The sequence below is a fragment of the Papaver somniferum genome, chromosome 1 (assembly GCF_003573695.1).
Source record: "Papaver somniferum cultivar HN1 chromosome 1, ASM357369v1, whole genome shotgun sequence".
Taxonomy (NCBI): Eukaryota; Viridiplantae; Streptophyta; class Magnoliopsida; order Ranunculales; family Papaveraceae; genus Papaver; species Papaver somniferum.
The window spans coordinates 217,490,848-217,562,936 of NC_039358.1; the positions used below are offsets into that span (position 1 = coordinate 217,490,848).

Consider the following 72,089-nt stretch of genomic DNA (forward strand, 5'->3'; position numbering starts at 1 on the left):
TCTGCAAAAAGGATTAATCAAATAAGATAATACAATAGGATGAATGAATGAAAGGAAAGGAGAAAAATTGCATACCATAGAGCTGATCATTAGCTTTTTGAAGAGTATAAATTTTATTCCTTTGCGAAGAAGTATCGGTTTCCAGTTGTTTGTTCTTCTCGCGAAGACCCTTAACTTCAATTTCCAGTTCTTCATTCTTCGTACGAAATTGAAGATTCTTCTTTTCAAGAATTTCGCGTCTCCTCTCCAAATCTGAGGTAACAGCGAAAGAAGCTTTTCCAGCCTGCGAGAAAATGTAAAAAGTATTAAAATAGAAAGAGATTTTGAATTACAATAATGAAGAAGTAAAAAGACGAAAGCATACCAGACTATTAAGAGAATGCAGGAAGTTGGGAGTCACCGATCTAGAAACTCCGCGAAGAGAACTATCACCATCCAATAAAGGAACTTCGCAAATCGTGGCGAGAGCTTTTTAGGTATTAGCGAGTTGAATATCTCCCATTCCTTTCCAAGAATCAGAAAAGATGCCAGAGAGCTTAGCCAAAGAAGATTCAGATGGAAAATCTTCATTTGCAGCAGGGTCATCATTATCCTCATCATCCTCATCACTCTCGGAGTTTTCATGAGAAGGAGTATTTAAAGGAGAGGAAGAGCGGATTTTTTTATTCTTTGAAGGAGGAGCAGTTGGTTTTTCCCTGCGAAGAGCACATTTGCCTTTATCACCAGTCTTTGCAACATTGGCAGGCTCTTGTATTTCAGCGATAACCTTCACACACAGATAGAAATAAGAAATAGAGGAAACAATATATTTTTTAAAATCATAAGAGAATATTTCTTACCTCATCTGCGTATGAGCGAAGAGCTAACAAGGTATTAGCCTTCCCAGTCCTGCGGTAGCTATCTTTCAGTTTCTGGATTTGTAGAATGTCGCAAGAATCAGCAAACAAAAGAACAAAAATAAATAAAGAAATGTAAAGTGGGTGAAACTGGAAGAAACATACCTCTTTCTTCTTCTCGGGCCAAGAGAATACCCAAGGTTGATAAGTAGCGATATTCTCAGGAAGAACATTTGACCCAGCAATGTAAGGTCCTCTCAGCATTAAGGGAAAAACGCACCATTTATCATCTTTGGATTGGAGAGGGGTTGCGTCCTTACCATAGTGCCAATCAATGTCTTGCATGAGTATTTTATCTTCATCAATAATATCTTTCCTTTTCAGGCGAATACCCCAGCGAGTATTTTGTTTCTTCATGGAGATCAATTCATAATTCTCAAAGAAACTCGCTACTGTGTATTTTTCAGCTATTATCTCCAAATCTGCGAATTTAGGATCCCTAAGTTCTTTAGAGTAAAGAGATCTTTTACCAGCACCACGGTTAGCGAACTCCAGCATCAGACGGATGTAATCCCCACTCAATTGGAAGATAGCTCGCGAAAATCCTGAGTGAGCGAGAATTTCATAGAACAGAGGAATATCTGGATCATAAAGAGGAATGCGGAGACCTGCGAGAATTTGACCCAACGAAACTATGATTGATTGATCATCACAATGTTGATCAGAGAAAAGTTTGATAGAAAGAATTGAGTTGGCACTTTCACCAGGAATGGTAGAAAGTGTGAAACCTTTCTCGGAAAGACCTTTTTGAATGTCCTTTAAGGTTTTCTCATGTTTTTGACCACTTGGAGGCATATCTAAATATAGGGTATGGGAATGGACGAAAAGTAAGAAGATTGAAGAGGGAAGAATTACAGTAGCAGAACTTACGGAAGAATAATAGATTTGCAGAGATGAGAGAGTAAAAAGAGAAGATAAAGTAAAATGAAAATGGAAAGAAGAGTACGAAGAATGTATAAAGAAGATTTTTTTTTTTACTCGAAAAAATAAACACCATTAACGCGAAAAGACGTGAGCGGTTGAAAAGCAGCGGTTACAGAAGACGTGTCAAGAAATAGATGGAAGAAAGGATATGTTTGATAAATGCAGAATATGAAGAGATGGACAGCTGCGGCATTTCTCACATCGTTCTCTACTTCGCAGAGAAGATATGAGAAGAGGCAAGATGTAGGATCAGAATCTCGCAGCAATAATGTCTCAGCAAAATTATTAACAACACAACACGACAGTGTCGCAAAACAACTTCAGAAACGACATAATAAACGGCATCATCCAAATCATGAGAAAAGTGTGACGGTCCTACGAAAATAAGGAAGTTTGCGAGATTGATATTTATAAGGTTGCGATAATGTCACAAGCCATTTCCGAAAATAAAGGATGGATTAGTTGTCATCCACTATGAAAAACTCTATATAAAGAGCCGATCAGCTGTGAGGAAGGGAGAGATCCTTTTGGAGAGTGGTAGCTAACAAACAGGAGAGAAAAATCAAGTGTGGTTACTGTTCTTATTCCATTTCTCTTTTCTTGTAAGATTGTTCAAAAGATTAATTAATAAAATTAAGATTGTTAATCTAAAATGAGTTGAATATTAATGAAATCTTGTGAAGGGTGTAGTGTAGAATTTTCTGCAACTACATTTGAATAAATTGAACTAGTTATGGTATAGAAGAACAAGGTTAATATGAAATGCTCATATGGTTAACCTTTTTGGGTTACTATGTTGAACCAACATACACGTACACGTTTGGGCATGGTTTTCACAAACCCAGTAAACGTCTACCCAAGTGTGTGTGACAAGCTAAGTTTTCGATCTAACGGTTGAGACATATTAGCTTGAATCTAAATCAGGTTTTCATCTAACGGTGAATAGGGATTGCTTTGTACCTAAGGCAAAACCCTGATTTGAAGGCTATATAAAGGAGACATCTAGCATTGTGCAAAACTAATCCCCACACGTCTGTGTGATACTGGTGCGCTCACTAGAGTCGATTCTCCTTTAACCTTTGGTTTTCTTTTCTAAAACCAGGTTAACGACTTAAAGTCTTTATTGGGATTGTGAAGCCAGAACGATACTACTTTTATCGTAGTTGTGTGATCTGATCTTGCATCTTCTATCGTACGAGTACAATCGATTGATTGTCTTGAGATCGTGAGAGTTCTCCGATAGGCAAGATAAAGTAGTCACAAACATCTTCGTCTCACTGTTTGTGATTCCTCGACAAACCGCCTGTGTAGTCAGGAAGGATTGTAGATAGGTGATTGATTAATGTAGGATGTTCATCGGGAATATAAGACCGGATTATCAATTGGTTCCTGTTCACCTTGATTTTATATCTTAAGACGGAACAAAACCTAGAGTTTATCTGTGGGAGACAGATTTATCCTTTGATAGACTTTTCTGTGTGAGACAGATCTGTTTATTATCAAGTCTGTGATTTTGGGTTGCAGCAACTCTTGGTTGTGGGTGAGATCATCTAAGGGAATCAAGTGCGTAGTATCCTGCTGGGATCAGAGGCGTAGGAGTACAACTGTACCTTGGATCGGTGGGAGACTGATTGGGGTTCAACTATAGTCCAGTCCGTAGTTAGCTTGGAGTAGGCTAGTGTCTGTAGCGACTTAAAGTGTGCATTCAATTTGGACTAGGTCCCGGGGTTTTTCTGCATTTGCGGTTTCCTCATTAACAAAATTTCTGGTGTCTGTGTTATTTCTTTTCCGTATTATATTTTTATATAATTGAAACAATACAGGTTGTGCGTTCGTGATCATCAATTGGAAATCCAACCTTTGGTTGTTGATTGATATTGATTGATCCTTGGACATTGGTCTTTTGTACCGTCCAAGTTATTCCTTGTATTTGATAAAGACTCGCTATTGTTTTTAGCTTGAGTAAAAATCAAATCAAGAGAGAGATATTAACTCCTTGAGATACTTTTATCTAGATTGAGTCTGACTGTCTAGTTGATTCTCTAGCAAAGTATTTCGGAGTTAGTCCATAAAGATTGCTAATCGAAATATTGGGTGGTGTTGTTGGACCCCCGCTTTTTCAATTGGTATCACAACAGGCAAACACGGTAAACCTAATAAGTTTGTGTTTTTCCGTTCCATATAAATTTCCTTATGGGAAATTTCTTTGGAAAACTTGCTCCTGGCATCTGTAACGTAGCCGGAATTCCTTAAAGATTGTTCAACGATTGTTATGGTTAAATCCTCTGGGTTCTCATGATAATCTTACTTCATCAAAAAGGGGAGATTTAGATGTTAAGAAGCAATCTGAAGGAAAAAATAAAAGGAAAGAAAAATTGGGAAAACGTTCAATACGCTCAAGGATATGGAACCTCACTAGATTAACTCTTGATCTCTATGAGGAATACTATCGTGATGGATCAATTGATAAAGATCTGTTTAAAGCGTTCGAAGGCGTTTTTAAATTCTTAGAAAAACTTAATTATGTTAAGTCTAAGAATATTTTCGGAAAGGGTATTGGTCGTGTTAAAACTGTTAATACTGAACAACCCAGATATCGGAAATATTTTTCTTCTAGCCCGAACCAACGAAGGGTAGAAAGCTCCAACTGCCCTGACTATCATCATTATTTTGATTATATTACAGGGACTGTTCACACCTATCAACCAGATGCGTCGCATGAGAATTCCTCTGCGCATTATGCCTCTTGGTAACAAGACTGGATTTTCCCCATTTGTACATATCTTATGTGGGGCAAGAAATGGCTTGAGTTGTGTACAGTTGTGCTGTTGTTTGGTTAACTTTCTATTATCTATGTTTTCTTCCACTTTTTTGTTGGTTGTTTACCACTTATGTGGAAAGAGCTAAGATTTTTCCTTAAGTCTTGTGGATCACGGTTCGTGTACAGCCCAATCCCATGAATGAGGGATATATATATATGTTGGTGGTCCGCGAACCTTCTCCTTTCTCATCTTCCGTCCGCGTACGTAAATTAGGGTTTGTGCTACTCCACCATTAAATCTTCTTTGAAGAAATCAAAAGGAAGGGTGTTTGAGGTTCTCTTCAAGTAATTAATCTCCTCTTGTGTATCTCTTTATGATTATTTCTAGAAGCATGAAAAGGAGTTCTAAAAGCTCAATCCTCTAGCTTGAATCCTCCTTGTGATCAAAATTCTCTTAGAATTAGGTTTGTGAATGATTCTTGTGCTAGAAGTTTTGATAGGATTGCTTCCAAAGGTTTTATTATAGAAAAGAAATTGGAAACCTTTAGTGGATATGAATAGGATTTAGCTTGCTTCAAAAAGTTCAATCTTGGGAATATCTTTAATGGCCTATGTGAAGGTTTTGATTCTCTAACAAGGATTTTCTATGCCAACATTCATGATGTTGATTTTAAGAAGATGAAATTCAAATCCATGATAAATATAGAAAGTTTTCTTGTTAATAGAGAGTTAATTTCAAGGGTCACCAAAATACCATTGGGAAACGTACGGTTACCTGGACCAAGTGATGAACGTCCTTCATATGATGATATCTCTATTGGACTTTGTGGAAAGAAGGTTGTTTGGAGTCAAGGAAAGTTTCCTACTAATGATCTTAGTATTGCTTTAATGGAGTTTGGAAAACTCGGTGTCTCTAACCTTTGTCCCTCCACAATTGAGAATTCTTGGTGGAGTTATGAGTTTGTGGAATTGGTCTTCTTCCTTGCATCCGGCAATACAAATATTGATATTTGTGGCTTTATCATCTTTCAAATGATGACGATGACTTCTCACATCAAGATGTTAGTCTATCCTTGTTTGATTAGCCAAATTTGCCGTGATCGTGGACTTGATTTTATTGGAAATTCTCTTGGGGTTCCCAAACTTGTTCTTCCATGTACTTTTCGGCGTATAAGGGAAAACGTTCGCAAGCGACAAAGAGGTACTCCTCTTGATGTTGAAGACCCTACCACCTTGAGGCTTATTCAAAAAGTTTACAAGGGTGTATAAAAGGTAAATGCAAGAGTGAAGTGCTTAAAAGATCAAGTGTCGTTAATTGGAACCAAGTGTCCCGAGCTCAAGGAAGAGTTGGATTCAATCAAGCTACTTGGAAATTGTCTGATGATGAAGGTGATAAGTAATGCATCTTCTTATTTGCCTAGGATGTCTTCTTTTTGGATTAGTTTGAAGAATAACTAGTGCTTTGAATAGCGATGATTGTGACAACACATAGCTATTTTTGTTTTCATCTTCTTGTGTTATTTTTTAGATTTATTGTTTTTAAATTCTAAAAATATTTGGAGGATGATATTATTGCAATATTGATCTTTATGATTTTGTGATATTGCAATTTGTTTAAGGGATATGTATTGTTTACGTCCGTGAACTTGAAGGTCCCATATTGCGGTCAAAAGTCAAGTCGTTCATGAATTAGTATTCGTATTCATGAAAGGACGAATGGACTTTTGACAATTACAAATGTTATGCCTATGCAATCATGTATTTGATGGAAAATAGGATAAAATCTTTTGTTTGACAAGGATAAAGTCTATTATACCGTTATGATGGAAAATAGAATAGATCCTTGTATGTTATCCACGGTATTGATCTTCATTGATCCATCTTGCTATGTTTCACCGTGAAGGATGCATTGAATGTCTTATGTTGAGCACGATACAACTAAGTCAATTATTCTTATTAGCTTGTTAGTTGTTCCATAAGATGTTATATGTCGAGCATTAGGAACTAAATTAATCAACCAGTTTGGATATTTAGTTTGTACTCCATAATTCTTCTTTCTTATGTCGAGTACATGTACGGTTAAGGTTGTCATATTCTATGATGAACTTAGTCGGGGTTCCATAAGTTTTCTTATGTTGAGCCCAAAATAATTAAATTGATTACTTCGGTGATTAGTTTGGTTGTTTGTATTCCAATTAGATTAATTATAGGTTCTCTTGTAATAATCTAGTTGAGTTTTCATATATTCCACAAATTCTTGTGTTGAGTATATGAACGGCTATACTAATCATGTTTTATTGGTTAATGTAGTCGTACATTCCGTAAGGTTTTCCTTATGTTGAGTATGTGAACGATTAAGTTAGTCATCTCCGTATGATTACCTTAGTCGTAGATCCGTAAGTTTACTTATGTTGAGCACTTTCAATTAAATTGATCATTTTTATAGTTTGATTTAGTTGCGTTTTCAATTGAATTAATATGGTTTTACTTGTGATTAATTTGGTTGAGCTTTGGATATAGAAAATCATTCCTATGGTTTTTGGTGTCCAATTAAATAATCATTCTTTTCCTTCGAAATAAGGTCGATCTTGTTGTTCTCTCAGGAATGACATCAAGTGGGGGAGAGTTCTTTTGAACTTGTGCTTAATGGTAATATCTTGCGGGGTGTGCGGCTGTGGAATCTTGTAGGGGTTATCTTGTATCTTAAAACTCCTTGATGAATCCATTTAGCTTCGCTTTATGATTGCATCTAAATTAAGTTGGTATGTAGTTTTCTTTTAGTCTATGAAATGTCTCTTGCGGAAATTTCATTATGATCCCGTTCTTGTACCTCTGTCAATTTTATTGACAAAAAGGGGGAGAAATAATGTAGTTCACACTATGAATACATATGGTTTTCGGATCATTGTGTAAGGGGGAGTGGTTTCCATGATCGAGATGGAGTATTGACTAAGGGGGAGTGATACATATCACCGCAGTATTATTGTTAAAGTCGTGATACAATTGGACTTTGATATTACACAATAATACTATGACACTGTATAATATTGAGAATATCGATTTCTCTCATTGTTATAGCTACGGATCTTCAACAACGGTGATGCTAAACTTACAACCTTTGGGATCATTGGAGTATTTGGAAGGACGAAGATTTCAGGGAACGTTGAAGATTAGACTATGGAATAGGAGCCACTAAAGTTTATCTTTTTTGTATTCCATATGTATTAATAGTTTTGTCACTAAAATTGACAAAGGGGAAATTGTTAGAGCATAGCTCGGTCGGCATCGCATGCGTTCCTATCTCAAACATGTTTGTCAATGTTAGTGGTCAAAACTATGAGTCTTGATTTCTAGCCTACATAGCTAAGTCTCAGACTAGGATAGAAAAGTGTAGTTGAGCTCAAGGACTTCATGGCGATTCATCATACAACTACGAAGATTTATACAAGGAACCGTTGAACTTCATCAACAAAAAGGTATGTGGAGACTTGAACTTATCTATCACTCAAAAGTATATTTATTGTATCTCCTACTTCTTATGAGACAAAAGTCGTATGCTATATAGACTAGATCATACACATTTGACATTTCGAGCTGAGCATTCATTGCTTATCTTTTATCTCGAAATCGTGTGTTGGTAAAGCGTTTCGCTTTGATCAAGTTTATCTTCACCTAGTGACGAAAGTCATGAAAAGTTTCAATCATTTTGAGAATTGCTCTGACGTGAATCGGTCTGTGAATAACGGCTACATAGCATCCTCTGAGAATGTCTCAATAATTGAAATGAGAGTTTAGATTACATAACCATGTATTCCTTGAACCGAAGTTTTCGAACTTTGTTGATCAAGAGAAATCGGGAGGATTGTGGAATTGGCTTGCAAAGTCCGCGAACCCAGTCCGCAGACTCAGACCGCGAACTGTCGGAAGTTCTCGACCGAGAATTTCTGATGGATTTTCCAAAACTCGTTTATGTGCTAAGTCCGCGAACTCAGTCCGCGAACTGGCGGAAATTATCTTTCCGAGAATTTCTGTTGAGTTTGGAAAACTCAACTGATTAACTTAAGTCCGCGAATTTGTTTGTGAACTTAAGAGGTTATGATCTAAAGATGTGCTCTGAACATGAAACATTAAATTACTAAGGAATGCTTTATGCAAACCGTGGCTATAATGTTCATGAGACGATTCAATCGAATCGAATCATCTTTGTTTCAATTGTGTCTTGTGTAGTTACATAAGATCTCATAGCAATTGAACAACTCTTTAACTAGTTCATTTGAGTCAATTGAACTAGTTGCGGTGAAGAAGAACAAGGTTAATACGAAATGCTCATATGGTTAATCTATTTGGGTTACTATGTTTAACCAACATACACGTACACGTTTGGCATGGTTTTCACAAACCCAGTAAATGTCTACCCAAGTGTGTGTGACAAGCTAAGTTTTCGATCTAACGGTTGAGACATATTAGCTTGAATCTAAATCAGGTTTTCATCTAACGGTGAATAAGGATTGCTTTGTACCTAAGGCAAAACCCTGATTTGAAGGATATATAAAGGAGACATCTAGCATTGTGCAAAACTAATCCCCACACGTCTGTGTGATACTAGTGCGCTCACTAGAGTCGATTCTTCTCTAAAACCAGGTTAACGACTTAAAGACTTCATTGGGATTGTGAAGCCAGACCGATACTACTTTTATCGTAGTTGTATGATATGATCTTGCATCTTCTATCGTACGATTACAATCGATTGATTGGCTTGAGATCGTGAGAGTTCTCCGATAGGCAAGATAAAGAAGTCACAAACATCTTCGTCTCACTGTTTGTAATTCCTCGACAAACCGCCTGTGTAGTCAGGAAGGATTGTATATAGGTGATTGATTAATCTAGGTTGTTCTTCGGGAATATAAGACCGAATTATCAATTAGTTCCTGTTCACCTTGATTTTATATCTTAAGACGGAACAAAACGTAGGGTTTATCTGTGGGAGACAGATTTATCCTTTGATAGACTTTTCTGTGTGAGACAGATCTGTTTATTATCAAGTCTGTGATTTTGGGTTGCAACAACTCTTGGTTGTGGGTGAGATCAGCTAAGGGAATCAAGTGCGTAGTATCCTGCTGGGATCAGAGGCGTAGGAGTACGAATGTACCTTGGATCGGTGGGAGACTGATTAAGGTTCAACTATAATCAAGTCCGAAGTTATCTTGGAGTAGGCTAGTGTCTATAGCGGCTTAATACAGTGTGTATTCAATCTGTACTAGGTCCCGGGGTTTTCTGCATTTGCGGTTTCCTCGTTATCAAAATTTCTGGTGTCTGTGTTATTTCTTTTCCACATTATATTTTATATAATTGAAATAATACAGTTGCGCGTTCGTGATCATCAATTGGAAATCCAACCTTTGGTTGTTGATTGATATCGGTTGATCCTTGGACATTGGTATTTGGTACCGTCCAAGTTATTCCTTGTATTTGATAAAGACTTGCTATTGTTTTTATCTTGAGTAAAAATCAAATCAAGAGAGAGATATTAACTCCTTGAAATACTTTTATCTAGATTGAGTCTGACTGTCTAGTTGATTCTCTAGCAAAGTATTTCAGAGTTAGTCCATACAGATTGCTAATCGAAATATTGGGTGGTGTTGTTAGACCCCCGCTTTTTCAAAATTCCGTGAGCCTGATTGATATGAGAAATAACTTGGACGGTACCAAAGACCAATGCCCAACTGTCAATCAAGTTATATCCAACAATCAAGGTCGGATTATCAACTGATTGAACAAGACACAACCTGTGATATTTCAATTATATAAACAAATATATTGCGGAAAAGAAATAACACAGACACCATAAATTTTGTTAAAGAGGAAAACGTAAATGCAGAAAAACCCCAGGACCAAGTCCATATTTGAACACCACACTGTATTAAGCCGCTACAGCTCTAGCCTACTACAAGTTAGCTTCTGTTGGAAACTAAATATTAAGTCAAAAGATGATCATGTGAAAATTACCTTGAATATCTTATATGATTTCTGTGGGACAATTATTTGATGTTAGCTTGGGAAGTTTCATATTGATCATTCGATCACTTGAGAATTACTTGAAGCTAATGGTATGTGTGATATTACCATTGTCGTCTTCTAAGGATGTTTCAATCATTGAAACGAGAGATTAGAACAATTACCCATGTCTGGATACAACATGGTGTGCATACCTAGTATGCGAACTGTATTTTGATGATTCAGGTCCGAAATTTTTGTTTGCATACCTAGTGCGCGAACGGGTTTACATGAGTTGTGTCCGGAACGGTTATTCGGAATCGGGTTTACGAACGGCTTGACTAGGTCAAGGTTCGTAGCTGCTGTTCGCGTACCCAGTTTGCGAACACATTGACTAAGTTATAAAATCGGTAATGTATGATTCTCATACTCATGAACTAAAACATTTATGATTTAAGTAATGCAAACTTTGTAAACGTTGGCTTAATGTTCATGAGTTGATTCTTGTATAAATACTTTGTACGATTACGAATCAAAGCGATTTCGTTTCAATTTGTTCATGAATATTTCTATGAGATTGTGAACAATTGAAAAACTCTATTTGAAGCACAATTTTATTCATTTGATTATCTATCAAGATTGATTGATCATCATATTTTATCTAAAAGTGTTAGATTAATATGGCTAAGACAAAAGTGTTCATATGGCTAACTTCGATTAACTGTTATTGAGCCAACCCAATATATATACACATTTAGGTACGGTTACCCATATCTAAATATAAGTATATTTCATTTGTGTGTAAAAAGCCAAGACCATCTAACCGTGGAGATTAATTGCTTAAATTCTAAGCATACTTAGCTTGAATCTTAAATAATGAGTTCATCTAAAGGTGAATATTGAATGCTCTGTTATTATGGTATCTTAGCTTTGAATGAAAGCAACCCTCATTTGAAAGACTATATAAGGTAGAAATCTAGCAACTGGAAAACCTAATCCCGACACTTTCATGTGTCCTAGTTGCAAACTAGAGTCGATTCTCCTTTAACCTAGGTTTTACAAAACCATTATTAGGTTAACGACTTGAAGACTTCATTTGGGATTCGTGAAGCCAGATTCAACTATTTTATCTGTGGTTGCGTATTCTGATCTTACTTTTTCTATCGTATTGAGTTTCATATTCTCTAAGATTTACTCGAGATTTATCTCCGATAGGTTATTAAAAGTAATCATAACAGTTCTTCGTCACAGACTCTTGTGATTCCACAATAACTTCTTCTGTTAATCAGTTAGGTTATTGTAAGGTGACTAATAAATTTTTTCCAACTAAACTCGTCAAGAACATGATGAACAAAGCTAAAGCAAAAAGCTCCCTACACGTATTTCTAGAAATATATAAGCGAGATAAGATCGGCTCGAAATATCAAATGCGTATGATGTAAAAGTCTATATAGATAAACCACTTAGTCTCATTAGAAGATAAAATAGAATAGACTTCTGAGTGATAGATAAGTTTTAGTCTCCACATACATTTTATTTATGAAGTTCCTCCAAGCTCCTCAGTAGATCTTCTTCTTCAATTGGTGAACGTCGTGAAGTCTAAAGTTCAACTACACATTATATCCTAATCCGAGACATAGCTATAAGTAGATTAGAAATCACGTATATAGTTTTGATCAACTAAACTTGACAAACAAGCTTGAGATAGCAACGCTTGTGAGTTCGACCGAGATGTGCTCTAATACAATCCACTCAGTCGCTAAGTATCAATATATAGGCGAGATGGTGTTTGGAGGCCCATCGGGTACAAACCCGTGTAAGAGAGCTCCACTCAGGCCTTCTCATGGTCCGAAGAAAACTGGTACGTTGGATAGTTCCTCGGGATTTACAAAATCAATGGATAAGAAGATGGAGACTAATTCGGGTTTGGATTTTGACCTGAATATCCATAATCCACTATTTTATGAAACGACGGATGCATCCTCGAGTTCTAAAACACATAATGGATTTTCTTCATCAAATCTGTTGGATTTAACTACTAATCTATCAGTCTCTGCTCCTACAACGCAAGCAGGTCATAAACAAAAGCTCAGAGTTTAGAGTTTGTAGTATCAGCTGAAAGTCTCAATGTAAATTAAAGGTGTATTATCGCATGAAATTTAACGCCAAGTTGGGTATTGATTAATTGCGACACACCTTTTACAAAAGACCTCTGCAGAGATATGCTAATCAATTTGCGTAACTCAGAGCTGGTAAATCAAGTGGATAATGATCAATTTGATGGATTACAAACTTATGTTGAAGATTCTGGTGATGATAATTGGTGTGAAAAAGAATCTAGAGGTACTACCAGTTACACTAATGAAGGTAACTCTATTATGGTTCATAGTCCATAGTCAATATCAGTTTCACCAGTTTCTAGGGTTCCAATAGCAGTTAACGGATCATAAAATTTTATCATGGAATATTTGGGGTTCAAGAAATGATCTTAATATAACTGCAATCCGTAATAAAATTAGAAGAAATGAAAATGGAGTTGATTTAGTGAGGAAATTATGGGGCAACAATGAGGGTGACTATATTTTTCTACCTTCTGAAGGTCGGTCAGGAGGGATTTTGGTTATATGGAATAGAGAGCTGCATTGGATATGAAAGAAAACCTTTTGGGTGCTTTTTCTATATATATATTTATTAAATTCAGAAACATATCAGATAGTTTCATATGGAACTTCACATTAATCTATGAGACAACTGATTCAAATGATTATGAACAATTTTGGCAGGAAATTGGAGATATTAAATTGCTAATGACTGAAGCTTGGTTAATTGGTGGAGACTGGAATGTTGTCTTATACAATTCAGAAAAAATGATAATGGTGGTTATGAGAGGAATAATTTTTTTTTAGGAAATTTATCAATAAGTAGAATTTGATTGACATTCATATGTTTGGTGGTTGTTTTACCTGGACCAACTCACAAAATCCACTTATTCTTGTGAGATTGGATAGGTTCTTATTTGAAGCTGAATGGGAGGAAAAATGTATCTCTATTTTGCAGTATAGATTGAGAAGACCCATCGTCGACCATACGCCGATCTTGTTGGACTATAATGCAGGTAATAGTTCCAAACCACCTTTCAAGTTTGAGAATTAATATTTATAACATCCTGATTTCTTAACCAATATGAGGCTATGGTGGAGCAGTCTTACTTTTTTTGGCAGTCCAAGTTATATTATGGCGAAGAAACTTCGGGCACTCAAATTCCTAATTAAGAAGTGGGGAAGAGAGAATTTTGGATCTTTACATACTGAGATGGAAAAACTGGAGAAACTTACTGACATCTATGACATTTAGAGGAGATCGAGTTTTTTAATGCTGAGGATTTTGCTAATAGAGAAACTACTAAACTAAAGCATAAAAAGGCATCGTGAACTTAGCCTGAAAGTGGTTGCTAGATCAAAAGGGCAGTGGTTAGAAGATGGTGAGTCATGATAAATTCTATTGAAGAAGCTCTAGATTTTTCTATAAGCATGCTTTATACAACCACAAGGTAAATTTAAGCGATTCTCTGTTGGTTGATGGTGTTTTAAGTCCTGATAAGAATATCATTAATGAAGAAGCAAAAAAAAAAATTTTGTGAGGATTTATTCACCGAGAATGTTCCGATGAGACCATCTTTTAATAACATTGAACTACTTAAATAAGTGTTAGTGACAGCATCATGCTTGAAAACCCTATTGAAGAAGAGAAGTGAAACAAGTGATATGGGGTTCTGGAACTAACAAGCCACTGGGATAGGATGGATACATCATGGAATTTTTCAAGGCGGTATGGAAAATTATCAAATGTTATTTAATGGTTTTGATCAAAGAGTTCGAGACAACCGGTAGGCTTGACTGGAGGCTCAACTGCACAAACATTATATTTATTCCCAAATGTGATGATGCAAACAATATGCATAACTTTATACCAATTAGCCTCATTGGAGGCATAAACAAGATTGTGTCTAAGTTGCTGGCAGATAGAATGAAGAGAGTCCTTCCATCTATAATATAATAATTCCAAGGTGCCTTCAAAGACAGCAGAAAAATTGGGGATAGTATACTCATCGCTTCAGAACTGATTGACTTAAGAGATAGAGACAACAATCCTGGTTTGGTTATGAAAGTTGATTTGGAGAAGGCTTTCGAAAAAAATCAGTTGGGGATATCTCGATTAAACTCTCGGTAGGTTTGAGTGTTTTTTTTTGGTGAAATAAAATGGTGCCTTTCTACAAGGTTTGTGATGACTATCAATGGTACTGCATCGACATTATTCCGTAGTAGCAAGGGTATCAATTAGGGAGATCCGATGTCTCCTTTTATTTTTATTATAATGATTGAAGTGCTCCCTGTGATGATAAAGAAAGTTGTTAGTATGCAATCGATTGCAGGGTTCAAGCCAGCTACTAATGCTCCTGTTATAAATCACCTTTAATTCCCGGATGATTTGATAGTTTTTTTAGATGATGAAATGGTGCAACTTCAAAATTTAAAAACATGTTCTTATGTTTTGAGCTAATTTAGGGTTTTAAAAGTAAATTTCAAGAAGAGTGCTTTAGCTGTGATAGACGCATTTATGTATCTAATTTGTCCTCAATGTTTCGTATTGTTAGTACTTGTTTTCATCCTTATTATGGTGTTTTGTGTGTTTGTAGGTATTTTTTGGAAATAAATATAGATGGAAAATTCGGCTCAAAAAGTTGTCAAAGGCACCCCGGAGGACATATATTATTCGGACTCCAGCAACGGATAAGGGGCGACCATTGGGTAAGGGGTGACCTTCTTTAACAAATTCAAAATTTTGTTTTGGCGGGAAAATGGTGAAGAGAACTGGCAGATTTTCAATCGGATTTTGGTGATGTTTTAGAGAGATTCAATAGCTGAAACTCTTTGGGATGACGTGATTGGGCTTATCAGGCTTGGTAAAGGCCTTTGGTTCGATCCAAATTGGCTGGATATTCCGCGAGAAGCAAAACAGGTAGCACGTCATTGAATGAAGATATTCACGGGATTTGCATGACTTGGAATGAGTTTGCGTATGCTAGGATGACTCTAACAACCATCTTGAGTGTGAAGGAGATAAATATAGTAATGGGCAGCTTCAGAACTCGTGGAAAAATCAAATATCTAAATTATTTCCTAAACAGACAGTGAAGAATAATGCCGAGTTATGGAAGATTATATGAAGTTATGGCGAGATATTTTGGTCCTGTTGAGTATATATAGGGTGTTGGGAACTCAGAGAGGGATTACAGAGAGTTTGAGAAAGGAATAGAGCACCACAGAGTCGAAAAATCAAGCTGCAGAAACTCCAATTCTGCTACTGCAAAGCTGAAGAACACGAAGAACAGACTTACCAGGACAGTCGTTTTCCAACAGTGACAGCGACACAAGGACGACAGACTTATTTGCTACAACGTTTGCGACACAGAGTCGTGGGTCTTAGAGCAACCGTAACAGTGACACATCCTCTGTATCGTTTTTTGGTTTGTAATAAATATAATTGTTACAAACCCGGTTTTGAATTATTTCTCCATTTTCATCATTTGTAAACACCCTTTGAGCAATAATAATGATTTTTGAGTGTGTTTCCAACAACATGATGAGAGGCTAAATTATCGCGTAACCAAGGCAATGGATGAAGCTATTCACACATGAATAATGGGTAACTATTTCATTTTCTCTAATATTTAATTACAATCCACTCAATCACTGCTTTTGCAGAGTTCTTAAAAGTTTACATAATTTTCTTCATTAGTTGTGATTCAATTAGATAGGTTATGCTTTGTTTAGATAATCTATGCTTAGGGGATACAATTAATATTTGAGAATATGTTTGATTATTTTTGAATTAAGAAATAAAGGATTAAAAGGCTAATTAGAGTTATGAAATATTTGACATCATTCATTCATGTGTAATAGTGGATTCTAGTGTCTTGGTTATTCCCAATATCTTGATATCACTTTATTTGAGTTTGCTATATTTTTAGTTTAAAAATTAAATCTAGAATCTTTTGCTTTCACAAGTCTTACGAACCTTTTTACTATAACATTATTGAGTCACATCAATTTTTGGCGTCGCCGACACGGACTTGTCTTTAGGCTAGAGTTTTTAGACTTTTTTTTGTTTTTTAGGTTTTTTTTTGTTTTTTTTTTGTTCTTCTTTACGTTTTTGGGTTTTTGTCTTTTCCTTACAGAATTTGGAATTTGGAGCGAAAGAAAATTTTTCCAAGCTTTTGGTGAATTCTTAAAGACTTGGAGTAAAAGGTAAAGCGAAAGGAGCGAAAGAAGAAGAATTTGTTTTATTTTATAAAAAAAAAAAAAAAAGAGAGACATTTTTAATTGTTTTATTTATTGTTTGACTTTCCTTTTCCTTGTACTTTATTTTTGGACATTGGACTGTAAACTTTGGACATTATTTTTAGACCTACGGAAGGGTAGTTGAATATAAACTGTTTGCAGAGAAGGACGGTGATTACGATATCGCCTCGGCCCCTCGGGTTCACATGACATAGGAGTCGTGGCCCGAGTCGACTCAACGGTTCATCCCCCGTCTGGAACGGGAGGTAAGCTTGTCGAAACACTCGCGAATCCCCTGCTAGTGAGTTACTGTATTCCTTAATTTGCATATATGTCGAGGAACTGAATACGGCTGCTTTAATTTCCTAGTAAAGGGCAAGGACTGGCCATACAAGATAAGGGTTCGGATTTCATCACCGTTCTCTTCTTGCCTGCCTCAGGAAAACGATACTTATCGCGAACCTAAGCTTTAAAATTTGGAATAGAACGAGACATATAGGGTAACGACCTTAGTAGGAAAGTCGTTCGAAAAATATTGGTTACCCTTTTAAGCATACTTCGAAGTTCATGATGGTTTCTGAGAATTGAATGCGTGACTGCGCCGCCTTGTAATACCGGTGAGGCCTTGGGTATCAAAGCTCCATTGAGCTTCCCTCGCCTCTATTCAACTTACTTTGACTCAGATTGATTCCAGAGGGGTTTGCTTAAATTGTAACGAATTCCCTTTCGAAGGATTAGAAGCTGGTCTAGAAACAATATAAGTGGAGCCATCATGCTTTTTGTTTGCTAGAAATCAATAGGTTTGCTGTGGTGGAGTCAGCCTTGTTTGTGTTTGCTTAGATATTCCCTTCCTTTTAGGACTTTTTTTTTCTAGTGTTTGCCCGAGGTCATTAGAGAGCGGGCATGGAAAAGAAACACTCTTGGTCGTTTGATTAGTGACAAACCTAGTCGTTCTTCTTGTGAAGGCGGGGAGCTCGAAGACTCTTCTTTTGAGAGCCCTGTCTTTGGAAATTTCATCTTTGAAAACTTGACAATTAGTGAAGAAAGTACTCATAGTCCTTTGGTAGTGCCATAAATGGCAACTTTGAAAGCTTTGTTAAACCCAACTAGGACCTCTCATCCGTCTTGTATCAAGTTAGCTGAAATCGAGGAAAATTATGAACTGAAACCTGGGACTTTACAGATGCTCCCAATTTTTTTAGGAAAAGAGAATGAGAACCAATATTTTCATGTTAGGGAATTTGAGGAAGTTTGTAGCACTCTGAAAATTAAAAACCTAAGTGATGATGCGTTGGAACTTAGGTTATTCCACTTTTCCTTAAAAGATAAAGCCAAATCTTGGCTGTATAGTTTGGCCTCTGAGTCAATTGAAACCTATGACCAACTTACTTCTGCCTTTATACATAAGTTTTTCCCAAGGCATAAAACATCGTCTATTAGGACACAAATCTGTACTTTTGCCCAACAAGAGGGAGAATCTTTATATAGGTACTTAGAAAGGTTCAATGACTTGATATCTCAATGTCCTCATCATGGTTTGGAGAAGGTTAGGTTAGTTCAGATCCTCTACGAGGGTTTAGATTATTCAACAACAATCATGGTTGAGTCCTTATGCACAGGTGGGTTTGAGAATAAAACTGTTGATGAAGCGATGACATTTTTGAATGAAATCGCCGATAAGACCCAACAATGGGAAAATAGTAGGGAACCCCAAAAACAATTCTTCTAAGTAGAGGAAATGTTAATAGGGTAGAAGGAACTTATGAGTCAGATGCCAAAATAGCAGCTATAGCCAAAAGGTTAGAAGCCTTAGAATTAGGTCATTCTAGTGGTAGTAGTGGAAGAAATGAGCCTTTTTGGGAAGGCCTTGTTGAAGAGCAAGCCAATGCTCTTTATAACAACACTAGGTTTGATAACCGACAGAAGTTTGACCCATATTCAGAAACCTATAACCCTGGCTGGAGAAACCATCCAAACCTTTCTTGGTCCAAGGGCCAGAATCAAGGTCAGTCTAGTAATGCTCAGGTTCCCCCAGGTTTTGGCTATACTAAGAATCCTTCAGCTCCGGCACAGTTTCAGAACCCTTCGGATAAGAAGATTATGAGTTTAGAAGAGTCTCTTGCTTTGTTAACTCGTAATACTGTGCAGTTTCAGCAATCTGTTGCTCAAGGTTTAGAAGAAAATAAGAGAATAGGTCAGGCTAACTCTCAGGCTATTTCCGAGTTGAAAAACCAGGTTAGTCAGATAAATGAGTCTTTAAGAGAAAGAGGTAAGTTTCCTAGTCAGACTCAACCCAACCCTAGAGGAATTAATGAAATAGGTGAAAGACCATCTGATCATGTGAATTTTGTTACAACCCTTAGGAGTGGGAAGAAAGTTGGCAATAAGGTCACCATGCCTGAAAGTGAACATGTTGTAGTTCACCCTTCTGAGCCAGAAAATGAGGAGACTGATAGAGTCTCTAAAGAGACCAATGAGGGTCTTGTTGAGCCCGGCTTTGTTCCCAGAGCCCCGTTCCCCCAGCTGCTAGTTCCAACTAAGAGGGAGTCCAACTTTAATGATATATTGGAGGTTTTTAAGGAGGTAACTATCAACCTACCATTGTTGGATGCGATTAAGCAGATTCCCGCTTATGCCAAGTTTCTTAAGGACTTGTGTACACGAAAGCGTAAGCTTAGTGTCCAAAAGAAAGCCTTCCTAGCTAGTCACGTGAGTTCCATTATTCAGAATACCACTACTCCTAAGTATAAAGACCCAGGGTCCCCTACCATTTCTTGCACAATAGGTAAATACCGTGTTGAGAAAGCTTTGCTTGACTTAGGAGCCAGTGTGAATTTACTTCCATACCATGTGTACCTCAAGCTAGGACTTGGTGATATGAAACCTACCCAGATGACACTTCAGTTAGCTGATAGGTCCGTTAAAATTCCTCGTGGTGTGATCGAGGATGTTCTTGAGGTCGACAAGTTTATTTATCCAGTGGATTTTGTTATCCTAGATACCCAACCTGTCCCTGACCCAGAGAACCAGATACCAGTGATTTTAGGTCGCCCATTTTTAGCAACATCCAATGCGATCATTAATTGTCGAACTGGCATTATGAATTTGTCTTTTGGTAATATGACTATTGAGCTGAACGTCTTTCATATTAGTAAGCTACCCTCTGAACTAGATGACTCGAGCATAGAAGAGGTAAACATGATAGGAACATTAGTCGAGGAGTCATTACCAAACACTTTGTTAGAAGATCCGTTAGAGAAATGCCTAGCTCACTTTGGGATTGATTTCGATGATGATAATGTGATTAATGAGGTGAATGCTTTGTTAGATTCAACCCCTTTGTTAGACACTAGTAACGGATGGAAACCTAAGTTCGAACCACTACCAGTTTCTAAGTCTACCCTAGTTCCTTCGTTAGAAGAGCCTCCTAAGTTGGACCTAAAACCATTGCCAGATACCCTGAAGTATGTGTTTTTAGGCCCGTCTGAGACTTTACCTGTGATTGTTGCTTCCGACTTGGATAGTGATCAGGAAAGTAGGCTAGTGACCGTCCTTCAAAACAACAAGGAAGCTTTAGGGTGGACCATAGCAGACATTAAGGGTATAAGTCCTACTGTTTGTATGCATCAGATCTATTTAGAGGAAGATACCAAACCTTCTAGGGAGATGCAACGAAGACTAAACCCTAATATGAAAGAAGTAGTTCGAACCGAGGTTCTTAAGCTGTTAGATGCAGGCATTATCTACCCCATTTCAGACAGTAAGTGGGTCAGCCCCGTTCAGGTTGTTCCCAAGAAATCCGGTATTACTGTAGTCCAGAATGATAACAATGAGTTAATCCCGACCCGAGTGACCACGGGTTGGCGTGTTTGTATTGACTATAGGAAATTGAACAAGGTCACTCGGAAGGACCACTTTCCCCTTCCCTTTATCGACCAAATGCTAGAGAGATTAGCTGGACATAGTCATTACTGTTTTCTAGATGGCTACTCAGGCTACAATCAGATCGTTTCCCCAGAAGACCAAGAAAAAAACTACTTTTACCTGTCCCTTTGGTACCTTTGCGTATAGACGCATGCCTTTCGGGCTATGTAACGCCCCTGCGACTTTTCAGCGTTGCATGATGAGCATATTTTCCGATATGGTAGAAAAGTTTTTAGAGGTCTTTATGGATGATTTTTCAGTGTTTGGTTCGTCTTTCGATGAGTGCTTGCATCATTTGTCATTAGTGTTGACTAGGTGTAAGGAAAAGAATCTAGTGCTTAATTGGGAGAAATGTCATTTCATGGTTCGATCAGGAATTGTTTTAGGGCATATCGTATCTTCTAAGGGTATAGAGGTAGATAAAGCCAAAGTTGACCTTATCAAGACTTTACAGGTCCCAAAAACCGTAAGAGATATTAGGTCATTCTTAGGGCATGCAGGTTTTTATCGTCGATTCATTAAGGATTTTAGCTTGATTTCTAGACCTCTTTGCAATTTGCTTGCAAAAGATGTTAAGTTTGTCTTTGATGATGCTTGTTTAGAGGCTTTTGAGAAGCTCAAGACTTTACTCACTACCCCCCATAGTCCAGGCACCCAACTGGAACTTACCCTTTGAGATCATGTGTGATGCTTCAGATTATGCTATTGGTTTGTGCTAGGTCAGGAGAAAACAAATTACTTCATGTGATTTACTATGCTAGCAAAACTCTGAATGATGCCCAGTTGAACTATACCACTACCGAGAAGGAACTGTTAGCCATTGTGTTTGCCTTAGACAAGTTTAGACCCTATCTCTTAGGTTCTAAGATCGTCATATATACTGATCATGCTTTGAAATATCTTTTGTCTAAGAAGGATACGAAACCTAGATTGATTAGGTGGATCCTTTTGTTGCAAGAGTTTCTCCGGACATTAGAGACAAAAAGGGTGCGAAAATGTAGTAGCAGACCACTTGTCTAGACTAGTTGTTGATTCCCCTGATGATTCCCTTCCTATAAGGGATAGTTTTCCTGATGAACAACTTTTCTTTGTTACCCAAGCACCTTGGTATACGAATATAGTGAATTATCTTGTTACTGGTCGAATGCCCCAACATTGGGGTAAAAAATATCGTTCTAGGTTTTTAGCCGAGGTTAAGCACTTCTTTTGGGATGATCCTTATTTGTTTAAGTATTGTCCATACCAGATTATTAGGAGATGTATACCTGAGAGTGACCAGTCCAGTATTATTTCCTTTTGTCATGATCATGCTTGTGGGGGCCACTTTAGCGCTAAGAAAACTGCTGCTAAGATATTGCAGTGTGTATTCCATTGGACTTCGTTGTTTAAAGACTCCAACAGTTACTGTGTGACTTGTGAATGTTGCCAGAAATTAGAAACCATATCCCGTAGGAACATGATGCCCTTGAACCCTATTTTAGTTGTTGAGGTCTTTGATGTGTGGGGTATTGACTTTATGGGTCCGTTTCCTAATTCTTTTGGTAACTTATACATCCTTGTCGCTGTAGACTATGTCTCTAAGTGGATTGAGGCGGTTGCATGTAAAACCAATGACCATAGGGTTGTGATTGAGTTCTTGAAAAATAATATACTTACACGTTTTGGTACACCGCGAGCTATAATTAGTGATGGAGGGTCGCACTTTTGTGATGGGCCTTTTAGGATTCTGATGAAGAAATATGGTATTACACATAAGGTAGCTACCCCGTATCATCCTCAGACTAGTGGTAAGGTTGAGGTTTCCAATAGGGAGATAAAACGTATATTAGAGAAAACAGTTAATCCTAATCGGAAAGACTGATCGTCTAGGCTTAATGATGCCTTATGGGCTTACCGTACTGCGTTTAGACCCTCATTGGAATGTCGCCTTATCGGCTTGTGTATGGCAATGCATGTCATTTACCTATTGAGTTAGAACATAGATCTTATTGGGATGTTAAGCAGCTAAATTTTTCACTTGACAAGGAAGGAGCCCATAGGAAACTCCAGCTCAATGAGTTGGACGAGATTCGTATAGATGCTTACGATAGTGCGAAGGAGTATAAGAACAAAATGAAACTTGTGCATGATAGAAATATTTTACGGAAGTCATTTTCTCCAGGTCAAAAAGTTCTTCTGTATGATACCCGCTTGCATCTTTTCCCTGGGAAGTTACGTTCTCGGTGGACGGGTTCTTTTATTGTTCGCACTGTCTTTCCTCATGGAGCTGTTGAAATTGATACACCGGATAGTAGTAGTTATTTGAAGGTTAACAGTCAGAGATTGAAACCCTTTTTAGAGCCCTTTCCTACAGGTGATGGTGAGGAGGTCCCTCTGGAGGACCCTGTTTACCCTTGATTGACCATCGAGGCGATTGTATGTTGTATATTAGATTTTGATTTCTCTCTTCACCCAGGTACTATCTTTCCTACTTCTCTCTTTACTGATTCCTCGTGTTACTTTACTTTTTGGTATTGCTCTTTCATTAGAAACATTTAGGACAATGTTAGATTTAAGTTTGGGGGTGGGGAAGAAACTTTTTAGCTTTTAGTTGCAATAAATAAACTCCAGAGCCTAGAAATTTATGCTTATTAAGGTTGGAACTAACGAATCTAAGTGGATGGGAACATCTTGGTTGTAGGAGTTGAGGAACCAATCTGATTAGATGGAAACATCTAAAGAGTCTATTCATAAAAGCACAGAGCTCAGGTGTTAGAATTAAAAAAAAACACACGGTAGTTTCGCCATATCTCGTTGAATCCTAATCCTTCTGTTTTATTTTTTAAGTGATTTGGTGGGGCGCACGATTCAAGTTGTTACCTTTGCTAGGGTGAAATAGGGTGATTGAGATACCAATAAAATAAAATAATAATTAAGACCAGACCATCGGACCAATCGGAATAAATTCAATAAAGTCGATCACTGGTGCCCTTGTATATGCCAGTTGTGTTGACCTAGAGTTAGGCTTATCGACCACTGGTCCCCTTGTATATGCCAGTTGTGTTGATATTAATCAGACCGGTATCTCAGTCCATTAGGATAGGTTCATCTTGGCAGAGGCCTTCAGACAGATATGGGAAACACCATTCACTTTAAACCATCCATTATTTCTCTTTATCCATCTTCTTAATCTTTCCATGTGATTGGTTGACTCCGGTTTATGATGTCTAGAAACTATCTGAGTAGAGCTCTGTCACTTTATATGAATTTTAGTATGCTTGAGTGCAAACTCGTGTACAACAATTGGAATTTCGCATCAGGGTACTTCCTCCTGTAGTCAGTGATTGTATGCCAACCAAGGAGATTCTTTAGTGCCTTCCAAGGTTCTGCGTAGATAGCTAGGGTCTGGAGTAATGGTTTTGTGGGTACACCTCTGGTAAACCCTCCCGAGATTAACTCGGTTTTATTTATTTTTATTTTTATTTAGTTTTGCTCGAGGACTAGCAAATAATAAGTTTGGGGGCATTTGATAGACGCATTTATATGTCTAATTTGTCCTCAATGTTTCATATTGTTAGTACTTGTTTTCGTCCTTATTATGGTGTTTTGTGTGTTTGTAGGTATTTTTTGGAAATAAATATTGATCGAAAATTTGGCTCAAAAAGTTGTTAAAGGCACCCCATAGGACATATGTTATTCGGACTCCAGCAACGGATAAGGGGAGACCATTGGATAAGGGGTGACCTTCTTTAACAAATTCAAAATTTTGTTTGGGCGGGAAAATGGTGAAGAGAACTGGCAGATTTTCAATCGGATTTTGGTGATGTTTTAGAGAGATTCAATGGCTGAAACTCTTTGGGATTACGTGATTGGGCTTCTCAGGCTTGGTAAAGGCCTTTGGTTCGATCCAAATTGGCTGGATATTCCGCGAGAAGCAAAACAGGGAGCACGTCATTGAATGGAGATATTCACGGGATTTTCATGACTTGGAATGAGTTTGTCTATGCTAGGATGACTCTAACAACCATCTTGAGTGTGAAGGAGATAAATATGGTAATGTGGCAGCTTCAGAACTCGTAGGGATATCAAATATCTAAATTATTTCCTAAACAGACAGTGAAGAATAATGCCGAGTAATGGAAGATTATATGAAGTTATGGCGAGATATTTTGGTCATGTTGAGTATATATAGGGTGTTGGGAACTCAGAGAGGGATTACAGAGAGTTTGGGAGAGGAATAGAGCACCACAGAGTCGAAAAATCAAGTTGCAGAAACTCAATTTCTGCTGCTGCAAAGCTGAAGAACTCGAAGAACAGACTTACCAGGAGAGTCGTTTTCCAATAGTGACAACGACAAAGGACGACAGACTTATTTGCTACAGCGTTTGCGACACAGGGTCGTGGTTCTTAGAGCAACAGTAACAGTGACACATCCTCTGTATCGTTTTTTTTGTTTGTAACAAATATAATTGTTACAAACCCGGTTTTAAATTATTTCTCCATTTTCATCATTTGTAAACACCCTTTGAGCAATAATAATGATTTTTGAGCGTGTTTCCAACAACATGATGAGAGGCTAAATTCTCGTGTAACCAAGGCAATGGATGAAACTATTCACACATGAATAATGGGTAACTATTTCATTTTCTCTAATATTTGATTATAATTCACTCAATCACTGCTTTTGCAGAGTTCTTAAAAGTTTACATAATTTTCTTCATTAGTTGTGATTCAATTAGATAGGTTATGCTTTGTTTAGATAATCTATGCTTAGGGAATACAATTAATATTTGAGAATATGTTTGATTATTTGTGAATTAAGAAATAAAGGATTAAAAAGCTAATTAGAGTTATGAAATATTTGACATCATTCATTCATGTGTAATAATGGATTCTAGTGTCTTGGTTATTTCCAATATCTTGATATCACTTTATTTGAGTTTGCTATATTTTTAGTTTAAAAATTAAATCTAGAATCTTTTGCTTTCACAAGTCTTACGAACCTTTTTACTACAACATTATTGAGTCACATAAAGCTGCAATTGGTAATGCTGCCAATGTCACTGAATGTGCACTCATATTTGGTTGTTCTCTTACCACTTTTCCTATGAAGTATCTAGAAATTATTTTGGCTAGTAAATCGAAGGCTATTGGAGTTTAGGATACTATTTTACAGAATTTTCAGAAAAAGTTGTGTGTTTTGCAGATGAGATATCTTTCAAAAGGGAGTAGGTTGATGTTAATTAAGCATGTACTTTCAAGTCTGCCGGTATATTACTCGTCTTTGTTTCGGGTTCCAACTTCTATGTAGAAGCAAATTGATAAAATTATACGATATTTTCTTTGGGGATCGTCTGCCAAGAAAGTGGAGAAAAGTTGGGTATGATGGAATTGAGGGAGTTCACCTAAAGAAAGAGGCTATGAGGAGTTGAAATCAGAAAATTGAGGCTGATGAACAAAGCTTTACATGCAAATTGGATTTGGCGTTATGGAGAGGAAGAAAAGGCGTTATTGAGGAAAATAATAAACCACAAATTTGGTGGTAACTCGAGAGTATTTTATCTAAATTCTAACACTAAACCAGTTAGCACTACAAGAAACTTAATATATTGCAGCACCCAATGGTTATGGCATAAGCCCCTACTAGTGTCGCGATAACCTATGTAGCAAGAAGTCTATTGCTGCGCGCACCCAATCTTTATTGCAGCAGCAAGAGATTATACTTTTTTGCCACACTCTTTTCATATTGTTTCTACAGTTGTGTGGCAAAAGTTTCATTTTGCAGCAGTAAATTATAGCTTTTAACTGCAGCTAAAAAGTACTGTGGCTAGAAATTTTCTTTTGCAACACCTATATTGAAGGTGCGGCAATATATGGTGCAGCAATAGCTAGATTTTCTTGTAGTGTGGCAAGATCTTGTGGGATAGTATATTGAAGAGCGTCTCATGTGTGGAACAAAATTCGGTAATGTAGGGGAATGGCGGAGATAAGTGTCTATTCTGGAAAGATTTTTAGCGGAATGGACAAGCTTCAAGATCGTTGTTTCCTGCGCTTTTCAAATTCAATCGGTAAAAAGACGATACCATCCAAGAAATTTTAAATGTAAGCGGTCAAAATAATTGGGATTTCGTTTTTTGTAGGTTTCAAAAAGAAAAAGAAATGGAGGAGGGTGCTCATCTTCGAAATATATTTCCAGTTATCAACGCCAACATGGGAATGATCAAAGAATTTGGCAAACGGGAAGTAAAGGTTTCTACGTGGCAGAATGTTACAAGTAATTAGAAGAAGATGGGCTTATTATGTTTCCGTACAAATGCATATGGAACCCAAGAATCCCAAAAGATTTTTTCAGGGATACTATAATGATAAACGGGTGCCTTCTTTGTTAAAAAAAACGGTTGAATCAAATCATCACATGTTTCTTGATTGTGAAACCACAAGGTCACTATAGCATCACTTTTTGAGCTATTATAATCCTCAGTGGCATGAGTTGGTCAAAAACACTATATAGGAATGAAATAAGAAGAAAGGTAATGTTATCTCGGTTAGCAAGAGAATTTGGGATATACATCCATTTGTTATCTGGTGGGCGTTATGGATTGTAAGAAATGCAAGGCACTTCAATGGGAAGTATATGACTTGCGATAAAATTATAGACAATGTGAAGATTTTGATTTCAATTGGTATGTAGGGATTGACATTTTTAATGGATTTTCATTAGATATTGTCCTTCATAAATTAGATGCAGTCATGAGATAGAGATGTTTTTCTTTCTTTCCTGATTGGATTTGTGTCAGTAAGCTCTGTTATAATCGAGCTTGTTTTGAATTTTCCAGCCCAGTTCAGGGGTTCTAGTTATGCCCGTAGCATCAAACGAGTCATGCACAACCGAGCCAAACTAATTTCTTGGATATGTCGGGAGTAAAAACTTTGGATATGTCGGGAGTAAAAACTTGGATTTCATGATAATTATGAGATTTCATGATAATTGTGATCCGCCTAAGGAAAATGTAAATTCTAACAATCAAACAGAGTAATTATGATCCACTACAAGATTAAGCAATCACTAGAGATCGAAGGGAGTAGAAATTACCAATTTCAGGGAAGAAGAAGATCAAAATTCCTACTGAAGAAAGATCGACAACATCCACAAAACCTAGTCGAAAATTTTATCTCCAACACAAACTATTTATTTTCTGACCGTGTCGGTCAATCTTTTACTTAATGCCGCTCAAACGCATGTATTACACGTTAATTTAGCAAGATATATCATAGGGCTTTTTTTTGTTTGTTTGTGCCCCAGGATATAACCAAATTCTGCTCAGCTCCCAAACATATAAATAAACTAATACCTTAGGCATGCCATTTTCTAAATTTCCTAAAGATTTTATGGTGTTCGAAAAAAAATTTAACTATAAAAAAGTCAGAAATTAGTTTGCCGATACAATTTCAGAACGATATCTACAAGCAAAAAAGAGCAAAATCTTTTGCTTTCGGAGGAGGATAAAATTCCATAAATTGAAATTGTGCACACGGAAATCTCTTATGTTGACGATGAGTTACTAAGAAGCTATTAGAAATGATTTTGGGAAGATCTTCTTTTGTTTTTTTTGTTTTAGGAGGGTTGAACAATTCGGGTTGGATCGGTGTATATACCAGTTGTACGCGGATTTTCTGGTGTATACTGTGACTCGGAATCATGTTGGAACTTTACGTAGAAATCACTCTCTTTTTGAAGTCAATTTAAAGTTTTCCACAGCTAAACACGACTAATTGTTACTCATTTTTCAAGAATATTTGATCATCGTACGCCTACTATTAATATAGGTTAATAAGTTAGTTCTCGATCAAATATCATTTAAGAAACCATTTTTGGGAGAGTTTTATGTCCCAACAATATGATCCATATATTCCTACTAATGTAGTAGGGGATTTTAAATTGCATTCTTTTTGCCCAAGACAAGTGGGGGAAGATACCAGTTTCTGAACAAGATACAAAAAATTTGGAAAATCTTATAAAAGGGTGGGATTTGAGAGATCTACCCTTTTCTGGTCCATACTTTACATGGACTAATAAACAAGTAGGAGAAAATTTAGTTATGGAACGTATTAATAGAGCCTTAGTGAATGAGGTTTGAGAAGATGATTTCCCACATACTCACACACAGCACTTCCCTAGGATTAGCTCAGTTCATGCTCCTATTTTAGTCTCCTTAAGCCCTGAGGCTGAAAGGCTGCAAAAACCATATCATTTTATGCCAATGTGGACTAAGGATAGTTCATGTAAAACAGTTATAAAAAAAGCTTGGTCATTGCATGTAACAGGTTCAAAAGCTTATCAACTCAAACAAAAACTGAATCATGCAAAAATCAAATTGAGATTATGGAACAAAGTTTCTTTTGTCAATTTAAATGCATCTATGCAGGATACTAATGCCGAAATACATATGGTCCAAACAAACAATCCAGGGGATACAAGGAAAATTGCAAATCTAACTGATAAGCTGACATACTTGTATTCTTTGGAAGAAATCTTATGGAAAGATAAGTCTAGGGAGTTATGGTTAAATGAAGGTGATAAGAATATGCCTTAATTCCACAAATGCGCTTTATTTCGAAGAAAAAGAAATAATATTTCCTGGTTAAAGTCTAGAAATGGTAACTGGCTCACTACAAGAGAAGTCATCGGAGACGAGTTAATCTCATACTTCAACCAATTATATAGCACTTCGAATCCTGATGATCAGGATGTGGTGTTAGATACTATTAATCCAAAATTATCTAGAATAGACAATGATATCCTGGAAACCTCTTTAACTGATGAGGAAATAAGAGTGGCAGCCTTCCAAACAGGGAAAAAAAGCACCAGGGCCAGATGACTTCACTGGTCTTTTCTTCCAATCTTACTGGGATATTGTGGGGGTCAGTGTCACTCAAATGGTTAAACAATTTTTTGAGACTGAACACCTTCTGACTCAGTTCAACCACACTAATTTAGCTTTAATACCAAAGAATCCTGTGGATGATAAAGCTGATCAATTTAGACCAATTGGTCTATGCAGTTTTGTCTACAAAGTGATATCTAAGACTCTGGAAAATAGAATGAAACCTTTAATGGATAAGGTTATTTCACCTAACCAAAGTGCCTTCATTCCCAAGAGGCAAATATCTGATAATGTTATTCTAGCTCATGAGCTCATAGATTCTAATAAAAAGAATAAAAGAAAAATAGGAAGTGTTGCTATTAAGCTGGATATGTCCAAGGCTTATGATAGATTGGAATGGTCTTTTTTAGCTAAAACTATGGCGAAATTGGGGTTCAACCCAAAATGGATTAGACTAATTATGAATTGTATAAGTACCGTTTCTTACTCAGTTCTGCTAAATGGAAGTCCTATTGGTAAATTCAAACCTGAAAAAGGTTTAAGACAAAGGGACCCTATGTCCCCTTATCTATACATCATATGTGTTGAAGCCCTTACTTCTTATATCAAACACTTGGAGGATACTAACCTGGTACATGGTATAAAATGTGGTAAGACTAGTCCTTCAATTAGCCACATTCTGTTTGCGGATGACATCCTCCTCTTCACTAAGGCAACCATTCCTGATTTCCATGCTATCAAAAACTACCTACAAAGGTATTGCAATGCAAGTGGTCAAGAGATTAATTTCAACAAATCAGGGATTTTTTTTAGTCCTAATCATCCAAGGCATAAAAAATTGTTAGCCAAAATTTTAAACATCACTACTCTTAATCTAGGAGATAAATATTTGGGAACTCCAATTACCACCCTAAAATCTAAAACCCAAACCCATTTATCTCTGCTGAATGCAGTGGAGAAAAGGGTGAATAATTGGTTAACCTAATTTTTGGCTCAGGCTGGTAAGTCTACACTGGTAAAGCATGTAGGGAAAGAAATGTCACTTTACCAAATGGCTACATTCTTAATTCCCAAAAGCATGTGAAATAAAATTGATTCTCACCTCAATAGATACTGGTGGGGGGAGAATTTGAACACAATGAAAAGAAAACTACATCTCATTGCTTGGGAAAATATCTGCAAAACCAAGAAAGAAGGTGGATTGGGATTTAGAATCAGTGAGATAAATAATTTAGCTATGATGGCTAGAAGTGTTTGGAGATTAATAGAAAATCCAGCATCTCTTCTGGCACAAGTTCTAAAAGCAAAATATTATGCAAACTGTGATATCTTGAACTCTCAATGTCATGATAAGGCTTCATGGGTATGGAAATGTCTTCATACCACAATGAACAAAATAAAACCATTTATCTCATGGGTAGTAGGGGAAGGGAATTTTATAGACCCATTGTGTGATAACTGGATACCTGGGAAAGGAGTTGCAATACCAAAAGCCAACTCAATACCTGATAAGAACTTAAAAGTAAGTGATCTTATTAATCATGACACAAGAACATGGGATACAGCAAAATTAAGTGATGTTTTTGATCAATCTTCAAAAGAGATGATTGAAAAAATCCCTCTTAGCTCTGAATCTTCTATTGACAGAAGAATTTGGACTCCAACTAAAGATGGGGTATTTACAACAAAGTCTGCATATTCAACCTTAAGTGTAAGGGGGGATGACTCTGATTCCGCTCTATGGAGTGCAGTTTGGAAACTGAAAGTCCCTGTAAGAATCCAACTTTTTGTATGTAAGGCTCTAAAAGGGGCATCACCAGTGAATGAAATTCTACACAAAAGAATGCATATATCTGACTATATTTGTCCAAAATGTAAATTGAAGACAAACAATAATGCATGCTCTGGTCACCTGTAAAAAATTAACAAAGGTGTGGCAACTTATTAACATCCAAAGCACTCAATTTCAAGATCCTACCTTTACACAGTGGACGAAATTCTGGCTACAGCTGCATCCTTACCAAGATCAATCCTCAAGAGCGGAGCAATTTCCGTTGATTGCTTGTGTCATATGGTCTATTTGGACAAACAGAAATGACATAGTACACAATGATAAACAGGAAGAACCGATGGCTATAATATCAAGAGCCAAGGCCATGATGCTGAACATCTCTAAAAGCTCCATCATCAGTCGAATCTCAACAATACCAAAAAATCAATCAATACCCTCTTTTTGGATGTGCCCACCTAGAAATTGGTTGAAGATTAACACGGATGGTGCTTGGAATCTTAATTCAGAAATTGGGGGAATGGGTTTTTTGATAAGAGATTCTTCTCATCAATTTATCTATGCAGAGTCGAAGAATGGGAAAATTGGGAAATTACCTTAATATGGGATGCAATGTTGGAAAACTGCCCCAACGTTAAAAAAAATTGGGAAAATGCCCCACTGTTAGAAAAGCCAGTTAAGTACACGCGTGTGAATTCACACGTGCGAAAAAAGACCAACTTACCCAACAACGTTTAGATCATGCCACGTATGCTTATCATCTGACGGACCAAGAGGAGGACGAGACGCACGTGAAAGGCACGTGATATGCAAATAATTACTAAAACAGTATTATCTTTTCACGTTATGTCTTCTGTGTCCTTCCTCCCAGATTGCTCCACACTGCTGGTGTCGTTTCATCCGACCGTTGATATTTAACTTAACGATACCAGTTTGAATTCAGTTAAACAAGTTATGTGCTCATTCTTACACGGAAAAAAAAATAAATGTGCCCATACATAAGTAACCGATATTGAATCTGATTTTTAAAGAAATTGACATTTAGTCCAAATCCAATTTGACAAATTTGGGTTTCACCATGGAAAAATTTAGAGCTCTGGCATATCAACAACAGATAAAATGAATTAGACAACTAGTCATAAATTTATAGAATCAAAACCGATGAAAGAACTTTGCACAATGAGCACCAGCGGGACAATCAACTGAGGCAAGAACGAAATGAGTTTTTCCATCGTAGCGAATGCATGCTCATGTTAATTAAACATCATGATTTCCAGTTCACTATTATTATAAACAATAAATTACAAAAAAAATAAATAAATAAACCCCCTAAATTTCATGAAGCCCTAAAATTATATTTCATTTCATTTACAAATTAACACAAAACAATTGGGTTTCATTTACTTGCTTTTTTATCAACTGCAACTATGATCAAACTTCAAATTTCATCACTGCAACATTTTCTGGAGCTTTTAATCGTTATAAAGAGACGAATCTTCATCACTAGCCTTTAATAGTTTCCAGTTTAATCCAGATGAGATCGAAGTTGGAATGATTCACCTAATCTCCTACTCATTCTTTCTCTTCTCCGTATATATTTTGGATCTGAATGAAACGAAGAAGAAGAAATTTCTTCTCGATAATTTATGACAGAACATAAAATGTGGACCCGCTGATGGACAGGTGTCGCGTTAAAAGCTGGGTTTAAATAGTATTTCGGCACGTCACCCGTGCCTTTCACGTGCGTCGTGTCCTCCTCTTGGTTCGTCGGATGATAAACTTATGTGGCATGATCTAAACGTTGTTGGGTAAGTTGGTCTTTTTCCGCACGTGTGAATTCACACGCGTGTACTTAACTGGCTTTTCTAACAGTGGGGCATTTTCCCAACTTTTTTTAACGTTGGGGCAGTTTTCCAACATTGCATCCCATATTGGGGCAATTTCCCAATTTTCCCTCAAAGAATTTGATTTGCTTTTCAGCGGAAGAAGCAGAAGTGTGTGGGATAAGAGACGCTTTAAGAGTAACGAAGGAGATGAAGAAGGATCGAATTATAATCGAAGTTGATGCCTCGGAAGTGATAGAGAAGACAAATAGAAAGCTCTTTTGGGGAGATTTAAGAACGCATAGCATGTTTCAGGAAAACCCTAATCTGTAACTTTCAATCAATATCGTTTAATCATGTGGATCGGACTTGTAATGGGGCTGCACATGAATTAGCCCAATGGGGTAAAAACAATGTAACTCAAATGGCTTGGTCTGTGGCTCTTCTTTGTGTTGATCATCACTGCGGCTTTTTCACTTTAAGTATATGGAAATCTTCCTCAATTCAATTAAATCGTTTCATTTTCTCTTATATTTCTTTTATTTTTTTCTCTTATAAATGTGGTTCGCCAGAGATGGTATCTGCACAGGACTGTGCACCATCGACGGATACCTATAACACAGATGTACAATCTGCTGATGGAACCACTACAGCTTCAGCAAGCCATCAGGTCGAAAATACTTGTAAATAATTGCAATATGCCAAATCGTTTTCCTGGATGATGTTATTACCTGCGAGAGTGCTGACTTGTTTTAAACCACCTATCCGATCGATGATGAGTTAATACTTCAAACCACCTTCGAATTTTCAATTTCTGCGTCGTGTTATTTGAATTTTTTTTATTCCCTACTTCGGTATTGTGTATTGTTTCAAACGACCGACGTATTTTGTAATTCTGTCTCAACTATCTTTAATGTATGCGCGGTTTAATTGTGTCATGGACATTATCAGATAGTCGCATGTTTATCATTTGCTGCTTGAATTCACGGACTATTATATATCTCGCTGAATTCATTCTCCATTGTTTTCTTTTCCTTTTATCTTTTTCATAAAAGAAACGGCTAGCCGCGCAGGCACGTGCTGCGGACTCCAGTAGCATTTAGTTCGAACTCCCCCAACCTTTTCTTCTACACACGAGTTTAATCCGTTTTTCTGATCAATTTTTCTTAAATTTATTTCAGTTTTAAGAGCCCTCCAATTGCAGAGATTTGAAGGGGGGGAAAATGATCTAAAATTGCTGAGTTTTGAAAAACTTAATTTTGTAGGACAATTTGTTATGACGGGTACAAATACATTTCCTCATCTCCAAGGGATTCCTCTGCCTCTCCTTCCACCTCTTGTTTGATTGTTTCCCTTGATCCCCTATGTCCAGCTTGGGTCTCAGTTCCATACCTTGGACAATAAGGCCACGCTTGTGTACTCCTCTTTCAGTCTCAAGCACGGACATATGCACCTCCACGCCCTCTTTGACTCCTCCTCCGTTATAGAAATGACCCATCTCAACCTCCATCCATCCGTCTCCTCTCTCCCGTGCAAAATATTCAGTCTCCAACGGATCTGGTGGTATTGGTGGATAATCTTCACCGCCAGCACATAAGTAGATAAGTTTCTCTTTGCTACACGCACTAGTGTCACCACCATCATCTCCAACGACTTCGACTTTGGCCTTTATAGGTTCGTAATTATCAAATCCACTAGCATCATCTCTTAACTTTAGCACAAGGTAAGCTACATAGAAGGTGTTTGGGGATAGCAATTGGATTTCCATCTTCCCACGGATTTCAAGCCACCATACCGATCGCAGTTCGGCCACCTCAGCAAACCTGGAGCCACGGCACCCTCGATAAAACAAGTACTGAGGAGTGTCTCCGGCCCCCCAAATAATTGCAAGCTCCTTCGCTCCAAGCATAATACATTTCCTTCCACTAGATTTTTCCAACTGAATGCTCTTAAGACCACCATCAATGAGAAGTGGGTCATCCGATAGTCGATTATATAACTCTTTCTTAGAGGGTGCAGCAGCTGATGGATTGGACGCTCTAGAAATGATGTCTTGGTAGTCGTCTGGTAGAAATTTCTCCCAGAGAGCATCCGAATCAGCTGCAGATTTAAAAAGAATTGACACCAGACACATCTGCAGGTGTTGTTAGAGATAGGATGTCAGATATACATCCTTCTGGCAGTCTTTCGATATTGTTAATATCTTCTGATTTTTCCATCACCTCCTCTTTCTCTGCTCTTTCCATTGTTGACTTTACCTTGGATTCTTTATCTAGATTGATTCTGCAAAACGGGGAAAAAAAATATGAGGAGGATGAAAATCCAGAAGGCAGTGTGATTTGCAAGCACATTGCAAGTTCGTAACATGCGAGGGCAGTGTTAGGAGTTGGGGACGAAGTTTCAAAATTGTAACCAAAACATGACAATCATTATATAGTTGTTAATAATATCAAAGAGGGTTAGCGGATTTCTGTACCTTTGCTCGCTTAATCCAATCTCCATGTGCAAGTAATTTCAAGAAACCTCATTGATGATCTTTAGCTTTGTTCTTGAAACACCAATAACGTCTGTATAGTAATCTCTTCTCGTCAGTTGATGTTTTGTATAGCTTAGAGGGTGTTTGATAGCTTGCTCTATTTATATAGCTTTCATATGTACATATCAAGAGCTATCCTACTTGTTCTCAGAAACTTAATCCAAATACAATTAGGTCATTTCGGCTACAAGTAATTCCAGCTTGCATTAACCGCGTACAATCCTACGTGTTTCCCACAACATCAAATACCATCGGGACTCGTAATAATTGATATATTCTACCTGGCTCCGCCCTTGTCGCAAGAGCCTAATCGCGGCGCTTTTTTGTTACTGCTGGCTCACTTTGCCATGTCCAAAAAAAACAAAAAGTAAATCTTGCCAGACCAGTTCAGGGTAACTGGTTACGCCCGGTACACAACCGAGTCAGACTAGTTTTGTTGGATATATCGGGAGTGGAGACTTGGACCAAATCCTTCATTTCATCATCACGCAAAATCATGCACGTGTCCTTACTACCATGCACGTGTCAATAGTCATTACACATCCTTCGGCTTACATGTCAATCAACCACAAAAATAAGCTAACAGAAGAGGAAAAGCTCACGTTCTTCTCCTCTTTTATAATCCCAATCAAAAATGTCATTGGTTTCTACTTCTTTCTTTCTTCTCTTCTTTCACTTTCTTTTAATCACATCATCTCATCCATGGCTACCCAAGAAATCAGACAAAGAATAACCAAAGATGAACCCACAACAGCTTCTTCTACAACCACCACCTCAAAAACACCACCACCAAAACCAAACAAAATGGCCATGGCAAAAAAAGGTCTTAAATCGCTATCCATAGCTATTTCAATACCAACCATACTTACAATACTTACAATTTATCTTTCTGGTTCAAATCAAAGATACAAATCATTACAGAACAAGCCTCTGTGGTTTCCACCAACATGGGCATTCAATTTCTTGTGTTTAATATCATCCTTCTGCATGGGTCTATCTTCTTGGTTAGTTTGGGCTGAAGGCGGTTTTCATAGACAACCAAATGCTTTACCACTCTGTGCAACTCAGCTCGGATTAAGTTTATGTTGGAAACCGATTGTGTTGTTGACGGGTTCTAATTATTTAGGATTAGTAGTTTGTGTTGCTGAGTTTGGTGCTTTAGTAGGTTGTTCAAGAATGTTTAGAGATGTTAATCCTATTGCTGGTGACCTTCTTAAGCCTTGTTTAGCTTGGGTTGCTTATCTCACTATTATAAATTATAAACTTGTTTACCTCTAAATGAAACTTCATGTACTATTTGTGATCTTCATGTATCTAGTAGTGGTTTCTTTAGATTGTACCTTGTAAGTTCACTTCTTTTTTTCTCTCTTTGATACAATAATAATAGTAGTTTTTTGTTTATTTGTTTGTTGAGGAAATATGGTGATGCGAGGCCCTCACCTTGTGAATCGTTCACCTTTGCTCGTCTTTGACAACATAGCTTCAAATTACAATTCCGCAGTGTGTTTGCAATATTTATTCAACAAAAGTACCGATCAAGAAAAAAAAAATTATTCAACAAAAGTATAAATACCTTTATGGTAGATAATAACTATAAGAGCGATAATCCTGTACAACAAAGTCGTTGTAGTATAGTGGTAAGTATTCCCGCCTCCGGGTCACGCGGGTGACCCGGGTTCGATCCCCGGAAACGGCGTTTCTTTTTTCTCCCTACTCGGCTTTTTGGCGTTTGATGGTTCCATTTTGGATCTGGCTTTTGCTCTATACCAAGCTTCTCTATACTCGGATTTGACAATGCAGAAAGCATGCAGTAACACTTGCGAATTCCATGCAGGATGCGTAAGACATAATTCAATTGTGTCCCGCAACAAAAGTTCCCAGCTGCTCTTCACTAACAAAGTTCACCCTATAGACAAGGCAGTTCACAGATCATAAATGAATGCAGCAAACCTTTTTCTCAAGAAATAGGAATTGTGGGGGTATCAATCTTCTTTTGTCAAACCCTAAAAATATAAAGGAATTTTAGGGGTTGTACAGTACTTATGTGCTCAACTTGGATCTAGAAAAATAAAATAAAACTAGTTTTATTGAATGGTATGATTTACATAGAGAACCATGGGAGTAGAGGTGTAAAACGTGTCGGCCCACGAAATTGTGGGCGTTATATGTCGTGTAATGTGTCGTGCTGTGCTTTACTAGTCAAAACTTAGGCATAACACAGTCTATGTTGCACAAATACGGATACGGGACACGGTTACGACGACGCATTATATATATCACACATATCATTAAGTTGAGATTTTACACTAATCTGCTACATAATAATTATTCTTATTTTCAGAATACTTATTTACAAATAAAATAAAATTAATAATAATGAAATTGTGATCAAGTTTTTCATAAATAATGCTTATATTTAACAAAAATACGAATAAATTAGCTTCACACTTAGTTTTTCCAGATCAAAATTAATCATTTATGGTGTAATTGGAAGTGTCCAAAAAGTGTCCGCAAAGTGTCAAATATCGATTTCTACGGGACACATGATGTGGCGTATCCATCGCTTGTCGTAACCGTGTCGTGTCTGATTATGTGTCCGACACGGTTACGACATCTTTCTAGGCGTGTCCGTGCAACATAGAACACAGTCCACGGGCACAGCACGTTACGTGCTGTGCCATATTGTGTCGTGCTGACACACGTGCTATAAATAATTTGAGATCACTTAATGGTATACATTAAGTAGGACATTATCACGATATCTACATATAATTTGAAATTACTTCGGAATTTATTTCAAATAAAAAGAAATATCGAACCAAATATAAAATTGGATCATTGTCATGTGAATTAATGTTCTAGTCAAGTATATAAGGTAACGACATTATAACAACGATATTGAGATATATTTTCCAAATATTTAGGCATTATATGTGTTGTTATAAAAATAAGCTAGCATAAAATGTCAAAAACTAGTTAGAATAGTGACTTTTTTGTGAAATATACACAAAATGTAATATATTATACCTTGTTATATTATGTATTTGTGCATGCTATGACGTGCTTTCTTAACGTGCTGTGCTGGGCTGGGCCACGTGCTTATCCGTGTCGCGTGCTGTGCTGTGTTATTGTGCTGATTAGACCAACCCAGCACATCCCACGAAACTAACGTGATGTGCCGCGCTGGGCTAAATCACGAGTTGGGCTGGACTAGGCTCTGATTTTAGCTGGGTTGTGCTCATATTGCCGGCACAACCCAATTTACACCTCTACATGGGGGTATATATATTCAACAATAATTACTTGTAAACTAATTCATATTAAATATATTAAAAACTTTTTTTTTAAATCTCTTCATTGAATTAATACTTCACTAATGCAAGATTACAGAAGTGAAATGAAATAAAATAACAAACTCTAAAACACTAAAACTTTCCATATAAAATACTATACCAATCCCATAATCTAACAGTTCACCTTGGGTCTAAGTTCCATACCTTGGACAATAAGGCCACGCTTGGTTCCTAACCTCTCAGTCTCAAGCACAGACATATGCACCTCTCCACCCTCGTCGTTGTCTTCTTCTAATTCTTCGTTGTAGAAATGACCCATCTCAACCTCCATCCAACCATCTCCTCTCTCCCGTGCAAAATGTTCACCCCCCTCACCGTTGGGATCCAAGTAGATAAGTATCTCCTCGCTACACACACTACTATTACCACCAGCCCTTCCGACGACCTCGACTCTGGCCTTTACAGTTTGGTTACTAAAACCGTATGCCCTTTCCTTAAACTTCAGCACAAGGTAAGCTGCATATAAGGTCTTTGGTGATAGCAATCTGGTATCAAGCTTCCCACGGATATCAAACCAGCATACCCATTGAAGTTCGGCCACCTCAGGAAACCTGGATCCAGGGTAACCTTCCCAACGCCAGTGGTTAGGATTGTCTCCCCAAGCAATTCCAAGCTCCTTTGCTCCAAGCATGAAACATTTCTTTCCACTAGATTTTTCCAACTGAAAGGTCTTAAGACCACCATCAATGAGAAGTGGGTTATCGGATAGGCGATAAAATAAGCCTTTCTTAGATAGTGCAGCTGATGGAAAAGGATGCAATGCTCTAGAAATGATGTCTTGATAATCGGCCGGTAGAAATCTCTCCCAGAGAGCATCCGAATCAGCTGCAGATTTAAAAAGAGTTGAAACTAGACTAGACCGACACACATCTGCAGGTGATGTTAGAGATAGGATGTCAGATATACATCCTTCTGGTAGTCTTTCGAGATTGTTGATATGATCGTCTGATTTTTCAACTAGTACCTCATTTTTCTCTGCTCTTTCCATTGTTTGATGACTTTACCTTGGTTTGTTCTTCATCTAGATATATTGATTTCTGATATATAATATACGAGTCGACAAGAAAACGTGCACCAGCTACCACTCAACGCGTATGTTACACATTTATTGAGGACCCATAAACATACGTGTTACTCGGTTTGGTTTGAAAAATATATTTTGAATGAGGAGGGCCCGTTAGAAATAACTATTTTAATTTTATCTTAGATCTTGCAAAAATATCTATCCTTATTTATTTATTTTTACTTTAGGTGCATGGGTGGATAGAAATGATGCGAGTGTCATAACGTATTTCTTTTTGGCTGGCCGGCAGCACAATGACGGCAAAAGAAACACAAGGCAGCGAGCATCAAACGTGAAACATGTGAATGTATATCAGCAACAGATTATAAATTTAAGCAATGCTGATTTGCCTCCTACATTGGATACACCATCGATTAACATTTGTGTTCTTTCTTAATCATTCTTTCTTAATTATGAAATTATAACTGTCATTATTGGAAAATTATCATCTGAATTTCTCTCAAGTAGGTAACTTTTAGTATGGAATATATATTTAAAGGCTATCCCATAATTGATGTCTATCTTTTTCTGCAGCATCCAGGATTGGAATCATCGGACTATCAGATCGAGGCGCTTTCGCTAAGATATACCTAAAATACCAAGCTTATCCAATTAGGAAGCTCTTTTTAGAATTGTTCAACAGATGCAAGTCTAAAGCTAACAGATTATGATGGATTATGGATCAGTTCAACCTCACTATGGGTACCTAAAATACCAAGCTTTTTCAATTAGGAAGCTCTTTTTAGAATTGTTCAACTGAGCAGACTAGGAATTATTTTTTTTCTCTTTTAACAATTCACAAAGTGATGCATTAACACTCGCTGAATTCCACAATTTGCAGTGTTATAACGTCGGAATATAATTCCATTGTACATGCGATAAATATTCCGAGCTGCGTTCACTCAATGGTTTTCTGTTAAGGGGTGATTTTTGGGTATAAAAATACTAAAATACCCTTTGATATTTGAACCTCTCTTCTCCTTCTCCTCACTTTTCTTTCTCTGTCAGCTCCTCTCTTTGATTTTTATTTTCTCCGTCACCGTTTTCAACACGATTTCATCGTTGTTTCAAAAAAAATTTGGACGATTAATTTATTATATAAATATACCTCCTTGAAAGAAACCCAATCATCGATTTGTTCTAAAAGAATTCGTTCGTTTAGATTAGAATCAAAAATTGTAACTGAAAATTTTCAGTTTCAGTCAATACCGGCATTCATATGATGAATACAATATTAGTTTTGTGTACCGGAATAGTTTTAGTATGAATAACAAGCCGTTTTACAATGCCAGCAGTGTTTTTAGTAGGAATACCATGTCGAAATTATCAATTGCCGACATGCTCGATAGAAATCTATCAATGACGATATCCAAGTGAAAAAAATCAAGTTTCTGGGAAATTTGCATCATGTGACGGACCAACAAGTTAAGTGATGGTATTTTCATTGATGTTGTAGTAAGATGGTTCGTTCAAGACTTGTAGAGATTTTCATTTTTACACTTAATTTTTAAAGCAAATAAAATAAAACAAATTAAAGTTAACGTGAAAAATGATTGAGAGTACTGAGGCTAAGGATTCCACCGTTCATCAATACATACGTGGTTAAATAATAAATTTTATCATGCAATTCTAGACAATATAGCTCCAATCAAAAGAAATTGTGATTCTAAATTATTGCCGATCCTAGATTTTCAAAACATCAATTGTTAATCGCAAGCATGAAGTATCAAAAGCACTAAACTAAGCATACTTCATCAAGAGAAAACACAACTAATTAATAGAAATCATTCACTCAATTGCATAAATTAATTTAAATAAATAGTTTAGTATGAATAACAAGTCGTTTTACAATGCCAGCAGTGTTTTAGTATGAATAACAAGCCGTTTTACAATGCCAGCAGTGTTTTTAGTAGGAATACCATGCCGAAATTATCAATTGCCGACATGTTCGATAGAAATCTATCAATGACGATATCCAAGTGAAAAAAAATCAAGTTTCTGGGAAATTTGCAATGTGTGACGGACCAACAAGTTAAGTGATGGTATTTTCAATGATGTTGTAGTAAGATGGTTCGTTCAAGACTTGTAGAGATTTTGATTTTTACACTTAATTTATAAAGCAAATAAAATAAAACAAATTAAAGTTAACGTGAAAAATGATTGAGAGTACTGAGGCTAAGGATTCCGCCGTTCATCAATACATATGTGGTTCAATAATAATTTTTATCATGCAATTCTAGACAATATAGCTCCAATCAAAAGAAATTGTGATTCTAAATTATTGCCGATCCTAGATTTTCAAAACATCAATTGTTAATCGCAAGCATGAAGTATCAAAAGCACTAAACTAAGCATACTTCATCAAGAGAAAACACAACTAATTAATAGAAATCATTCACTCAATTGCATAAATTAATTTAAATAAATTTTACCACATAACTATCGAAAGAACGCGCCCCGGAGGATGGGTTTAGCTCATCATAATGGAAACACGTTCAAAAGTTGGTTTCATTGCTCAAATGGTGTTCACAAATGATGAAAAGAGAGAAAATAATGTTTAAACCGGGTTTGTAACACTTATGTTCGTTACAACCAAACTGCTGCAAAGAACGATACAAACGAATTTTTACTGATGTTGTAGCACTATGACCCTATTATGGTTGTCGTTTTCACTGTAGCATGAACGACAGTCTTGGTGAGTCTAATGTTCTTCGAGCTTTCTTCAATGCCAGCAGCAGCAGATCTCTCGAACCAGTGACGGATGTGGGGGTGGCTTGGGTGTGCTCCGGCCACCCCCAAAATTCTAACTACAACCCAATTTTCATTTTTTCAAAGGCAAATTTTGTGGGAAAAAAAATTAGCCCACCCTAAAATTTGATTTTTAGCCTAATATATTTGATTTATCCAACCTAAATTTTCAATCATGCTTCCGTCGCAATCTCGAACTCACGTTTCTTCGCTCTGTTGTCTCTCAAACTCTCTGTAACCACTCTATTACTCCCCAACACCTTATCTAGCCTCTCATGCACAAGAAATCTTCTCCATAACTCCATATATTTCTCCATTACTCGGCATTAAAAACAATATTCTCGGAAATATTTTTTTACCCTTTCAATCTCATCCGAGCCTTGATTTGCTTCAAACACACTCCATACACGCTCCAGAATAGGTTGGTAATGTTGTATACTCATGCAGGGCTGATATCTCCACGCCTCATCCACAAAGAAACCCGAGTTCTAATTGAAGCAAGCTACCATCAAACGCCTGTTATGCTAAATCACGTCATCACATGCAATTCCAGTTATTGAGTCACGCTAAATCATCACCAAATCTCGTACCAAAAATCTCCCAGGTGACTGCAACAAACTCCCGCCAAAATTCAAATTTTGAAACGATGAAGATGGTGTCCCCCTAACCAAACCGGGGGTGCGAATAGCAGATGTCCAGCTGAGGTGCCCCTTAGTAATTGAGGTACCCCTTAACCAAAGTGAGAGTCCTCATAGAAAATGTCCTCCGGGAGTGCTCCGCATAATTTTCCGAGCCGATTTTTCCAAAAATGTTTATTTCTCAAAAATACATACACACACATGAAATACCGAAAATAGTACAAACTCGAGCACTAACATAGAGAAAATTGAGGACAACTTAGACACAAAAAATGTATCTATCATTAAACAATGTACATGCCGGCATCACCATGGGCATGCTTAATAATGAACTTTCAGTGCCGGAAGTGTATTTAGGGAGTATTCTTTATATGCCGGCTGTAATCTCAAAATTGGGGGATATTATGTATCGGCATGGTGAAAGTATGAATACCATGCCGATTTGGTCCCTGCCGGCATGGTATTCATACTTTTACCATGCCGACACAAAGTTTTCAGGCATAACATTCGCGAATTCAATGAAAAAAATAATCAAATTTCAATACATTAATACATATGTATGAGTAATTTGAGCACTTGTATATTCAGCTTGTTTAGTTTTCTAAGTTGGTTCTTCACCTAAACCTTCATGATCATAAATATGTTGATTTAATGTTGTTGCATCAACTGATTCAATGATAATGATTTATACTAATCATTATCAAACTAATCTATTAACTAAACTAATTAAAATCAACCATTAAACATGATTAGTGAGGGGTAGATTAGGCCAATTAGAAAAAGTATCCCCTAATTGCACGTTCCTTTTCAATACATTTTACATTAACAATCCGATGGTATGTTTGTAATATTTATTACAAAAGAAAAATATACGGGAATTGAGAAAAATTTTGATGGGGGCGGTTTTTGAAGGGGGCATGGGGGACCAATAATATGTTGAAAAATATTTTTTATATTAATTTATTTCCATGAGTTATGTTTCCAAAAATATAAAAGAAGTGTATTTTGGAGAGAAAATTTGTTATCTTAATTAGTGTTTGTATTTTTAGAAACATAATTCATGGATATCAAAGATATGTGTCAACATATAATTGGTCCCCCATGCCCCTTTCGAAAAATGCCTCCATCAAAAAATTTCTCACGGGAATTATATTGCTATTAACCTTATTTTTTCAATCATTAAAACAAAATTACATATAAATCTTTACCTGGCTAAATTGGGGCCTACTGTGATTAATTTGGGCATACGACTATAAGACAAAAAAGAATAATTTGAAGTAAAATGGACAACCCCTTATCCAATTATTTTACTAAATGATTTTTAATAAAGTTAACCCTGAAATCAACTACCAGTAATTCATCATCAAAACTTGACAAAATTTTAATTTTTTTTTTCAAAACTCGATCCAGAATCGGTTGATGTTAATGCAGTTGTAAACCGATTCTTGGTTGAATTTTTTCAAAGAATGAGGTAAACCCAGAATCAGGTTTTTTCAATACCAAAATAAACCGATTGTTGGAACCGGTGTTTATATATGCCCACATAATCCGGTTATACCTTACTTTCAGAAAAAAATATTCATTACATAGTTTAGGAAATTAGCGCATTACATATATGGGATTCAGTATGGGTATTCTAGAATTTGACACATCAAATGTTCGTCAATGAACCTCCGAACACGTCAGTACAACGTCGCATATTCTTTGTGGTGAATGAACTTAGTTTCCCCATTACGATTTCTCCATATCCCATTGAAATGTCCCAGCTGAAATTCAGTGAATTCTTAAATGTTAGTATGTGAACTTTTAACGATGACATAAGTATAAATATTATCGGATTACTCACTTTTTCTCTAAGAGGATCTTGTGGATGATGTTGGTACACCATATTTCTAACTTTAACATACTCTCGCATTGCACTTTTTATGTAGTTGAATCGGAATGCCAAGTCTCTCCATTTGTGGTTATTGGGATTCCCGGTACGCCCGTAAAAGAACTCTTTAACTCTCTTCCAAAACATTAAATAGACTTCACTCGGACGTTCACGGAATGTATTAGCAAACGATGTAACGAGACACAAATCTTCATACGGTTTCCGTCTACTTCTTGATCCCACTCCATTTTCTAGGATAAGTATGTGATGTGGGAGTGGCTCAAAGAGGTTGTCTTTATATAGATAAAGACTCAACGGCTATTTTTTTCAAATTCAATTCATACAATCGGAGTTTAGGTATGTCCATATAGTCCGATTTTGTTCTTTGAAAAATGATAAAAAAAAAAGTGCCTCTTATTGATCTCCTTTCCACCAGTTTCTTCTTTATTGATCTCCTCCTCGCCACTTTCTTCTTCAACAACTTCTCTATCACCACCTCCTTCTTCAGTAGGTGTATCAGAATCAGATTCTTCTTGTGTTGGTTGCGTCTCTTGAGGTGGTGGGTCATTGATGTGGATCGCTTTGGCTTTACTCCCCGATCCCCTTCGGTGAGAGGCATTTAAATTTTGACCATCCTCTCGATGAGGTCTTAAACTCTGAGGAGAATCCAAATCATTTTATCTCTTATATTTCTTTTCGGCTTGACGTTGTTGCTTGCCCTTGTTTGGTCTGTAAAATACGGAGATAAACGATAAACAACAATGGAATTCAATGCATATTTTTGAATTCAATGTATACAATCGGTTTACTCGATATACATATAAAGACCGATTCCTAACATAACACGTCTACAATCAGTTTATATAAGTGTTAATCTAATCCGATTCTAACAAGAAAAAGTTACAAAAACATTGGGCATTCTTTTTTACAATAATCAGTTTACTCGATACTGTTATAAAACCCGATCGTAACATTACATGTCATCGATCAGATTTTATATATGCAAATGAAATCTGATTATGGCTAAGCAGTGGCTACATAATCGGGATATGTGGACACATATGTATCTGATTCTAACGAAAAAAAGTTATAGAAAAACGGTTATCCCTACAGTTATACAATCGGGCTATGTGGGTATTAACATTGACCGACTATGGTTCAAATTTCTCGAACCAGAAAACACATGTAGGGCAATGTTTGTGGGCATCAAAAACAACCGATTCCTAATACAATCGGTTCACAAATACATGAACATAATCCGATTCTGGTAAACCCATAAAATTTTGATTTCAAAATTTCTAATTTTTGAGCGATTGCATGTTACTAAAACCTAGTTTAGAGGATTGGGTTGATAGAAAAGTACCTGATTCGACCCATTTCCTCCTCTTGTGCGATCAAAGATGGTTCAACTTCCTCAACCGTTTTCTTTGTTTTGTTTCGAATTGCTTCAACAATTTCGGGATTATTCTCACTAGGAAATTTCATGTTAGTAGGATGCTTCACTCGTGTTGGTTTCGACGACATTTTATAGAAAAAGAAACGATTAATCGTTTTTGGATCGTTGATAAATGACGATGTTTTGGTTTCAAGAAAATGAAAAAAGAGGGAGAAGAAGAAGAGAAGAATCGGTTTATGAGGAGATGGAAAATAAAATCAAATTTTGGTAGTATTAATATTTTTTAGGGATAAATTGGTCGTTTCAGCAAATTTGGACACCTCTTATCATTTCTTATTAGATAGATGAAGTAATTTATAAACCCAATTTAATCATAGCAGGTCCTAATTTAACCAGGAATCTTCAGGGGTTTTACAGAATTTGTGTCTCCACCTTGGGTCGAAGTTCCATATTAATGTCATACTTGGACCCCAACCATTTAATCTCAAGCATATAGACATATGCACCTCCCATCCATCATCCTTTTCTGATTCTTCGTTATAAAAATATCTCATCTCAACCTCCATCTCCTCTCTCACGTGCAACATAGTGACCCTCTAACGTTGGATTGGAAAATAAGTAGATATGTTTCTTTGTGCCACACAAACTATCGTTACTACCAACGACTTCGATTTTGGCCTTTATAGGTCCGTCCTCAAATCCATTATCACCTTCTTTGAACTTTAGCACAATGTAAGCTGCGTAGACGGTCTTTGGTGATAGTAATTTGGTATTGAGCGTCCCACTAATTTCAAGCCAGCATACCCATTAAAGTTCGACCACCTTAGGAAACCTGGAGCCATGGTGACCTTCCCAATGTCATTGGTTATGATTGTATCCCAAAGCAATTACAAGTTCCTTTGCTCCGAGCATGATATATTTCTTTCCACTAGATTTTTTCAGGGAAAGTTTTAAGACCACCATCAATGAGACGTGGGTCATCACAAAGTCGATAATATAACTCTTTCTTAGATGTGCAACAGCTGACGAAAAATGATAAAATGCTCTAGAGATGATGTCTTGATAACCCTCCGGTAAAAATTTCTCCCAGAGAACATTTGAATCATCCAAGCAAAATCAGTTTAGGTTCTTTTCACTCACAGTTATAAATAAGAGTTAGTAATAAGAACAAGTTTGTTCCTCAAGGAGATATGTATTGCCAATTATTTTGATTACTTATAGACACATGGAGGATTTGATTATGATTAAAGTTAAATTATACTAAAGCAGGTAAATTGAGATGAATACCAGAGATAAATTGCACTGGATGGAGTTTTCATATTCTATCTTCCAACATGTTATCAACTGAATCAATCTCAACATTCATTTTCTCTCAATATCAATAACCCTACAACGTCCTATGGTAGGCTTACTTCGGTAGAACTCTGATTATTATCAAAGGAGCAAGATCCATTATTTGAATCTTTTTACTAAATAACTTAGCGCAAGAGCCACTCATGTTCGATCCAACAAAAGCACTAATATTTATGAGTTGATGGTATTCTAAGCAACCGGCGCAAGAGGCACACAGATTTAACCTATATGTTATGCTTCTACACATTATTACATGGTGATATTTCGTCATTAACAATTATGTCCCGCTACTTGTAACAAGGATTATTCGATTATCCCATGATTGCTTCTACTCTCCAAACTTATAGGATACCTGATTAACTATCTTCACAAGAATATCAACTATGAATTCATCTAGGATGAATTCTTGTGGTGAAATTATAAAAAGAGTATTTCAATCAATAAAATTTATACTAAATTGTGTTTGAAGGTTTCTATCAAATACAGACTTGAGTAATAATTCTTTAATGGTCTTATATCACAAAAAGGTTCTTAGAATATACAAGAGCTGTAAATAAATCAAATTGACATACAAGTTACAAAATTATCTTTTAGAAGATAGGTGAATATGTTCTTCACAAATCCAAAGTGAAATCTTTAAAAGTCGTAGCTTAAATCATGAAGATACACAACGTGTATGGATTGAGTTTTATATATTGTTGGTGTATCCAATTTATAGTAATCTATCAAGAATGGGTTGCTTAAGATGTAAGCAATGAATTTCTCGGAACCCAAATTATTTCTCAATTGTTTAATCTAAGTTTTCTCCTAAGATATAGAAAGTTTGTTTCTTTATTATGAAGTTGACTATATTAAGGTTCTTTCCATATTTTGACGTGCTAGACATACCAATGTTGAGTAAATCCCATCAATAAATTAGTACTTCCAGGGATGGCTTGAAACTACGAAGTATAGATAATGTACAACAATGTGACAATTGCCTAAAACAAGATCTAAAAGTTTGGTTCACAAGCTAGACCAATTATTTTGAAAAACTATAACTTTACCATGAAGAGTAAATAGCTAAGAAATAACAATTTGTAAGCTTGAATAAAGTATGCATTGGAATCAGAAAGAAGATATGTGCATAGACTCAAAATAAAAATTGGTCGGTTGCACCTTTGGGTTTGCAAACTCACCATAACATGTTCGCAAACTCAAAGTGATTTTCGAGTTTAGGGATATTGGATCTCAGTTTGGTTTGTGACTTCCCTAAGGTAGATTCGCGAACTTTAAGTGATCTCCGAGTTCAAGAACTTTGGAATTCAGTTAGGTTCGTGAATTCACCACAGTAGGTTCGCAAACTTAAATGATTGTCGAGTTTAGGAACTTGTGAACCCACTTGGGTTTACGAATTCACTAGAGTATGTTCCTGAATTGGAGTTTATTTGAGGATTGACTATTCCAGATCTTTTGGATTCTACATCCGAAGATAGGACTAGTGATCATCCTCTGTTAACAGGTTCCATTTTGTGTTCGATCAATCATCAGTAGGAATAAAGTTATTTGTGCAGGTACTTTGAATATTGGACATTATAATATTTCTTTTTGGTATTCTGATCTTTGTGATACTTCTTGCATACTTGATTCTCTAGGATCAACAAGCCGCTTATTAGATAGCTATCAGACTTGTTGAAAAGATCAGGAAAACTGTTAGTGGATTTTCTTCAAGAATTGCTTGATTAGAGAATGTCGACTAAGATATATTATTTCTATAATATTTTTCTTGGTGTTCTTCTTTGGACCAAAGAAGTTTATATTGATTAAAATGAAAATCCTTTATACTCGAATATATCTCTGATCTACCCAGTTGTCTAGATGATACACAATGTGATGTTTAATGAAAAAGGTTAATCTTTTATTGTTTTGGGTTACGATCCAAATGACTCGATATAGCATAAGTCTTCTCTGTAGGTGAAGCAACTTGAGATAGTGGACTCTATTAAGATTCACGTGCATAAACTAGCTTGATTGTAGGCACACGGATATTGAAGAAACTGCGTAACTAGGATTAGTTTACTTGGTCTCAACTATAAGGAGTCGTGGTAGTCAATTTGTATAACGTTTTAATTATGAGAGTATTCAAAACTGGACTAGGTCCGAGGTTTTTCTGTCTTGCAGTTTTCCTCGATAAAAAAATCTTGTGTTGAATTACTTAACTTCCGAATTATATTGCTTGTCTTTATAATTAAATTAAATACACTTATATGTTAATAAAACTTGGTATGATCCCATAGAGTGGTTCCATCACGAACTGAAGTCATTTACCAAGTTACATCTTGTTGAATTAATCGTTTGACAATTATTGTCTCTATTAGATTATATAAGGTGTGTTTATAGTAGGTTGATACGAAAATATTCTGGTATACTTGGTACCCTCGTCGTTTCACATCTCTTTATAATCGTCCCCAAATTATAAATCAAGAATTATATGCCAGATAAGGTAGATTCAACCATGATTTATGTGGACATGTACTAAAATTAGCGAGGTACTATTTAAGTGATTTAATTGTCAAAATATGTTAGATTCTTTTTTTCCTATATGGAATAATATTCCCAGCTAGTCCTGGTACCCTCCTATGTAAATCGTAAGATTCAGGGTTCTAGATCAATAAATATAAGAAGAAGACAAGCAAACTATCTAGTGAAGATTTTAGTATGTCACTCTCGTTTTTTATTATTTAGATCTGACTCAGAGATTTGAAAGATAAGTCATTCCTAAGTAAATCTTACACCTTATTTGCGTTAGGTACTCTTTCTTTATTTTCAAAGACATGTCACATTTCTTTTCTTTCTTTGAATAAGATGGAACAAAAAAACCTTAATTAAGATATTGTAATTGCTCTTTATGTGAGTTCGACTTCATGTTCAATATGCTTATTGTTGTTTAATTGTGAAAATCTATCATTTTGGTTTTCTAAAGTGCGTCAATACTGCATCGCCATTGTTGTTGAAGAATCTGCCACTACTTTTCGGTTTCCACTAGCTAGTTTGGTGAGAAATGTTTTTATTAAACACCTAATGAGTGTCGTTTACAATACTGAAAATATAAGTTCAGTCAAGAAGAATGTTGCATATGCCTTGAGAAGTTTCTGGATGGTAAGGAGCTTCGTTCCTTTCCCCCATGTGAACAGTTGTTTCACCTCAGCTATATTGCACAGTGGTTAAAGTTGAATCTTAGTTGTACGTTATGTGTACAAGGTATACATATTGCTAAAGAGGTTTGTGTAGTTGCAGGAAATCCTACACTACACCCCTCATATGATTTCATTATTAATCAACTCATTTTTAGGTTTACACTCTTAATTTTATTGATCAATCTTTGAATGTTCTTACAAGAAAAGATAAAGAAATCAAGAATCACCTCTGCTCTAGACTTTCTCTCTCCTATTTACTTGTTTCTTACTCAAAAAAGATCTCCCACTTTCTTTACAACTTGAACGACTATTTATAGGGAAATACATAGTGGATGACAGCTAATATGTCCTTTATTTTCGGATATGATTTGCGACATTCTCGAAATCTTACAAATATTAATTTCGCAAGCTCTCTAATCTTCGCAGGACTATCATATCTTTATCGTGATCTTAGTTGACGTCATTTATTATATTCTTCCTGAAACTGTTCTGCGACGCTGTTGTATTGTGTTGTTGATAATTTCGCTGAAATAATGTCGTTGCGAGATTCTGATCCTACATCTTTCCTCTTCTCATATCTTTTTTCCGAAGTATAAAATGATTTGAGAAATGCCGCAACAGTTCTCCTCTTCATATTCTGCATTTATCACACGTATTCTTTCTTCCATCTATTTCTTGACACGTCTTTTGTAACTGTTGCTTTTTAACCGCTTATATCTTTCCGTATTAATCGTGTTTATTTTCTCGAGGAGAAATTCCCTATATATATATTCCTTCTCACTTTCTTTTTCTTTCTTTTTATTTTCTCTGCAACTTCATCGTTCTTCTGCAAACTCCATTATTGCAACTTTTCTTCTTTCTTCTTCAATCTTTTTAAGTTCTTCTTCATCTTCATACTATTTCTTCTGCATATCTTCATCGTTAGTAATTTTCTTCGAAACAATCTCCCTGCTATTGTTTTCCATGGATTCATCAAGGTTAGTTTTCTTTTTTCTTCTTTATGGGTTTTGCTGAAATTGAAATTGATCTTGTTTATTGCCTTATTTGATGTTGTTTATGTTGTTTATGTGATTCCCATACTCTTGTTATTTCAGCAAAAGCGCCTCCAACACTAGATTTACAGTTCAGAACCCTAACATTCCCAAATCGCAGCATAAGGTTGTTGCGCATAAAAGAAAGTCTGCGAATGAAAAGGTAGTAAGAAACACTATCCTTTTCTAATAACAATATTGTTGCCTCTGTTTCTTATCTGGATTGTAATTCGCAGGGTGATAAAGATGTCAGTAGACCTCTCAAGAAATCTCGCCACCTTAAAACTGTTCCAACTTCTGTTCCCTTCCACTTACTCATCTCTTCTAAATCTTCTGCGACATCTTCGCAAGATAAACCTTTATCTCCAATTCGTGAAAAGGCTGCCTCATACTTCATCAGCAGATCTTTCAATGATTGAAACCCCCCTTATTGATCCTTCTGTGAATGAAACCTCTTCTCTTCCCATTGAGAATGTTTCTCAACCTTCTATCACTACCAGTTCTCTACCTAAGTCTCTTCCTCTTTCGAAAGAAACCGTGGAAGGGATAGATATTGCCTTCAAAGTTTTATCTGAAGTCCTGGATGATGTCAAGAAGTCTTCTATTGATCCTATCAAGTCTAATGTTTGCGAAATTCTGAGCAAGCATTTAGGTTCTGACAGAGCTGCTTCGCAGACAGCTTTGGAAAAAGAATGTAATGCTCTTCGTCTCGAAAATCAAAAGCTTCAGAATGTTTTGCTGGATCGTGACAATCTTCGCAAGAAGAATGATGAATTGAGAGGTATGATTTTCTTATCTGTGTCTTTAATTTGCCTTTTTAATGGTTTTATCCTTCCCATATTTAATTATCCTTGAAATCCCTCTTTCGCATGTTAAGCTTTAAACCAGAAACGAATAATGGAGAGATATCAATTTGAATCTGCTGTTGAAGAAGCCCGTGTTGATAAAGAAATCTTGATGGATCAATATAACCAATTAGATAACCTCTATTCATATTCTCTTGATCATATAAATAATCTTACCAATGAAAATACCCAATTAGTTCAAAGACAAGATTTATTAAGTAATGAAGTATCTCGCCTTTCTTATTCTTTAACTAAAGCTAATTTAGGGATGGAAACTTTATCAGATGAGAATAAAACCTTATCTCAGGAGAAGCGAACTTATTTAAACAAGATGGCGATATCTTCGCAACAACTTAGTATTCTTCAAAAAGTATGTGATGACCAAGAGCAATCTCTTCGCTCTTTGAGAAATGAACTTAAAGAAGTAACAGAGTCATCTATCGCTGAAAGAGATACACTCATTCAAGGTAGAATAGCTTTAAGTGTAAAGGCGAATCAGCTTAAAGAACAATATTCCAAATTAGAAGAATCTTATTCTCTTGCGAAGAAAAATGCCTTTCTTATTTCTAAAGAGAAAAATCTTCAATCTCGACTTAAGGTTTAGTTGGAGATAAATTTGATGACGCAATGGACCGTTGGGAGAATAGTTGTTGTCCTTGATTCAACACCTTATTTCGCAAAAGGAAGGTAGTCATAATAGTTTGACTGCCTTAATTATCTTTTCTTTGTCATATCTTTCTGAATTCTTCATCTTAATGAAATTTTGTATTCTATCTTTCGCAGAGTCTGAGAAGAATCTTCATTCTTCCATTTCTGTTTTGGAGGCTAAATATGCCAAAATTCGCAAAGAAAATGCATTGCTCGTCTCTACCCTTACTGGTTCTCGCGAGCAGCAGAAAGAAGACTTGATTATCTTGCTTATTTTAAGGATATTCAAGATAGGAATCATCAGAGAGCACTTCTTCGTCAAGTTCATCTCCGGGCTGAAGTCCTTGTAAATGACATTTTATTGTCCAAATCTTCCTCCTACATCAATTGAACCTTTAGAAGTAGATGATGATGAAGTTCCTCGTCCTGCTGATAGTGATTATGATTACGAAAGCGGTGCAGAGGATAATTTCTTGGAAGATGAAGAAAAATTCCTTCTAAAGAAGCATTGCTGGTGTTAATCAAAATGAGAAAGAAATTTCTCCTGAAGAAGTAATTGCTGGCGATAATCAAGATGCTAGTCAAGGCGAAGATCAACCGAAATGAAGGAGAGCTTGCGATAATGAGAATATTGGCGAAGAATTTCTGTTATCTCCTGCTACTGAATTAATACTGAAGCTTGAGCTTCTTATCTAGCTTTGTCTTCTTGAACTGTCTTATTTTTATCACTTTGCGAGTTACATTTTTCAACCAACTTTGGAATCAACTTTTCCTTTTAATATTTTGTTGATGAGAAAGATAATGCTTCTTGTGTATTGATTCCCATACTTGCCTCTCATTATCTTTCTTGCAAAAAATAATCTGTTACGAATACTTATAAATATTTTGTTTTATCATGTGGTCTTATTTTCCTTCCTAATTAAAGGTCTTATTATGCCACCTCTTGTCATTGCGACAAAATCGCAGGACGTCCTTGCACTTTCATGCAAAAACCCATTGATCTTGCCTTAACTTTTCTTTTGTATTATGGCCTCTTCAGGAATGTTGCGACAATATGACAGGCCTAAATATTCTTGCGAAAATAAAGCCCCATGACATTGCCGTCTTGCGACGAAATCGCAGGACGTCTTCGCACTTTCATGCGAAAACCCATTGATCTCGTCTTATCTTTTTCTTTTGTATTATTGCCTCTTCAGGATTGTTGCACAAATATGACAAGCCTTAATTCTTGCGAATAAAAGCCTCATGACATTTGCGTCTTAAGACACTTATCAGCTCCCTAATGGAGGGTGCCGCCCTTATCTCCCCCTGGTTGCCCCTTCAAGGAGGCGTACTTCTACCATACAAGGTTAGCTCCTCCCATCCAGTCTTAACAACAACCAGTTGTTTTCGCAGCCTCTTATCCCTTTTACCTATAGGGTTATGGTTACGAGACTGCACCCTAAGTGGGGTTTTCTTCGGCCGAGTGCAGTATAAGCCAAGACTTGTCAAGAATGGCAAGGTACGCTTCAAACGTCCCTGGCACTCTTGACTCAACCGTGTACCTCGGCGCCTTGATCAGATCTGCACTCCTTGGGAGAGTCCTTATTACCTTCGCCCAACCCAAGTCATATGCTTAAGCTGAGAATCCAAGGTGCCTCTCCCGGATGGGCTTTATTGACCCCAAATCTCCATGACTCAGGTTCCGGTGGCGGTGTAGCCTTTCCCTGAGCCATGCAACAGGTACCCCCTAATATGACGTACTTTAGGTCTTACATTTGCCTCTTGCGAAATTTTATTCGCGAACTAGGGTGTACGCCATAAAGGTTCGCCCCTTTCTTTTATGTCATTGTTCTGTGATTATCTCTGCGAAAATTTCGCACATCATGATCTTGTTTTGATATGAGTAATTGCAATTATTCTTTCAGAATCCATAACTTCTCAAAGCTTCTTACGGATAATATCTTTTTAAGTACAACCTGTTCCATGGTCTGTCTAATCTATGACCAACATCTCTCCTTCTGGATCCATTAATCTATAAGCTCCTGTTCCAACTATCTCCTTAATGATGTAAGGTCCATCCCATTTTTTCGCTAATTTTCCACCATTTTCTCGCTGATATATTGGTGTTTCTCGCAGAACTAAATCTCCTGGTTGAAATTCGCGTATTTTGACACGTTTATTATATTCTCGGGCTAATCTTCGCTGATAATTCTCCATATGTTGTAAAGCTTTTTCTCTTCTTTCTTCTAATTCATCAAGTTTATTTAAAATCAAGCCCGCACTAAGATTTTTCTCCCAAGCTTCTCTTTTTGTTGTCGGAATAACAACTTCTGTTGGTAACACCGCTTCAACTCCGTATGTTAAACAAAAAGGTGACATTCCAGTAGCTTCTCTTCTAGTTGTATTATAAGCCCATACTGCATTATGTACTTGTTCGCACCATGCTCTGTGATGTCCTTCCAATTTCTTCTTTAATATATCTGCAATTGTTTTGTTTGTTGCTTCTACCTGCCCATTAGCTTGTGGATACAAAGGAGTAGACTTTCCACATTTTATCTTGAATGCATTAAGTAGCATTTCTATATTCTGTCCTTCAAATTGTTTCCCATTATCAGATACCAACTGTGCAGGAATTCCGAATCTGCAAATGATATTTTCGAATATGAATGTAAAGATATCTTTGTCGCGAATATGATGTACTGCCTTCACTTCTGTCCATTTTGTGAAATAATCTGTTGCGACTATTAAATATCTTTTTTTGTCCAGAACCTGGTAAAAATGGTCCCACAATATCTAAGCCCCACTTTCCAAAAGGCCACACGCTGGTTGAAGATGATAGTGGTGCTCCAGGTGCATGTATTTTCTTTCCATGCCGCTGACAATCTTCGCAACGTCTTGATATTCGTTTTGCATCTTCGTGCATGTATGGCAAGTAATAACCTTGCGTTTTTGCTCTATGTGCCAAAGATCTTCCTCCGCTATGATTGCCAGCATCCTCACTATGTAACATTTTTAGTACTTTTTCTCCTTCCTCTCGTGTCAAACATCTGAGTGAAGGTCTGTTAAAGGATTTTCGGTATAGATGGTAATGGTCTCTCCAAAATCAACTGATCAAAGTATCTCAATCCATCCTCAAGCTTCTGAATCCTTCCTGACTTACACTCATCCCTCACAATTTGCTCAAGATGAGATATCCTATTACCATAACCACCTGCTGAAGTACCATAATAATAACTGGAAAGTAGTCTTGTTCTTGAATGCCGCAGCAACATTTTCTTATGCCCCAAATTCATCCTTCGTTTTCTTCTCCTTCTCCTTCGTCTTCTATCAAAATGTACTATCTACCTCTTCTTCAAGAGTGAGATTAAGATCATAGATGTCCATGTTTCAAGCAAGCAGGTCACGAGTTCGACTCTGTGTCCCAGCACTATGTGCTTATAAGTGGATTTATATTTCAATAACAAATGCTTTTATTACAGATGAAGCTAATGTTTTTCTCGTCGAAAACGAGGAGAACAAAAGAAGAGACTAGGAGAAGGGAATAAGAGACACTGAATGCTCGGAGTTCAGAAATGAAAATTGTATTATTGATGGAAATTTTTTGCAACATTAGAAGTTGATGTAAAGAGCAGACGATAAGAACTCAACACAGGAGATCACAAGTAGAAAAAACAAAAGAAACTATGGGCTTGCAAGAAGATTGATGACAAAATGCGCTTGATCTAGGCTGGTGGTGCTTAGTCAAAAAGTTGCACTTCAGGGGCGCTTGTGGTGCTGCAGTCATAGAGTTGTGACTTGGTGGCGCTGGTGAGGCTGGTGGCGCTCCAGTCACAGAGTTGTCGGTTGGTGTCGCTCCCGTCCAGTCAAAAAGTTGCTACTCGGTGTCGTCGGTTGGTGTCACTCCCGCTCCAATCTAAGAGTTGTCAGTTGGTGTCACTCCCGCTCCAGCCAAAAAGTTGTCAGTGGCGCTAGTGGTTCTCCGCTCCAGTCAAAAAGTTGTGAATTGGTGGTGCTGGTGTTGCTCCTGCACCCCTTCAGTCGAAGAGTAGTGAGTTGATGGCGCTGGTGGCGCTCCTGCTCCAGTCAAAAAGTTGTGAGATTTCTGGAAGAATCAGATAATTTGTTTCGGGAAAGAAGGGTAACCCAGACTCATCAATGGTGCTTTGTCATAGTGTGCCGATTATACTTACTGGAAAAATTCATACTTACTGCAGATTATACTTCCTGCAAAAATTCTTCATGCATCTGCTTACTGAAGAAAAGACGACAAGGCAAGAAACAGAAGAGATTTTTTTCTTTTCTAATTTTGCTAGATTTAAAAATTTGTCGGCATGGGTGCACATTACTTTCGGCCAGATGACAACTTAGCTCTAAGCTTCTGAAAGGATCAATTTATGTAGAAAAGTGCAATTGTGTGAAACTGCCTGCTAGTCTGCTGCTCTATCATCACAACCAAGATAGCTGAGCAAAACCCAGAAAATGTTATATAAAGAAAAAGGTATATCAATTAATCTGTGGATATCATATTGATGAGAACTCCTAAATCATTTGAGGTTTCTAAAGTTGCCTGAACGGAGTTATATATATTGCAGATTTGATAGTGCATTAAATCTGAATCTGATAATGATGGAATTTGAGCTAGCATTTATCACACACAAAAATAGGACAGCTTAGTTAACCTGGTGACTACAGTAACATCATGAGGTACAAAGCCATCAATTGAAGGAATAATATAACGAAGCATTTTTGTTTGTATCTGAAACAATGAATGATACATCATGTAACGTATGTAATCGTAGTTCCAGATAAAAGAGGTGCTTATATGACAATTGAGTGGTATATTAGTACAAACAGCTCAAGCTATACTTTGCAAAAAAATTTATACAGATAACACATGAGGAACGTTAACCTAGGAAAATAACATTTTCCAAAGGCTCTGTATTGAGTTCCAGTGTTCCACCAAGTGGTGCAACTATGAGGTGGAACGGACAAGATATGTCAAGTAGGTGTATTAAATTTGACCGTATTCCAGACATTTTACTTCAATAAAGTAACTAGAGAAGATCTATTTAGGCATACACAAGACATAAGTATAATGACAAACTCTACTCTGATAACTTGGTTATTCATAGTTGTATACATTGAAGTACATGCATTTAAATCTGTTAGAAGCTCACCTCAGTGATTGCCAGTTATCCTGGCTATTTTGGCAAGGGTAAGCATAGTCTCCCTTCTTCTCCCGTCAGCACTAAGTTGTTTGAGAGGATATTAGACTTGATTACACATGTGATCAAATGTACGAGGAACTGCATCTGCTCCAACCCATACTTTTGATGCATGAAAATCCTGTTCAATAAGCAACCATTGAACTAAGAAAAATATGTAAAACGAATGAGCTAATTACACTCCTTACTCTCTATGTGTCTTCAAAACAAGTACCAAACCTGTGAGCTAAAGTGGCGGAATAATGAAAAATTGATCATGTTAAAGTATAATATAACAGCAACTTCAGATCACTAATTTCGCCATCATTATATAACTGTCTCGAGAAATTATTTTGATCATAGCAAACTAATTAACTGCATTCTTTTTATTTCTCACATTTGTTATACTAATACATCTTGATCACCATGCCTAACGAATTGTAGTAAAATCATTAGCTCTCCTACCATCAAAATAACGTTTAGGGCCACAAAATGATATTGAATTGCAAATAACATCCATTTAGCAACATTGGCAGAGTGAAGATCCTGAAAGTGAAACAAAATTGAAACAAAAATAAGGTAACCAGAATCTTAGGGATATGACAGAAGCATACCATTTTGCACATTATGTAATCTACAGGAATGAAATCAAACGAAATTATGTTGACACCTGAAAAGAGATTTAGAAATTCGCTGTTACCTCAACAATACGAGGTTCCGCAGAAATAACTACAGATCTTTTAGCTGATTTGTTGAGAGAGTGCTGACTAACAACGAAACAACAGAATTGCTCGGTACAAATTTTCTTTCGCGCATCTCGCGAAGAAATTGCAATGCCGTATCAGTTTCCTTTCCTAGAAGAAAACCCTTGATGATGGTATCATATGTTATAGCATCAGGTACACAACCCCTCTTTTCCATTTCGATGATTAAATCGTTAGCCTCCAGTAACATCTTGCTACGAAAGAGGCCATTTATCATTGTGTTATATGTTACCACACAAGGCACTAATCCCTTTTCTGGAATTTTATGAAACAATTTTCTTGCATCTTCCAACTTGCCAGCCTGGAACAACCTTTGAATAAGAATATTGTACATTTGAACATTAGCTAAGATGCCAGTATTCTCCACGGATTCAAACAGTTCAATTGCTTTCTCAATTGATCCATTCTTGCAGTACCCATCCAACATTGTACCGTATGTGACATTATCTGGAGACAGACCAAAAGTTTGCATCTCATTAAACAAATTATTTGCAGTCTTCATTCTTCCATCTCGGTATAGTCCTGCTAATAGTATACTATAAGTAACTACCGTGGGTTTCAATCCGCTTCGTTTCATTTTCTTGAATAACTGCAAAGCTTCATCCAACTTACGATTCTTGCGATACCCATCAATTAATATATTGCAACTGACAACATCCGGTTGAAGGCCTCTATCCATCATGGAGTCGAACAGTTTCACCGCTTCTTGCAGCCGACCTGTCAAACATAGACCATCGATCATAAAAATTAATCAAAATGTTAAACGTATAAAAATCAGGTTGTACCCCAACCAAACTCATCTTCTTATATAACTTGATCACATCTGTGTAACATCTAATCTTGGATAATGATCCCAATACATGATTAAATGTAGAATTAGATGGTAATGGTCTCTCCAAAATCAACTGATCAAAGTATCTCAAACCATCCTCAAGTTTCTGAATCTTTCCCGACTTACACTCATCCCTCACAAGTTGCTCAAGTTGAGATTTTTTATTACCATAATTACCTGCTGAAGTACCATAATAATATCTGGAGAACACTCTTGTCCTTGTGTGCAGCAACATTTTCTTATGCCCCAAATTCATCCTTTGGTTTTCTTCTTCTTCTACTTCTTCTTAAAGAGTGAGATTAAGATGGCATGGCAGTCTATTTTTCCTTTTTTTTGTGTGAAATGAAGAATGTAGGTCTGGAGTTCGACTCTCTGCCCCAGCACTATGAAAGTGGATTCTTTATAATTCAAGTACCCTACTACTACTAGCACAGAGGCATCACATGACCTTATGTGAAAATAATGTTTCCAACAAAAGAAGAGATTGGGAGAAGGAAATAAGACACACTGAATGCTCGGAGTTTTCAAGAAGTATTTTCTTCAATAATGGAAGATTGTATTATTGATGGGAAGATTGTGCACTGTTATAAGTCGATGTAAAGAGCAGACAGTAAGACCTCAAGATAGGAGATCACAAGTATGGAACCAATGGGCTTGCAAGAAGATTGATGAAAAATGCGTCTAAGCTGGTGGTGCTCTCGCTCTCTTTTTGGTAGTCAAAAAGTTGTAAGTTGGTGGCGCTGCTGGGGGTGGTGGAGCTCCAGCCCAAGAGTTTTCAGTTGGTGGCGTGGGTGGGGCTAGTGGTGTTCCAGTCGAAGAGCTGTGAGTTGGCAGAGGTGGGGCTCCCGCTCCAGTCATAGAGTTGTGCTTTGGTGGCACTGGTGTTGCTCTTGCTCCAGTCAAAGAGTTGTGAGTTGGTGGCGCTGGTATCGCTCTTGCTCCAGTCACACAGTTGTGCTTTGGTGGCGCTTGTATCACTCTTGCTCCAGTCAATGAGTTGTGAGTTGGTGGCGCTGGCATCGCTCTTGCTCCAGTCAAATAGTTGTTCTTTGGTGGCGCTGGCATCGCTCTTGCTCCAGTCAAAGAGTTGTTCTTTGGTGGTTCTGGCGCGTCTCCAGTCAAAAAGTTGTCTGTTGATGTAACTGGTGGCACTCCCGCTCCAGTCAAAAAATTGTGAGTTGGCGGTGGTGCTGGTGTAACTCCTGCTCCGGTGGAAGAGTTGTGAGTTGGTGGCAATGGTGGTGCTCTCGTTCCAGTTAAAAAGTTGCGAGTCGGTGGAGGCGCTGGTGTAGCTCCTGCTCCTGTGAAAGAGTTGTGAGTTGGTGGCGATGATGGCGCTCCTGTTCCAGTCAAAAAGTTGTAAGTTGGTGTCACTGGTATCGCTATTGCTTCAATAATGGAGTTTTCCTCTGGTGGCACTTCAGCTCTAGTCAAAATGTTGCAAGTAGGTGGTGCTATTGACACTTCCTCCCTAGTCAAACAGTTGTAATTTGGTGGTGCTGGTTGCGGTCCCTCTCCAGACAAAATGTTGATCTCCCGCTCTACCTACACATTATAAAAGAAATACACAACAGGGGGTAAAAAGATATGTCAGATCAGCAAAGGTTATATAGTATTTTTCTGTCTCAAGAGCAAACCAAATAAAAAAGGGACCATAGGAACACATCTCTGATACAGGTTAAAGTCGTGGTTTTGTTCTTGTCTGGTGTTGACGACTACTAAACCTACTTAATCACAAGTTTATTAACAATATATTGCATGGACAAGCTGTACAGATGTTATTGAAAGACATGTGCATGGATGTTGCACTCAATGTCGTTAGAAAATATTTACCAAAACTGACAGATTATGATTCCTACTGATAACCTACCTCGATAATTTTCTGAAATACACCTTTTGTACGATTAAACTCACAGGTTAGCTTCATCATTGCCTTGTGACAGCTATAGAGAAACATTGACAGGTAAAAGGAGTAAGATGAGAAAGAAAGAAATTAATCACAATTCACAAGCCAGAGTATGAAGAAGCTTCTTTCATACCCTACTATGTGGTTCGCACAGCTATTTTGCATATATTCACAACAAGCCTGAGTTAACTTATCACATCCCATACTGCAACACCACATGAATCAAGAAATTAGGAGTTTTCCAGAATACGGTTTCCTTTTAGTAGCTAATAAAGATAAGAAGAATCCACTGAAAATTGCTTGATTGGAGGTAAAAGATTGCCTGAGTTGTTTTTTCCAACTTCCACATGGATAAGGCGAAAACAATCTCGGAGTCTAATTAAAGCAATCTTAAAATGGTAACAAATTTTTCCAGAACTGTAAGTTAGTCAGAAAAACAAGACAAGAATACTAATGGCATCCATAATAAGTTTCAGTTACGCTAATACACAATTGATCCAAGTGACTTCAAGAGATTGGACTATTCAACTAGTGTGTGCAGTCATTGTTTACGCAGCGTTGAAACGCACACAGAAAACATCTCATTATCTTGATTTAACTACTCATTTTCCCGAATGGCATATCTTGTCAATTAAATTCATATAATTAAATGTTGAGGGCTATGTAAATAAATTGTCATACCACGTACCATAAGCTGCTACTTTTTATAGTTTCAACATAGATTGCGATTGCAGGTATATCCATGTAAGGTTTCCTGCCCATAGAATGAGAATGTTAGTATAAGCAAAGATGAAAACGAAAAATAATGTCACAAAAGAGTGTTTGTTCAAGAATTATCACATGTGTTTCTCGTTAATTTCTCTAAATCTCTTTTCTGTTTCGGTACAGAACAATTCTAGTGCAAGAACAATAAACCAAGCGTCATCGTCCCCACGTAAACTTTCATACACTTTATACTGGTTTCCCAGTGTACCCTGCGGTCATCAACAAGTATACAAGTTACATTATTACCCCTTAAAACAATTTTTCATTAACAATATCCAGAACTGAAGAGCATTCTGTGGAAATTAGTAGTTATCAAAGTAAAATCAATAAAATTACAAGATAATCAAAAGTTTATCTGTCAAATACGTACATCCTTGAAGTTCTGAGCAAGGAGTTCAGCCAGGTTTTGCTTGAGGGCTAATACATCTGCCATTTTTCAGTAAGAAATTAAACCAAAATAATAAAAGAACAACAAAGAGAGTATATAGGTGTATGAGAGAAATGAGATTAAGAAGATGACTTGTATAGATATTATATTTATAGACTGTTTTAGAAAGATTGGTGACACACACTCATAAATATGGTTCTTTGAATGTGGTTGTTTTATGCGTCTAATTCGAGAAAAACAAAATTGGAAGGAATAAGGAAACTAGATACAGAAAAAGAATTTTGTTTTATTATCTCATTATTTCCCTTAATCAGTAGTTAATACCATGTCAATTAAAGCCCATGAAAACAAATGAAGACCGGTTCCTCATTTTCAGTATAGATGAAAGGGTTATACTCATGGTATGAGGAACATTGCTGCAGGGGAAACATGGTTCGTACGTGTTTTCCCAGCAAAATTGAGATGACCAGACATAAATATAGGAGATAATAAAAGAGACCCCTCTTCCGTAACTTCTTTACTCATCCAAATTGTGCTTTTCTGAAATTAGACAATACAAAAGAACAACATACAAAGAACAAATTGATGAATATGACTCACCATTCTTTCTAACAGAACCTATATAATGTTTCAGATTTTGACACACAGTTGCATTGTTCAGTGGACGACAAATGAAAATGACGAAGCTAATCATTGTTCCAGAAAATTTTCAATTTTGTATATATGAAATTATGAATAGTCTGTAACTGACAAAACTAGATAGATATTGAAACCTAGCTAGCTTCCACTCAACAAATACGTTGAATCCACACGCAAGATTATATGTAAGATACAAATATATTCATTGGATGGACTGTAATGCATGGTACCTCATGCTGCTTCCTTTGAAAAAGCGAATAATGAATTCCACCCAGACAATACCAATTAGATCACATGTTTCTGCAAAATTGAATAATATCACATGAACAACTTCAGATTGATGCCACTTTAGTGACCTTATCATTTATGCTCAGCAAACTTACTTATTTGTTATTTCGATCTATTTCATTCATAATCTGTTCAATTTCATTTACGAACAAAGGCTGAATCCCCACAACCAGCCCCTTAATTACAATCTGCCATACTTTTGTTTTTCTGAAGGGGAACTTGTGATATAGACGAATCCAATGATGAATCTTAAGTGTAAACACAAGCTTTACCACCTTACCATCTGCAAGACTACCATACTCAGTACCAGGCAAACGTCACATTACAAATCAATCCATTATCGAAGAAAATTAAAATCAAATTCTAGAAATTTACACATACAATCCATCATGCATCTGGTATATTTGACCGACCAACACGACCATAGCTCAACATATATAAGCAAAAACCTCATGAGAGACAAAATGCTTCCCCATCATTCTGATAATTAAAACTGAATCATGTGCCAAAGATTTTATCGAATTAATAATTTTAAGAAAGTATGTCAAGCCATAATGGTAACCTAATCCGCATAGTTAAATAAGGATCAATAAGAAGGGCCAAAATATTGATTACTTTCAAAATTATGGGATGATTTTTCTTCTAGATAATGTAATTAGCATATTACTCTCACACAATTGTGAATTTTACTGAAATTGAAATTTATAATAAACAGATGAATGAAACAAGTAAAATTAGATTGTGTATAAACCTGGTAGCTGCTAGCTGGTCTTAGCCCTGCTACTGAGATGAGGGGGATGGTCAGATCCATCATCACCAGCAAAATTCAGTATCAAAATCTACCATGGGTTTCACAAGGAAGATTTCTGAATTCTCCAGCGGAGATTTCAAATGTGAAATGTGAATACTTTGTTTTCCCCATCCGTCGGTCGGTTCTTGCCTTTTTGGAACTTGGTTTTAATTTTTTAACTTTTTTTTCCATTGTTACCCTTGAATCTACCACTAGCGGTGTGGATGGAACTTTGGATAGCATTTTACAAGAGTTACTTTGAGCTTCTCAGGAATCAGTTTGGCAATAATCTTTTAACTATCTAGAGCAGTTCCTATAGCAATGGTCAAACCCAAATATTTGTTGAACCAGGTGGATGGTTAAATTGGGTTTTCCATAATGGTAAAGTGTAGAGCGTTAGACCACCAAACGCGCGACAGGATGATAGACTCGGGCGTTGAAAGGTAAAACTCGGGCGTCACAAGACCTGACGTGAGCGTTCGGTGTCCTAACTCGGGCGTTAGGCACAATATCTCCAACTGTCGACTCCCTAACGCCCATATTTCCAACGGTCGAATTTCACCCCTATAAATTCTTTCTATCGATTTCATTTTCAGCCACAACATTTCCATTTCCTTCTTCTAAAACTCTTCTAAAATCAAAAATTTCTAATACAATATGAACATAGCGAGAAAAGCGATGAATATTATAAAGAAGAAAAGAGATCGAAAAAGTGAATCGGCACCGTTGCCTCACACAGGTGTAGATTTTTCTCAAAATCGAGAAGAAAAGTTTGCTAACCCAAACATAGTTGCTGCTCCATCATTAGTTCCAGGCCATGTGTCGGGGCATCATAAACAATCTGAGGATTATCATGTCGTGAGAGGTGGATTTTCATAATTAAATGTTGTTTATATTGGTCTACCGGCTGCAGTCCGAGCAAGGGTTAACAGATACCCTTGGCGTGCGCTTTATAGAATAAACCCTAGAAATCATAACAAAAAAATTGTAAAAACAATGGTAGAAAGGTGGTGGATGACGACGCACACATTCCATTTTATGGATTTCGAAATTGGTAAATTTTTTTAACTTAAATTAAATTAAATTTTTTAAATAATTATTAAATAATCAAAAGAGTTAATCATAGTTGATATTATAATTGTAAATAGGAATTACTTCCCTTGATTTGTATTTCATTTGTGGGATCCCAAGTGGAATGGGAGATGCGCCACCATTCAACCAAGAAGAATGGATCTCAAATAGTAAATGGGAGACGCTTTGTCCCTCGTTTGTGGAATCAGATATCCCTCGTAAAGATTTGAAAGGAGGTGGTAGATGTGCGGCCTTGAAGATTTTCCTATCCAAACCCAGAAACCCAGAACATGTAGATGACTATCCTGAACTCGAAATGATGTTTATCTTATGGGTACTGGGTCAGGCATTCTTTCCAAACTCAACTTTTGTTGCTCATGTTGGTTGGCTTGAAGCGTCAGAAGATACAGACAAAGCACCAGATTATGACTGGGGATCTGCAATTTTAGCAGAATTGTACTGTGCGCTGGATAAAGCGTCCATGGGCGACGTAAACTTCACTGGTTTCTGGAGCATCATAGAGGTAAATATCAAAATTATTATTTTTAAATTTATTGTTATTTCTAAATACTAAAATTATGGAGTAATTTGCAGTATTGGTGGTATACGTACTTCCGTGTTGGTAAACCAATCATAAAAGACGGGACAGTTAGATTTCCAATGTTGGACATGTATATGAAGAACAATATAGAGAAGAACACTGGCAGCGACGTCTTTGGTTCCAGTTTTGTGCAGAGGTTACAACAGATGACTCGGAGCCACAACAACGTAGTTGTTCACCCTTACGTTGGTTTACCTCAGTATAGTGATGATGTTGGACAAAGAATTCTTGATTATTCTATTGGTAGAGTTGTTTTTTACAGTCCGGAATCACAAAGAGGGGTTTGGTAATGGGAGAAAGAGTGCAGTACCAAATACAAGGTATATTTGCAATTGCAATTAACCCGCTACAACAGATGCAAACCTCTACATCAGATTTTTTATTGGATGAGAATAACCGGTTGGGAGAGGTATGAACTAAATACAAAGTTGGATATTAGTGAAGCGCATTATATCAACTGGTACCAGTCAATTACAAAGCATGTGATTGGGACACAGAACATGCACGTCTATGGGGTTGATTTCCCAGGGTTATCAAACATATCCCATAATCCAAATATCATTCCTAACCAACCACCTCCAGAAGAGCCAAACTTTATGACTTATCCCGGGACGGGTGCAAGTTCTTCATCATCCTCGTCAAATATACCTGAAATTCGTTGGGAGCTGCAAAGTATCACTTCACAAGGTGAGTCAACCACGATCCCCATTGTTTCCCAAGGTATAGACCGTGATTATCCTTACGACAATGTCACTGCCAGTGAGGAAGAGTTGCGGATTCGACTCAACGATTTGCATTGGAAGAATCGGCAAATAGAAGCGATGCACTTGGAACAACTACGAAAATGGCAGACAGACACAATGTTTGGATTGACTCCAACTGCAAATGATGATGGGCGGCAGTCACATTCTTCTAATGCCATCAGGAGCAACAGATCATTGCACGAAAGTGAAGAAACCGACAGATCATGGCAAGAAAGTGAAGAAACAGTGGTGCGAGAAACACAATACAATACTACACACCCAAATGTGCCTGTATCTCAACCTCAGACATTTCGGCTTGAACCTAGGTGCATTTTATTATCATTCTCGCCCTACATCCCAAATGTGCTCTACAACCCAAATGAATGCTACACACCAACACCACCACAACAACAAACCTCTTATATGTTTGGACTGAGTACACATAGTGCTTTCCAATCGCCTAATTTTGTTCAGTCGGGTCAATCGCCTAATTTTGTTCAGCCAGGTCTATCAGGTCTATCAACATTTGGAAATTTACATAATATGTTGGCTTTGGGTGATTTCCTAGGTCTATCCCCAGGACTTTCTGAATTCTTAGCTCCAGAAAATAACAATGAGGGAGCTAGAGATGAGCGATGTTAGAGAGATTAATGTAATTTTTAATTCTGCTACATTTATAGTTTTTAGTGTTAAAAGTACGACAATCTTAATTAAATAAAATTACATATGTTTAAAAGTAAGCGTTTTATATTGGCTTCACTAAATTACGACGGACAACACATTACATTAGCTTCACTAATGAGAAGAAGTACTATGTGGAACAAAAACACCAAGGAAGGGGTTGAAACTGTTCAACACCTTAAGGATTTCAAAACATTTGTCGAAAGGAAAAGCCACATTTTTCCATCTTTGCCATTCAGCCAACGATCTTGTTACCATCTCAGCATTAGTTTTACCTCTCAGTCGATATGGATTTACGTGTATGGTTAAATCTACAAACTCTTGATTGTACCAAAACGATGTTCTATGTCAGATATAGAACGACGACTCGGATTACGAGTGTCACTGCAGAACCCATCGTGAATAACCGCCCAGAAATTCACCCATGGATAGTTTGCTGAAGAAAGCTGAGTAGATTAAAAAACATAGTTTCTGCAAATAGATTCATCTTCTTCTTTAGCATACGGAACTCGCCGAACTAACCGGGGCCGAGACATGTTCAATCAAGAATTGAGAGTGAAGAGAAGAATGTGTAGAATGTGTGAATTTAGAGTTGAAATGAGGAGTATTAACAAAATTCAAAAAATATAGCCGTTGGATCACAAGATTTGTGAGCCGTTCAGATTGAGCCGTTGGCGACATTAGGACTAACGCTAGCGAATTTGATACAGACTCGAGCTTTATAACTTAAAAGACGCGCTGGGAATAATAACGCTGGAGGTTTTCTTCCGGACGCCAGCGTCAGAAGAAATGTCGCCCGTCTTTAACACAGACGCGCGCTGGACGTTCCGACTCAATGTTTAAAGCAACAAATTTGATGATTTGAAAATTCATTTTTCATGTTTGTTCATGCCATAGTGGGAGAAAAATGAACAAACTCTGAGTTTGTTCATTCCATAGGAACTGCTCTTATAAAAGCAGGAAAGTCTGATTTCTTTGAAGCAAGCTAGAAGTTGGAATCAAAAAAGTTCGGATAGATGTCGGAAGCTAGAAAGCTATAAGTCATAAGCAAAATAGTTTCTTCTGACTTCTGCTTCTGGTATCCGCGTTTGATACCAAGTTGTTTTTTGACTTATAGAAGCAAAAAAAAATCAGAAGTTAGTTTGGATACTCAATTTCAGAATGACTTTTGGAAGCAAAAAAGTGAAGGAGAAACATTTTGTGTCTGACTTCTACTTTTGGAAAGTAGAAGTCAGTTTGGGAAGATAATCTCAAACATTTCATATCCAAAGTTTAATAAGTGAAAAAAATCAGAAGTTAGTTTGGGAATGTAATTTCTGAATGACCTCTAAGAAAAAGGGTTAAATAGAGCAAATTATTTTTGCTTCTGACTTTCGTAATTAACTTGAACTTTTGGTAATCAAACACCCTTTAGACACATACTTCATTTCTAATTACCGTGATTGTCAATTGACTATCCAAGGTAAAGGAAAAATCGTAAGAAGCCGCCAAATCAAACTCCCTTGGAGATTAGGGCTGAGCAGCGGATGCAACTCGATGTATTTGGTCTTGTAGATGTCCAGTCATTTTTTTAATACAATGTGTCCAGTCTACCAATATAGCAGATCCCCAGTTGTACTACTTGGGAGGACTAGAGGTGAGTGTATTAATGGGTGTCAATTTAAATGTCGAATAAATTACAAAAATATGGTTATATGATCCAAAGCTAGAGTTACAGTTGTAGTATGACAAAGATGTATATTGATAGTGTGTCAAACTGATTGAGAATAATTCGTAATATTCTAAACACCAACGAACAGTGTAGTAAAAAAGTATGATCTGAGTTCACATGAAGTAATATAATTAAGATGTTATTTAGATTAGCTTAAACAATAATAAAATAAAATGGTATTGTAATTGGTTGAAACAATAAAAGAAGAGATACGCAAGTGATTTTTCGTCGTATACGTGTTTATCTTTTATAAAAATCATATTGTGGACAACCTTACACTAGCAACACATTAGGCTATCCCCGAGATTCTTTATTTCACCAAGTAGATTAGGTTTTATACTGGATTTTATTTCACCAATAATAAGGTTTGAGAATGCAACTCAGTCAAAAAATTGTATTCTATAGATTAGCGTTATCCCCTAGCATCGATCAAGCACATTGGTTCGGCATGTTTATCAGTGTTATGTCTGAACGACATTACTCAATATAATTCATTTTTCTGATCCAACGAGATACTACTTCTTTAAAAGTTTGGGTGAAAACTACACTGCCGATTACACAACCCTCAAATAGTGATAGAATCGTCAATAACGAGAGTATTTTGTTTATATACTTAAACGATCTAGCAATCAATCATCATCATAAAAAGTAATAGAGAAAAGCGATAACATGATTAAAATTGTAAATAAACTTATATATTTAATTACTAAGCATCTTTTTGAATTCATCCTCAATCAATAATAATCACTTACTCATGAATTGAATACAACCTATGAAAGTGTTAGAGCATAGCTCGGTCGACCTCGCATGCGTTGTTATCTCAAGCATGTTTGTCAATGTTAGTGATCAAAACTATGATTCTTGATTTCTAGCCTACATAGCTAAGTCTCGGACTAGGATAGAAAAGTGTAGTTGAGCTCAAGGACTTCATGGCGATTCATCATACAATGACGAAGATCTACTCAAGGAACCGTGGAACTTAATCAACAAAAAGGTATATGGATATTTGAACTTATCTATCACTTAAAAATCTATATCTTCTATCTCCTACTTCTTATGAGATAAAAGTCGTATGCTATATAGACTGGATCATACACTTTTGATACTTCGAGCCGAGTATTTCTCGCCTATCTATATCTCGAAATCATGTGTTGGTAAAGCGTTTCGTTTTGATCAAGTTTATCTTCACCTAGTGACGAAAGTCATGAAAAGTTTCAATTACCTTGAGAATTGCTCTGACGCAAAACGGTCTGTGAATAACGGCTATATAACGTCTTCTGAGAATGTCTCAATGATTGGAATGAGAGTTTAGATTACATAACCATGTATTCCTTAATCCGAAGTTTTCGAACTTTGTTGATTGAGAGAAACTGGAGGAATTGGCTTTGCCAAGTCCGCGAACTGACGGAAGTTCACGTACCGAGAATTTCTGCTGGGATTTTCCAAAAACTCGTTTGTGTGTAAGTCCGCGAACTGTCGAAAGTCTCTTTGCCTAGATTTTCTGCTGAGTTTGGAAAACTCCACTGGTTTTCTTAAGTCCGCGAACTTGTTTGTGAGCTTAAGAGGTTATGATCTAAAGATGTGCTCTGAACATGAAACTTAAACTACTAAGGAATGCTTTATGCAAACCGTGGATATAAAGTTAATGATCCGATTCAATCGAATCGAATCATCTTTGTTTCAATTGTGTCTTGTGTAGTTACATAAGATCTCATAGCAATTGAACAACTCTCTAACTACTCAAATGA

The 72,089-nt window shown here is 36.8% G+C and overlaps 5 protein-coding genes and 1 pseudogene across 8 annotated transcripts; 2 read left to right on the top strand and 4 right to left on the bottom strand.

Moving 5' to 3' along the window:
• The first annotated feature begins 12,357 nt into the window (after positions 1-12,357).
• On the top strand, positions 12,358-31,622 carry LOC113360264. Its single transcript, XM_026603793.1, has 5 exons — positions 12,358-12,649; positions 12,823-12,942; positions 28,779-28,951; positions 29,673-30,460; positions 30,815-31,622. Exons 1-5 carry the CDS (start codon positions 12,358-12,360, stop codon positions 31,620-31,622), a joined length of 2,181 nt encoding a protein of 726 aa, XP_026459578.1.
• Positions 31,623-34,544: 2,922 nt separating this feature from the next.
• On the bottom strand, positions 34,545-35,563 carry LOC113360271 (annotated as a pseudogene).
• Positions 35,564-36,522: 959 nt separating this feature from the next.
• On the top strand, positions 36,523-37,170 carry LOC113336984 (translocator protein homolog). The gene has a single exon (XM_026582682.1). The coding sequence runs from the start codon at positions 36,555-36,557 to the stop codon at positions 37,128-37,130; it is 576 nt and encodes a 191-aa protein (XP_026438467.1). The 5' UTR covers positions 36,523-36,554; the 3' UTR covers positions 37,131-37,170.
• A 1,983-nt stretch (positions 37,171-39,153) lies between these two features.
• On the bottom strand, positions 39,154-40,203 carry LOC113336994 (F-box protein PP2-B10-like). Its single transcript, XM_026582694.1, has one exon. The coding sequence runs from the start codon at positions 40,191-40,193 to the stop codon at positions 39,318-39,320; it is 876 nt and encodes a 291-aa protein (XP_026438479.1). The 5' UTR covers positions 40,194-40,203; the 3' UTR covers positions 39,154-39,317.
• A 17,352-nt stretch (positions 40,204-57,555) lies between these two features.
• On the bottom strand, positions 57,556-61,132 carry LOC113316007 (pentatricopeptide repeat-containing protein At3g22470, mitochondrial-like). Of its 2 annotated transcripts, XM_026564245.1 has the most exons (5): positions 60,936-61,132; positions 60,539-60,643; positions 59,863-60,448; positions 59,136-59,708; positions 57,556-58,032 (listed from the first exon to the last, which is right to left on the bottom strand). In XM_026564245.1, the coding sequence occupies exons 1-3, from the start codon at positions 61,012-61,014 to the stop codon at positions 59,892-59,894; spliced, it is 741 nt and encodes a 246-aa protein (XP_026420030.1). In that variant the 5' UTR covers positions 61,015-61,132; the 3' UTR covers positions 57,556-58,032; positions 59,136-59,708; positions 59,863-59,891. The 2 variants fall into 2 exon arrangements, with proteins under 2 accessions (XP_026420030.1, XP_026420027.1); XM_026564242.1 differs by having other exon boundaries at positions 59,863-60,643.
• Positions 61,133-61,279: 147 nt separating this feature from the next.
• On the bottom strand, positions 61,280-65,663 carry LOC113315989 (uncharacterized protein PB18E9.04c-like). Of its 3 annotated transcripts, none has more exons than XM_026564227.1 (9): positions 65,496-65,663; positions 64,840-65,027; positions 64,687-64,756; positions 63,800-63,855; positions 63,505-63,638; positions 63,353-63,418; positions 62,798-62,869; positions 62,629-62,701; positions 61,280-62,303 (listed from the first exon to the last, which is right to left on the bottom strand). In XM_026564227.1, coding segments are annotated over exons 5-9 (1,077 nt in total). In that variant the 5' UTR covers positions 63,507-63,638; positions 63,800-63,855; positions 64,687-64,756; positions 64,840-65,027; positions 65,496-65,663; the 3' UTR covers positions 61,280-61,439. The 3 variants fall into 3 exon arrangements, with proteins under 3 accessions (XP_026420012.1, XP_026420018.1, XP_026420021.1); XM_026564233.1 differs by having other exon boundaries at positions 63,346-63,418; XM_026564236.1 differs by lacking the exons at positions 63,353-63,418; positions 63,505-63,638; positions 63,800-63,855; ... (1 more) ...; positions 64,840-65,027; positions 65,496-65,663 and adding an exon at positions 62,987-63,333.
• Between the last annotated feature and the right edge of the window lie 6,426 nt (positions 65,664-72,089).

Coding starts and splice junctions, on each gene's coding strand:
- LOC113336994 (XM_026582694.1), bottom strand. CDS start 40,193: ATGGAAAGAGCAGAGAAAAATGAGGTACTAGTTGAAAAATCAGACGAT.
- LOC113316007 (XM_026564242.1), bottom strand. CDS start 61,014: ATGAATTTGGGGCATAAGAAAATGTTGCTGCACACAAGGACAAGAGTG. Junction 60,644..60,935: donor TTATTATGGTACTTCAGCAG/GTAATTATGGTA, acceptor TATGTTTGACAG/GTCGGCTGCAAGAAGCGGTG.
- LOC113336984 (XM_026582682.1), top strand. CDS start 36,555: ATGGCTACCCAAGAAATCAGACAAAGAATAACCAAAGATGAACCCACA.
- LOC113315989 (XM_026564227.1), bottom strand. Junction 62,702..62,797: donor TGTGCGAACCACATAGTAGG/GTATGAAAGAAG, acceptor GTTTCTCTATAG/CTGTCACAAGGCAATGATGA. Junction 62,304..62,628: donor TATTTCAGAAAATTATCGAG/GTAGGTTATCAG, acceptor TATAATGTGTAG/GTAGAGCGGGAGATCAACAT.
- LOC113360264 (XM_026603793.1), top strand. CDS start 12,358: ATGGTGTTTGGAGGCCCATCGGGTACAAACCCGTGTAAGAGAGCTCCA. Junction 28,952..29,672: donor ATAGAGCCTTAGTGAATGAG/GTTTGAGAAGAT, acceptor CCTTCCAAACAG/GGAAAAAAAGCACCAGGGCC. Junction 30,461..30,814: donor ATCAAAAACTACCTACAAAG/GTATTGCAATGC, acceptor TCACCTCAATAG/ATACTGGTGGGGGGAGAATT.